At 41.7% G+C, this 72,089-nt stretch overlaps 1 long non-coding RNA gene across 1 annotated transcript; it reads right to left on the minus strand.

Moving 5' to 3' along the window:
* Nucleotides 1-3,592: 3,592 nt before the first annotated feature.
* Nucleotides 3,593-56,480, minus strand: LOC149468477 (uncharacterized). The gene is made up of 3 exons (XR_016311708.1): nt 56,370-56,480; nt 22,965-23,148; nt 3,593-3,756 (listed from the first exon to the last, which is right to left on the minus strand). It is a non-coding gene; the product is annotated as an uncharacterized LOC149468477 (long non-coding RNA).
* Between the last annotated feature and the right edge of the window lie 15,609 nt (nt 56,481-72,089).

Here is a 72,089-nt window from a genome sequence, read left to right on the forward strand (position 1 = left end):
TAGAAGTATAAGATAATTTATTGTGTGGAACAAAATAAGATTCTAAGGTAAGATAATCTTATCCACTGTTTAAATATGGGTCAAGGAGGTAGTTACCCACCAGGTCCCCCAGAAAAGGGAGAAAATTGTAAGGATTATGTTACTAGAGTTTGTGGAATGGATTATTATTTAATAAATCCCTGGGTGGATTGTATGGCAGGTTGGACAGAAGCCATGGGAAGTACAGACCCATTCCAGAAAAAGAGGAAGGGATTGCTCCTCTAGTGAAAACATTTTTAGAGACAGGTATTTTAGAAGAGACTGTTTCTCCTTACAATACACCTATCAATCCTGTTAAGAAGCCGGATGGCTCTTACAGGTTTGTACAAGATTTGAGGGCCATAAATAATTTGGTGGTTCCAATAGCCCCAATAGTGCCTGATGTGCCATTACTCCTCACCTCCATCCTATCCGATGCAGAATATTTTACAGTGATTGATTTAACAAATGCATTTTTTTTTGGTTCCTGTGGACCACCAGACGAGGGCGTTATTTGTATTTATTTTCCGAAATCGCCAGATGACCTGATGTAGAATGCCCCAGGGCTTTGTAGATTCGCCTGCAGTCTACTCACTTGCCCTCCAGACCACACTGAGGTCCTGGACCCCTCCCAATGGTTCGGTCCTCCTACAATATGTGGATGACCTATTGATTTGTAGTCCAAGTCAGGCGGCCAGTCAGGAGGATAGTTGGTCTCTGTTAGAATGGTTGTCAGGGAATGGTCACAAAGCATTTAAAAAGAAACTGCAATGGTGCCAAAAACAGGTTGAATACCTTGGTTTTACTCTAAGTCATGGTGAGCGGAATGTCAGTCACAAAAGAGCTGCGGCTCTCATGGGTCTACCCCACCCACAAACAAAATGGGACATGCTAACTTTTCTTGGTATGATTGGTTACTGCCGCCAATGGATACCTGATTGTTCATTCTATGATCACACTCTGAGGTCTGCCACACTTTCAAAGTCATCTGACATTCTCACATGGTCAAATGAAATGGTTGATGACTTTGTGTACCTGAAGAATGCTATGGTAACGGCCCCTGGTCTTGGACTACATGACTATAAGAAAATGTTTCATCTGTATGCTAGGGAAAATTGTACAACCATGGCGGGCGTCCTGGCTCAGGAACATGGAGGCAAGCTCCGCCCTGTAGCTTTTTTTTTCCAAAGTAGTGCCAACTCAGGTTCAGAGCATGCCTGCTTGTCTGAGAGCTGTTGCATCCTGTGCAATGGTGGTGGAAATGGCTATTTATTTCACATTGGGACATGAAACTACCCTACACACCACACATCAAGTTTCCTTACTACCAGGGGCAACTCATGGGGCCCCCAGGCAATAGGGGATCATGGGGCCCCTGTGTCCTTGCCCACACTCAGAAAAGCCTATAAAAAAGGTATCAGGGACATTTCATGGGGCCCCCTACTGACCCCGGGCCCTCGGGCAGTGCCCGAGCGCTCGAACGGTCAGTCTGCCCCTACTTACTACTGAAAAACATACACACTCAACACATGTCAGCATAAAGGTTGAGCGGATATGAAGTGATTTTTCTATCTGATCCCAACTTGATTATTAAATATTCTTCAGCAAATTCAGGCCCTGCTCCAATTTTGAATGCCCTACTGGGCTAAAGGGAGAACAGGATGAAGTGGCACCAAAACACAATTGTATAACCCATTTACAGCAAGACACTGTAGATGGCTCATGCTCTAGGCCAAATGATAATACTTACCATGCAGGATATGCCATTGTGCAACTTCCTGACAAAATACTCAAGGCAAAGCCAATTCCATATCAGTCAGCTCAAGCAGCCGAACTGATTGCCCTTACAAGAGCATGTCAGTTATTTGCAGGACAGGATTTCAGCATTTACACAGACTCCAAGTATGCTCATGGTGCTGTACACGATTTTGGGGTCATTTGGGAGAGAAGAGGATTCATTGCTGCTGATGGCAAAATCATATCTCACTCTTCCTTGATATCTGACCTACTCAAAGCCATACAGTTATCAAACATATTAGCCATTCTTCATTGCAGGGCACATACAAATCGCAGAGATCATATTGCCAAAGGAAATGCATTAGCAGACAGGATTACTTCTAATGCCACCATATCTTTCCCAATTCTGGGAGTCACTCAACTCCCCGATTGGTGTTTTAGACTGGGGAATAATTCCCACAAGGGAAAGGGAATGTACTCTTAGTCCAAATTAAATTTATCTCATTCTGGAAGGAGGGATGGAACTTCTTCTGTGAAACTCTGGCAAGTAGATGGTAGAGCCCTGTATGAAAGTTTAAAAGGGATACAAGACAATGTGGGGAAAACTATGTTTGGATAACTTTTTATTTCACACTTGTCATCCCTGAATTTCGCTCTGCAATACAAAAATTGCCAATCTCCTTTGGAAACAACACCTATATCTGTTGTGGTAAGATCTGTTACCCTTGGATACCGAGTAATGTCCAGGACTGGTGCTATGTAGCCCAATTAGTGCCAATCATAGCAGCTACAGACCAAAAGGAACACCAGGTAAAAGCCAGTACATACCCAAAACACCAACTAACTCTGAGACAAAGAAGGGAAACCAAACAAGAAAAGGTAGATCTATTCTCTACAGGTGATAAGGTTTGGTCATGGTTCCCTACCTACACGGGATGGGGAATAACACTCATGAACAAAATAAATAATTACACAAACATTATTGATGATATATTGGAGAGGAACTCTAAGGGCATAGGGTTGCTAAATACCGAGACCAGAGCTATTAGAAAACAGCTGGAGATGCAAGAATTAGCCATTGAAAGCATGAGTGCTGCTCTGACAGGTTTGTGTGAGATGACAGAGGATTATGAATGTTGTACTTGGATACATAATACCACAATGACTGTTCCAGATTATTATGAAATAATAAAGCAACACAGGGAACAGGTAGATGGTTTAATGGAAGAAGCTAGAGCTATAGGAAAAGGTGGATAGGTGTTAGGAGGGAGTGGGGTCATTTTAAGCTTAGCTAGTTAGAGCTTGGAATTCCACTTTAAGGACTTTTGATTGGCTAGGATCAGGATTTGGTTCCGTCTTTTCATGGATGAAAGGTAATGCGGTAAGTATAGTAATAATATTGTTTTTTGTTTTATTTTTATACCTATGTTTTAATGCTTATTATATTGCATTGCGAGAGCTACCAAGCCGCAAAATACAAATGAAGGTTATCTGGCTATGTACAAAAAGATGAATGAGGTAAAGAATTGAGATCATGTTCATGATCTTTGCAGATATATTAGAAGTTTAATGAAACTGTTTTAGCTTGCACCAGAGTGTATAAACAAAAGATAACATGACCCTGAAGTTTTCTTTGTCCGGCTAATTCTCAGAAAGCTAGCAAAAACAGTTTATACCAAGAAATGTATATGTCATGTTTCATGTAGTTAGCATATGATGGAAACTTACAAGTTACGGTTTGGAAACTTGCTCCCCCCCCCTTATTTTTCTGCATCCTATATAACCTTAGTAATGTCTAATAAACTTTGAACATCTCTGAAGAAAAACTGCCATTATTTCCGTGTTCAAGGGGTGTTCCCAGAATTCTAGTGATAAACCAAGAATCTCTCCACAGACCGGGGGTCTCTGAGGGGATAAAGAAAATCGATCCTTTCAGAGCTCTCTTACTCCCTCCCTCTTCTTCCTGCTTTGCTTCTAGGTAGAAGTAGTAAGCGTATTCTGCTGTTGAGAATGGGAAAATAAATCAACAATTGGAAAAAAAAGCAGTTGAATAGCTTTTTTTACTTAAAAAAAACCCCTGAAAAGTATATTGAAAAAAGTTGATCAGAGAAAGCAAAAGGGAAGTGACTGAAAACTAAAATAAATAAATACAAATAAATCCTGTTCTTGTCTTCCGTGCAAACAATTTTAATTAAGAAGCAATAGAATCATTGTAAGATCAAGTGCTCAGACCTACCGTACCATAATGAAGAAAGCTTCCTTTCTTTATTAGCATGCTGGGCTAATGTGGATACTAAGTTAAGAACATTTTTTGAAAGGTCATGGAAATGAAAGAAAATGTACACAAGCCCTACTATACTACAGTAAATTACATTATTGAAACAAGTAATACAGCATGTAATATAATAAACATATGTAGCACTTCCTCCTTAGGAGTAGCTGAAGTTTTGGGTCCCCCTACAGTCGTCCACAGCCAGGCAACACACATTTTCACATAGACTTGCATCCTGGAAACAGTAACCAGTCCTTAAGCTTGTTTTTTTTAATTGTATTAGGGGAATTAGAACTTTGATAGGGTAAAGGGCGTATGAGATGCCCAAGGGTAATGGCAGCAGAGGACAATATTCCTGAACTATGCACAGGTCTCTTTAACAGCAAAGAACAGATCCTTCTTGGAGAGCTAGCCAGAATCTCCTGTAGTACCATCCCAGATCCCAAATACACCTTATCCAGCTGTTCTGGGTGAATTCCTGGGCAGGGGATCCAGTGCCTGTCACTTTTAGAGAAGACAGTCCTGGGTAGTAGCTAATCCAGTTTCCCACTAGAGTGCTCCTTCCCCTTACTGTCCCAAGGGGTGCAGTTCTATTCACTCAATCCTTCTCCTATGAGCTGCTGGGTCAGTGGTTGCTCTCAGGCCTTCCGCTGAGCCTCTCCTTCCCTTGTGCATAGGTGGCCCTCGCTTTGGGGGTCGGTGAAGTTCTAGCTTTCCTCCTTCCAAGCTTGCCTACCTGTGGGTGAGCCCCTTCCCAGTTGGGCTGCCTTCCAGGCTCCTGCTCTCCAGCCTCACTTCTCCATCTTCCGCCCAAACTCTCCCCTGCCTCTATGCAGCCTCTAACACTCTTAAGGGCTGTCCTGGCCCCTTGCCAAGCCTCCTGTTGGGGACTGGCCAGGATCCCTTGAGAGTGAAGACCAGTCACCCCTTACTTCTACCCTCTGCTTCTACAACTTTCTCCAAGGTTCTAGTGCAGGGGGAAAATCTCAGAAAGCTGGTCTGCAGAGCCTCTTAGCCCTTGACCAAAATTTGACCCCCTGACTATTACACCTGGGATGCTGCTCAGCCCTTCTGAGAATTAGAGCTATAGCTGCCCCTAGCTTCCTAGGAGGGTGCTACACATACCATACAATTCAAAGTGTTTCTCTCTATTACTTGATGAGGTCAAGCAGGCTTCTCTTTGTGCTCAGTATGTTGACTTTGATTCCAGAACTGCTGTGAGATTAAATATCTACAGTAGATTCTGAGGTCTGGGAAAAGTGGGAGCCCTGCAAGCAAAAAATGTAAGCCTTCAAAGTGGAATTCCAGGAACTAACTAAGCCTAAAACTACTTCAACCCACCTTCTATACTAACCAACCTGTAGAAGGAAGTTACCTATTCTCAGGGTGCTCCAGTCTGGTCAAGTGATCTCCCCAGTGGCCAGCGGGGATTTCACCCATAGGCTTACTATGGGGCATCCATTGTCAGCTCTCCCTCCTCTCCCCTGCAGCCACTGCTGGGAGCGTTCTGAGAATAGGTAAGTATAAGCATCTTCATTTTACAGGGTAGCTAGTATAGGTGTTAGGAGGGAGTGGGGGACATTTTAAGCTTAGCTAGTTAGAGCTTGGAATTCCACTTTAAGGACTGGAAATAATAAAATGCTGGGGCATGTTCTTGGAAGAGTTTAAATCCTTTAAAGTGTTACTAAACCCATGACCCTGCATTCACTACAGTATATTTGGTCTTTACAGTACACACAGCAATTATTTTAGTAAATATAAACTGCTTCTATCAGTGTCCAGCTGAGCACCAGTTAAAGCTTGTAGGAGGATTTTTCATTCTGCTCTGAATGTCCTATGAGGCTGCATAACCCCTGACCCTCTATCTGGAAAGTGCTGATTGGCCCTGTGCCGATCACAGGCATCCTTCCAAAGAAAAAAAAAACTCTCTAGCCACACACACTAAACTGAGCATGTGAAAAGTGACTTCTAGAGCTCTGTACTATCAGTAGATGGATTGGGGACAGTAAAAGAAGGGGAGGGTCAGAGAAGACAGGATCAAACAGTATTTTTACACAATGTGAATTAACCCCTTAGATTTCACAGTGAGTATAACAAGCATGCTATACTGCATATACAGACTGATTTTACTGTTGTGGGTTTAGGAACACTTTAATATTAAGGGTGAGTACACAGAGTTCTGACATAGGACAATATGGTTATCTAAAGCACTGATGAGGTGGCACGGATAGGCAGCACTGATGGGCACTGATAGGCGGCACTGATGAGGTGGCACGGATAGGCGGCACTCATGAGGTGGCATGAATAGGCGGCACTGATGGGCACTGATAGGCAGCAGTGGTAGGTGGCACTGATGATGGGCACTGATAGGTGGCACTGATGGGTACTGACTGATGGCACTGACTGGCGGCACTGTTGGGCACTGACTGGTGGCACCGATGGTTGGCACTGCTGGGCAGCACTGATTGATGGCACTTCTAGGATGCACTGATGGGCACTGGTGGGTGGCACTGCTGGGCACAGATGGGTGGCACTGCTGGGCACTTGTGGGCGGCACTGATGGGCACTTGTGTGGTACTGGTGGGTGGCACTGCTGGGCACCGATCATCAGGACACTGATTATAAGTGCCCTGATGATCGGTGCTGATCCCTCTGACAACTGCCGGTTCTCGGCAGTACTTTCCTCACGCTTTGTCAGCGTGAGGAAAGTGCAGCCGATAACTGGCAATTGCATTTACCGGTGATCAGTGTGTCATTGGACACGGCTGATTACGTGGTAAAAGGACTCTGTGATTGGCCTTTTACCATATCACGTGATCACAGAGATCGCCGGGTGAGCGCCCCTGGGGGGACAACATATGACGTCCTCCCAGAACTGGCTGGCCACAGTAAAGCCGTCATTTGACTATCTACGGTTGGCAAGTGATTAAACTCACGGCAGTAAAATCAGTCTATATATGCAGTAAAGCATGCTTGTTATACTCACTGTGGAAACTAAGGGGTTAATCCTTCGCATTGTGTAAAAAGGCTGTTTGATCCTGTCTTCTCTGATCCTCCCCTGCTTCCACTGTCCCCGACCCATCTCCTGATTGAACAGAGCCTTGGGGGCAAGCTGCACATGCTCAGTTTCAGCTTTGTTTTCTTGGAAGGGTACATATGATCAGCACAGGTCCAATCAGCGCAGTCCAGACAGAGGGTCAAGGGTCCTACAGTTTCATAGGGCAGTGAGAGGAGCATGAAGACTTCTCCTACAAGCTTTAACCAGTGCTCTGCTGGACACTGATAGATGTCACAAGACTGTTCTAACTGCTGACGAGAAAAGGTATTGAGCAGTTTATATTTTCTAAAAATAATTGCATTTCCATGTTCTGTGTACTGTGGGGGGCCAGATATAGTGAATGCAGTGTCCTGGGTTTAGAAACACTTTAACAGCATCATGGGCCCCTTGGGAAAGTAATGCACATGGGCCCCTACCAGGGAGATGGTGACCTGTGATGAGCATTGAGTGCCCCAGCACACAATAGATGTGCCTAAATTATGCCACATATTGGGCGTGGGTTTTTAACCTGCTTAGGAAATTTAGTCTGTATTTTTACAATTTGATTGTTTTTTTTACATTTTTATTTCTTTTAAATTTTGGTATTTCATTTTAATTTAATAATTTTTTACATGAAATTGATGAAATATCAGGGGTCTAAACACCCCTGAAGTCTCATTTCTGAGACAGAGAAAGGGACTGAGGACACATCCACAGTCCCTTTCTCTGTAGCCTCAGCTACACTGCAGATGAATGAACAGGAGACAGAGGCTCCTGCCCATTCATAAACTGAAGCATAGTAAGTACAGATTTACCTGCAGCTGCTGCTGGCGGAGGAGGAAAGGAGGGTGACTTTGGAGGTATCAAGTTATTACCTCCATTGTGCCCACTTACATCCTCTAGAGTGTCCCCTTAGTAATACTGTACTATCGGGGCACTCTGGAGGATGTAGAGAGGAATTCTAGAAGCTCTAAGGGAGCATCTCGAGGTAAAAGTTAGTACCTCTAGAATGTCCTGTTACATCCTCCTCTAGAGTACCCCTTAGTGCCCTCTTATGTCCTGCTCCTCCAGAGTGCCCCATTTTAAATACTGTACCTTCTGGCCTGGCCACAACTCATGAGCGGCTGGTGGTTAAACACTTTGTGAAGCAGGTTGTGTGAATTTAAACCACATTCCACACTGCTCACAAGTCGCGGGTAGCCAGGCCAGGAAGTAACAAGGAGGCTTTTTCCAAGGGAGTCAGATGTGCTCATCACTCGCTTTCCCTCTTTCCCGGAAAAGCTGAAAAATCACAGGTTCAACATAGTGCAGGTAGTAGGGCCAGAAATTGTGATGACAGGCCAGGCTACTGCTGAGCAAGACAGGTGCTCTTACTGTGTCACCTCTCCTATTGTGGTGTTTGAGGGAGCTCAATAACCTTTAATATCAAGCCCAAGTAGAAGAGGGGGGAGAGCATGGGGAGTATCAGAGAGACAGTAGCTGGCTTGAAATTACCTCACCTCCATCACCAAGCACAGGGAGAGAAGAAGAGAGACCACGGGAAGGATCACAGAGGTATCTGTGCTACATCTGCAAGGCTAGAACAGACAGTGACAGGCTGGATCTATGCGAGAGCTGGGTGTACTCACAGCTTTTCTACCTGCCCCAATAATGGCCCACAATGTAAATCCATCACCAATCATATTTTTCAGTGATGAAGATCCTCATCAATCATGATAAACATCTGCTGAAACCCTGATAACCCTAATGCAACAAAGGCCACTCATCAAATGACTGAACTGTCACTGGAAATATATAGGTAGGGAATAGTGGGGACATCAAAGCCCAAACATTGTCATGGCCATGTTGATATTTAGGTAATGTCCCCCCTATCTCCACCCTTTTTGTTTACATAGCACAGTACTCTTCTTGGAAGCCTTCAGCCCTGAAACACAAAGTTGGGTAGCTCTTGGGAGGAGGTATGCAAGTAGCACAATGCATTGATGGGTGGATGTTAGCCTGCAGGAGTGAACACGCCAAGGCAGGCTGCATTTTTCATATGAAGACTACTCTTGGTGATGCCTGCATATGATTCCAATGTTCCATGATAGAAAGAACTGAAATCCAACAAATGAAATGGGGGTGCCGAGGAGGAAAATGCTGGAGAGGAAAATAAAGGAAGGTACTATATGTCCTCCAGCCTGGAAAGGAGTCAGTCTCTATCTGAATTCAGACTAATGTTAGGGGTCAGGGGCTAACTTTACTTTTCAGCTTGTTGCTATCCTGAAGTCCTAGCTGGAGTTGGCTGGTTAATGAGTTCTCACTGGTAAAGAAAAACAGTTATTCACATTTTTACTAATATTTGAAGGCCGTTATTCTAATATATATTAGATGGAGTTCTGGAGTCAACATTCTAGTTATTGTAGATATTTGTCTTTTAGTTTTAAAATAAATTTGAAGACAAATTAAAAAAAAAAACAAAGGTGCTATAATCTGCAATAAATTAGCGTATTGTAGAATAACCCTGTTTTGTATGGTGTTCCCACTTTATTAATTGTAACTTTAACAGCAAATTATACATTCTGGATTGTTTACATTAAAGGCTATACTGTATTAATATAATTTTTCCCAGTTATGCAAAAAAGCTTATTAACATTTGATATACCATTTATTAATACCAGTCAAACCAACCTAAGTGACCCTCTACAACCTTTCCTATGCCCACACCTTCTCAAATTCTTGTTTAATAACTATTTAAAAGGTTGGGAGATCAGAAGGGAACAAGACCATAACAATCAGAGGGGAACAAGGCCATAACCACCAGGCCTCCCACCAACAATGGCTCCCACTGCTCTCAGCAAATCCTGTTACAACAGGGAGAAGATTACAGAGCGTTTGTAGATGGGCACGGGCTGGACTGAGATCTGGCTCAGGTAAGGGAGGTGAGGGGGCGATACAAATACTGAAACATTTTTTACCTTAATGCAGGGAATGCATTAAAAGGGAGCTCCACCCAAATGGGAAAGTTTCATTTTAAGGACTTGTCCCCTTTTCCCCATTAAGGATTGGCAAGTTTGGGGAGCGGAGGTGGGGGGAGGAGGAGGTTCCTGAAATTGACAGGTACCCGCTTCCCACTTTACCTAGGTGATCGGAAGCGGAAGTTGTCCTCCCTTCCCATAGTCTTCTGGGACACGTGACAGGTCCCAGAAGACTATGGGACCATTCGCAAAGTGCAAGCTATCACAGCCAGGAGCGCACACTGAAGATGCCGGTGTCGGGAACACAGGGCGACCAGTGAAACGGGCTGCTAGAGGACACCGCGGGACCAAGGGACAGATAAGTGTCTGTTTTTAAAAGTCAGCAGCTACAGTTTTGTAACTGCGGACTTATTTTTTTAAATTTTCCCTGGAACTCCACTTTAAGATAAAAAAATGTAGCCTTCCCAACAAATTTGAAGCTTTCTCTTACAAATATAGAAAGTATGATACATCATTACCCATGGAGGTAAAAGGGAGCTATTTTAGAACACTTCTTCCAGTATCAGAAAGGACCATTAATCTGTTGGAGAAATGGGAATTAAACATTTTGAAAAATACATTAAGAAACAATGAACTGCACTAGTCTTCATGTCAAGGGCACTTTCATTGTTATCAATTATATCATTAATGTAAATTTATAAACTGAAATGTTTCTCCTAAAATCAAAAATGTGAACTCCATGGGTAGGTACCCATTGCAACTTGAATTTGTAGTTCCTGCCACGACAGCAAACCTTTGGGTGATCATGGCACAATTACATCAAGTGTTAGGACAGCAAATACCAATAAATACATTTAAAAGTAAAATCAGCAGGATGCAGAAAAGCTGCTAAGTTAAAGCTGAACTTCAGCCAGGAAGCACAACATATTGTCAGCAAGCCAATTGCTTACCCATTCCTCAGTCATTGTCAGGTTTAAAAACAGTGTCTTCACTGTAACTCTACCTAACACAACACTGTCCACCACATGTGCATGATGCCAGGGCCTTCGCATTCAATCATTTCCTCATAGGAAACATACACACAGCGCACAGCCTGCCTAGATTTTCCACCCTGGTGCCCGGGATCAGTACACTTTACAGAGGGAGAAAGAACTGGATTAAGCCTCCAGTCACATCGGGTGCAATTCGTCATGCGATTTGCATGCCAGGTGACTTGCAAATCGTATGCCAAGTCACACCCTATTGTCCGCCATTAGAGTGGTCATATCTATGTGGTTCCAACTTGGTCGGAGCCGCACCAATTTGTAAAGTTGTGTATGCACTACTTTTGTTGCAATTTGCATAGACATCTGTGTCAGATGTTTCGCAAATCACAATTAAATAGGCAGGTCACCCAATTTTGAAATCGTGCAACTGCGCTGTAAGGCTCCATGTACACTGCAGCTGATAAGCTCACTTTTAGGAGCTTTTCTGTGTTTTCTTCAGCAGCCCCTGAACTCTCCCTAATGTTTTTCTGTGTGTCCATGTACACATCGTCGTTTACAGTTGTTTATAGGCAGTTGAGTTTACAGTCGTTTTTTTTAATGCACCAAACTTGCGTTCAGAAGTAGATTTTATCAGCGTTTCAAATGCCAGATGTTTGTAAAAGCATCTAAACGTGGCTAACCATGTTTATAAGCATTTGCGTTTGGAACATTTTTTTAACTCTTCCATTTCCAGATGCTGTCCAGAGCCTTTTTTCATCATGAAAAATGCATGCAAAGCATTCTCCTGGCACTCAAATGGACCTCGTACGCCATACCAGACACTGCTGCAATATTTCTGCACAGAAATGAGCCGGAACACATCAAAACACCACAAAAAATAAAAAGACAGCTAATCTCTACAATTACTGCTCTCTCTGCTTCTGCTCTCTCTATTTCTCTCAAAATGTCTGAAATAGTTAATTTTTTACTGTTTTTCAGTGCATTCTGGGCATGTTGGAAGGTCTCCTGAGGTTATCTTTAAAAAACACTTCTAAATGCAAATGCTCATAAATGTGCATAAACACGATATGCAAACACGGCTAAACAGCCATTTTTTAACCTATGTTTTCCAGCAGTCAGTTTCCATCATTCTGAAGTGTCACGTACACATGGAGCCTAAGTTGCACGATTTCAAAGTCGGCTTTGATGTGAACGGGGTGTAAAGTAAAAACTAAGGCATTTATTTAAAAAATAAATAAATTTATGTGTATGGGGAAGGGGAGCTTCAGGTAAAAGTGGCCATGATCCAGTTAAGCTTTAAGGCTAACATCAGGCATGAGAAGTGTTATTCTCAAACTTTGAGAGAGAAATCAGTCCACTCAGAGTCACTAAAGAAACTCCAATTAGGGAGAGTCACTTAAAACTGTTAGGAACATGGTCACACAGCCAATATTTTATTGAATTCAAATCTCTTGCATTAACACTTTGTAGTTACATCAACACTTTGTCTGTCCATGAAGCTTGAGCAAAAGCTAGGAAATAAGGAAAAAGAAACAAAATAATAAAGTTATCTATGATGGGATGCCTACTTGAGACAGTTCCAGACAAAACATAAATAGACAGCTGGGCTTAAGTGATATGTCCAAAGGAATCACATAAAGAGCAGAAACAACATACTCAAAGAGATGACACTTTAGTCATTCAATGTAAAACATCTAGAAAGGATACAGTGTCCTTAACGACCACCTTAGGCTGTCATCATTAGATCTTTTAACCATAATCACATCTTCTCACTTTTTCTATTCTACATTAAAGTCTTATCTTCCTTCAGGTCAAATAATTCCTTAGTTTATGCCTCCTCATTCATGATTAATCACATTTTTAAGTTAATTACCAAACTTAAAGTGCTACTAAACCCAGGAACCTGCACTCAATATATCTGGTCTCCCACAGGACACAGAACATTGAAATGCAATTATTTTAGTACAGATAAAATGCTAAATACCTTTTCTCATCAGCAGTTAGAGCAGTCTTGTGACTTATATCAGTGTCCAGCAGAGCACATGTTAAAGCTTGTAGGAGGAGGTTTACTTTTGCTCTAGGAGGATGTAGAACTCCTGACCTCTGTCTGGAAAGTGCTGATTGGCCCTGTGCTGATCACATGCTCTCTCCTAAGAAAAAAAAAACCTCTCTAGCAATAAACACCAAACTGAGCATGTGCAAAGTGACTCCACGCGATATGTCTTATCAGGAGATAAGAGGGGGACACTGGAAGAAGGGGAAGATCAGAGAAGTCAGGATCAGTCTCTTTACACAATGCAGAGGATTAACCCCTTAGGTTCCACAGTGACTATAACGAGCATGCTTTCCTGCATATACAGACTGATTTTATTGGTGCTGGTTTAGTAACATTTAAAGATCTCTTTCCATTGTTCCAATTAAAAAAAAAACTTCTCCATCTGTAAATAACTAGACACAAAAAAAAAGACAAGAGCACCAGATATAACTCAAACACCAGTAACAGACCCAGTCCCAATGGGCTCTGTGGTTATATTTTTTTCAGGTTACTCTCGGCTGTTTCTTGCCATTCTTTACAACCACTCCACACCTTTACACAGGTGTGGATTTTGAGAATTTCACCAAAATCCCACAGATTGAATATATCTGCTACACACACATTCATGCCAAATGAAACAAAGAACAGTCTTTTCATTCTCCACCTTCCCCCTTGACACACAGATGAAACCATGAAACAAAGGGAAGAAGGTAAGAAAGAAGAGAACCAGTTACAATTCAATGTGCTACTTTCCCAATGCCATACACACGGGTGTCCCAGGCATCTATGAAATTCCACCCTCTTCCATCTCCAGATTTTTCAATTTGCAGGTGAAGCTGAAGATTGGAGCTCCCAGAGAAAATAAAACTCAGATATGGCACATTGTTGCACCCCACTGAGCTACCAGGAGGGGGGTTAGTTACAAAGCTATTACATTTAAATGCTAGGATCACCTGTTCAGGAAAAGAGCCTGTGCAGTCAAGGGGTAGGTAATATAATTATGCAGCTTTGAAAACATTTCAATAAAGCTATTGCCGTATCTCCAGGCCTTTTGGGTCAGAAGCCTGACTTGAAAACTCCCAGTTTGAAACCTCCACATCCTGCTTTGTTGCTAGGATGTGAAAACTATTGATGCATAATCCCAGCATTGCAGGAATCAAAACCAATGGTTTTTACATCCTAGCAACAGGCCAGGACATGGATATTTCTAAGTGGGAGTTTTCAGGCCAGGCATCTGAGGGAACTCAAATGACCTAGAGGTATGACATTAATGTTACTGAACATTTTACAAAGCTGCACAGTTTATTAAAAATCCACTTGACTATATAGGCTATTTGCTGGAAAAGGTGAACTTAGCCTTTAACAGCTTCCCAACCACCTGCCCACAATGTACTGTAACCGGGGGGGAAGTTACAGGCAAAGCAATGTACCCGTTTGTTGCTCTACTGCGAGGCAAACAAGGCATTTGCATAGGGCAGCAATTTTTAGGGGGACGGCACCGCCCCCCAGAAGAAGGGACCTTTTGAGGAGCAGTGAACTGCAAGAAGATCGATGTGATGGGGCGTGGGGGAGGGCAGCTGCAGAGCTACGGTTGTGTACCTCCAGCAGCTGATGAGCCAGGACCAGGGGACAGCCTGGAGCAGGGAGAGAAGAGGAAAGAGCCTGGAGGAGGTGAGCTGTGTTGTCTTCTGTGGGCTCCCCTTCCTGTCATCAATCCAGTACATTGCACTGACACTGATCACTGACAGATCATATGGGGCTGCCCTTGGAGAGGGGGTGTGTGTGTGGTCCCATACGATCTGAGAAAGGGGGGAGAGGGGGGGGGGAGAGACAGAGGGAAGACAGGGAAAAAGAGAGAGAGCGGGCAAGAGAGATAGAGAAGAGAGAGAGAGAAGGAAGAGAGAGAGTGAGGGAAAGAGAGATAGGGAAGAGAGATCGAGAAGGAAGAGAGAAAGGGAAGAGAGAGGGGGGGGGGAAAGGGAAGAGAGAGAGAGAGAGAAGGAAGAGAGAAAGGGAAGAGAGAGAGGGGGGGAGAAAGAAAGAGAGGGAGGGAGAGAGAGAGAGGGAGAAAGAGAGAGGAGAGAGAGAGGGGAGAGAGAGAGAATCATATATACATACACACACTTATTGAACTCTCTCGCTCTCTCATTGGGGAAGGGGGTGCAAAATGTTTGTGTTACCTAAGGCACCACAAAATCTAAATACACCACTGTGCCCAGCGGGCGCGCAACGCTCCCCCCACGCAACTGATGTGTCCGGCAAACACAGCAGAATGAAGATCCTGGTGAATGGGACCCAGAGATCATGTGATCGCTATGAGATCACATGATCACAATGTAAGCAAAGCTGTTATGAATCAATCTCATTTATAACAGCTCTGCTTCTCTTCCTAGTGAACTGTGATTGACCCACAGCTGTCATATGACACATGGGGCCAATCACAGCACCCTGTGCCATGTGACCAGCTGCAGCCAATCACAGATCACTATCTTGAGCTGTCAAAAACCAGTTAATGAGTTAAGTTCATGACAACAAGCTTTGCATTGCAGGAGAAATGATCTTTATTTCTCCTGCAAAGCAAAGTTACTATAGTAACATTGTACTGTTCTGATAAAAGTATTTAAAAAAAATACAGAAAATGTTGAAAAAAAATACCATATTGAGAATTTTTTTTTTAAGGGCTTTTTTTAACTACTTGCCAACCACTTACTCACATTTTGTGCCGTTTCCTATTTTGGGGTGTGAATGCACCTGTGCCCCCCCCCCCCCCCCACTGCCCCCCAGTAGGTCCAAGGAGAGAAGAAAGAACATGACACCAAGTAAAAGCACTACATTTTACATACACAGTAGATTAGCACATTTAACCCTTTAATCGCCCCTATTAACCCTTTGATCACCCCGTCACCCAGCCAGTGCCATTAGAACAGTGTCACCCAGCCAGTGCCATTAGAACAGTGTCACCCAGCCAGTGCCATTAGTACAGTATCAGTATATAAAATTGTTCACTGATTACTGCATTTCTGCCACTAGCAACATCAGATAGCGTCAGGTCAGTAAGCACCACTCCCAGCCAGGGTCAGCTAGTGTTAGATTGCCCACACACTATCACACTAACACTATAGGTCGCTGATCACCCCCATTACTAGTATAGTGTTTGTATGGATCTATATAATGATCACGAACAGAACTATACTAGTGCCTCCTTTGTATAGTGTCCCCAAAAATGCAGTGTTAGCAGGATCAGGCCTGTTCGCTGCCAGCACTAGCTTTTAGCCCTTCTGCCATTTTTCACAGAAGATTTGTACCAACTGATTGTGGGCCAAGGTAATTTATATGCACAACAGTACATCACCGCCCACCCAAATTCAGCTTTTGCAAGACAATTTGCATGGAAACTAATCACGGTTTCTGAATTTAAAACTTTTTTGGGACTTACATTCAACATGGGCATTACAAAAAAGAATGAATTGAGGTCATATTGGTCCACAGACCCGATTCATCATATTTCCATGTTCTCCGCTGTTAAATATATGCCCAACATGGACCAGAAATGTACTGGTATGTTGCTGGATATTGAGTGGTTATACCGGGATGATGCCTGCAGCTACAGGCATGATCCTGGCATCGTTTTTTCAGCTGGCGGTCAGCTTTCATGTAAAAGCAATCCTGTTGCCAAATTAGCTTCTGAATTGTTTTTACGAGCAGCAGGAAGGGACAACCCCCCTCCTCCTGTTGCCTTCTACAGTTTTCTTGCGCTCTCCTGTTCCACAAGAGAATCCGAGAATGCAGCCGGCAGATCTGCTGGCTGACTATAGAGCTGATCAGAGAACAGAATGGCTCCAATCATCTCTATATTCTAAGAATTTGGAAGCTACAAGTATTTCATCACTTCAGTTTCACAAGACATACACAGCGCCATTTATAAATTGGGAAAGCATCTGATCACACCAATCTTGGTGAGATCAGATGATGTAAGGACAGAGGAGATATCTAGAGTCTAATAGACCCCAGATTTCTCAAAAAAGATTACCTGAGATTACCTGTCAATGCCTATTGCAGTCAGATTGGATATTTACATTTTCTGTGATAGCAATAAAAGTGATAAAAAAGGGACAGTGTAAAAATAATGAAAAAAATCAAAATAACTAAAAAAGGAAAAAAAAAGCTTGCTCATGGAGGTGTACCTCCATGAGCAAGCTTTGACCCCTTGCCAGTATGTAAACAAAGGTTGCACCATGCATGTGAGGTAACACCACAAACGTCAGATAGAGGGCAGTATTTCTAGCACTAAACCTCCTGTGTAAATATGAATTGGTGACCTGTAAAGGCTGTTAAAGCGTTGCCTATCAAAAATAAAAATGTATGTACTTTGTTGCTATTGCACGGGCATGCACAATTTTAAAGCATGTCATGTTTGGTATCTATTTACTCGGTGTAACATCATCTTTTATATTGTATCAAACAATTTAACGATATATTGTGTTTTTGTGCATTAAAATTCTAAAGTGTATTTTCCCCAAAAGATTTGCGTTTGCAAAATCGCTGTGCAAATATTGTGTGACGTAAGAAATTTAAACACCCACCGTTTTATTTTCTAGGGTATCTGCTTTAAAAAAATATGTTTGGGGGTTCAAAGTAATTTTCTATAAAAAAAAAACCTCAGTTTTTTCATGTGAACAAAAAGTGTCAGAAAAGGCTTGATGTTCAAGAGTGGGTGATGTGTGGCAAAAGCTTCTAATGTTGGCCCTGAAATGCCAGGATAGTAGAAGCAACCCCTCCAAATGACCCCTTTTTGGAAAGTAGACACTCCAAGGTATTTGCTGAGAGGCATACTGAGTATTTTGCAGATCTCACTTCTTGCCACTTGTTTTTGGAAAACGAAGAAAAAAAACAATTTTTTTACTTTCATTTCCTCTTTTTTCAAAACCATGCGACAAAAATTATATCTGTAAAATGTTCACTATGCCTCTTATCAAATTCCTTGAAGTGTCTACTTTCCAAAAAGGAGTCATTTGGGGGGGGGGGGGGTGTTGTACTATCCTGGCATTTTAGAGCCTCCGAAACTGTGATAGGTAGTAGGGAATATGAGGAAACATGCCCTTTGAAAGCCAGCAGGTAGTCATTGGATTTTAAGGGCCTGTATGTAGCTAGGCTGCCAAATAGTGTCTCACATGTGGTATCCACACACTTGGGAGAAGTAGGAGAATGTGTTTTTGAGGTGTTATTCCACATATACCCATGGCATGCATGAGCAATATATCATTAAAGTAACAACTTTGTGTAAAAAAAAAGAAAATTGTCATTTTCCAAAAAATTGTGGCAAAAAAAAAAATTTCCATGGACTCAACATCCCGCTGTACAAAATCCTCAGGGGTGTCTATTTTCCAGAAAGGGGTCATTTGGGGGGGGGGGGGTTGTACTGCCCTGGCATTTTAGCAGCTCAAGAAATGTCATAGGCAGTCGGAAAATAAAAACTACATAATTTCCAGTATATATACCATAGTTTGTAGACACTATAACTTTCACACAAACCAATTAATATACATGTATTGAGATTTTTTGTTTACCAAAGACGTGTAGCAGAATGCATTTGGCCTAAATTTATGAATAATTTTGAGTTTGTTGGATATTTTTTATAACCAAAAGTGAAAATATTGTTTTTTTCAAAATGTTTGGTCTTTTTTTGTTTATAGCGCAAAAAGTAAAAACCGCAGAGGTGATAAAATACCACCAAAAGAAATCTCTATTTGTGTGAAAAAAGGACATACATTTTGTTTGGGTGCAGCACTGCACGACCATTTAATTACCAGTTGAAATAGCGCAGTGCAGAACAGCAAAAAATGGCCTTGTCATGAAGGGGTAAATCTTCTGGAGGGCAAGTGGTTAAACTCAACAAATAGAAGAGAAGATTTCCCAATCCCTCAATGCTAGGTATGATTGGCAATATTGTTCATAATGTATTACTTCTAAAATAACCACTTGACCTCTGGAAGGTTTCTTCCCCCTTCGTGACCAAACCATTTTTTTTCTATTCAGCACTGTGCTACTTTAGTTAGCAATGGCGCGGTCATGCAACAATGCACCCAAATTACATTTATATAAATTTTTCACACAAATAGCATTTTGTGGTGGTATTTGATCATCACTGGGTTTTTTATTATTTATTATATAAATGAAAAAAGACCAAAAATGTTGGAAAAAAACAATATTTTCTACTTACTGTTATAAAACATATCCAATAAAAATTTAAATCAAATTTCTTCATAAATTTAGGCCAAAATGTATTTTGCTACATGCCTTTGGTAAAAAAAATCCCAATAAGTTTACATTAATTAGTTTGTGCTACAGTTAGAGCTATGACATCCCCCTTCTCCCCTGTCCCCTGCCCCCTCTTTTCCCTCTCTTCTTAACTCCTTCCTTCTTTCTTCGCCCCCCTTTTGTTTCTCTTTCCTTTCCTTTCTTTCTTTCTTTCTTTCTCTGCCTCGCCTCATTCCATGAACCGTTTACATGCGACCCAAAGTGGGCAGGCCGCAATATGTGCCTTCCTCTTCCCCCCAATAGGCCTACAAGTATTCTATTTCTTGCATTTTATTTTTGTGGTGTTTGTTTACGTTGATGTTCAAGTTACCCAGTATTAATATCCTTTGCTGAGGTTTTTTAGCATGCAACGAACCCTTTTAGTTTATTGCTCCAGTTTCTGGTATTTCACGAGTTGTTCTGTTGATATATAGTTATTTCTACCTTCTTTGGTCTCTTTCTACTGGAAATGCCTTATCTCACTTCTTTCTTTCTCTTTTCTGTCATTTTCTGTGTTTTGTGGAGGGGTAGGGGACACCCCCTGTGGATTTCTTGTTTCATCTCTCTTTTTTTTCCCTAATGGCTAATACTTTTTGATCTTTTTCTTCTTTTAATTGTAGAGGGCTTAACATGCCTGAGAAGAGACGTCAAATTCTATATCACTTCCATAAACACAAAACCATGATTTTGTTTTTACAGGAAACTCATTTCCGTACGGGTTCAGTCCCCATTCTCAATAATAAATACTACCTGGTTTGGTACCATATCACTAATTTGATGCCAAATCCAGAGGCATTTCAGTTGCCTTCCACAAGTTCTTTTCCCTGAGATTGTTGATTCCATCATAGATGTCCTTGGTCATTTTCTCTTCCTCAAACTGAAAAGTGCAAATGCTATTTATTCCCTTGCCAATGTATATTTCCCTAACCAGGACCAAGTGTGTTTCTTCTCAACCATTATTGGGAAACTGGAATCCTTTGGTACCCATAATCTGGTTCTAGCAGTAGACTTCAAACTGGCCCTTGCCCCCATGCTTGACTCTTCTTCCGGTAAGTCTTCCATGTCTTGTTCTTCTTTACAGAGGATCTGGACTCTAGTTGATGTGCAGCGTGTTTTACACCCTTCCGAGATAGAGATTACAGTTACAACTCCCCATCCCACAATGCCTATAGTAGGATTGATTACTTTTTGTTTCTCAAGTTTGACTCCTCCACCAATGCAGGTATAGGTATAAGGATTTGGTCCGACCATGCCCCCATATCACTTTCTTTTGGGCGCCCTCCTACTGATCGAAGGAATGGGTCTTGGTGCCTCAATGGTAATCTTTTGTTAGATTCTGTCTGTGTAGCCGATATCGTCCAAACAATTCGTACTGTTCGGATCACTCACGCCCAGGACGTTACACACCCTTCAACTCAGTGGGAGGCCCTTGAATGCATCCTTTGTGGGGTGTTCATTCAACATGGGGCTAGACTAAAGAAACAGCGGCCACACACATTTCTTTATTATCCACTATTCTCGTCTGGAATCTCTTCACAAAACAGACCTTAGTGCAGCTACCCTACTTAAACTCTCTAACTCTTGCAATATTCCACACCCTCAACTCCTAGCACTGTGTCTACCTCTCTAGTTTCGTACATCCAGGAAACGGTGCTCCCCACTATTGATCCTCAACAGGCAGAAGACCTGGATATGCCTTTATCCATCCCAGAATTTCTGGGCATGATAAAATCATTAAAAATAGGTAAATGTCCCTGCCCTGATGAATTCACTCCCCATTTCTACAAGAAATTTGTGGAACATCTAGCTCCCATTATGGCTCATGCCTTCAATTCCATAGACGACTCATTCTTTATCCTCCCTTTAACTGTCTGCTAACTTGGAAAGGATCCCACACAGTGTGGTAATTATAGGCCTATTTCACTGTTGAACACAGATTTAAAAATTTACTCCAAGATATTGGCCTCTCGTTCATCACCTTTATTACCTGCCATAATTCATAAAGACCAAGTTGGTTTTGTCCCTGGTCGCAAAGCAAGAAACAATACGTCTAAGACCCTAAATTGAATTTCCTACATTCAGAAACATAATCTTCATTCCTGCATTTTGTCCTTTGACGCTGACAAGGTCTTTAACAGGGTCAGCAGAGCTTTTCTACTACTTTCCCTCCAACAAATTGGCCTAGGTCCCAGCGTTATTGCTAAAGGTATGGCACTCTACTCCTCTCCATTGGCGTCAGTTTTGGTAAATGGTACTCGCTCTGAGCCTTTTAAGATCACCAATGGAACCAGGCAGGGCTGCCCCCTATCTCCCCTTTTATTTGTGCTAGTCATTGAATACTTAGCTCAAGCCATCAGACATAATGACACTATAGAAGGTATTCCTACTTCATCTGTTCACTATAAACTTTCCTAATATATCGACAACTTGCGCCTATATATTCAGCATCCACACACCAGCCTACCCTCTCTATTCCACGAATTCAAAAGATTTGGTGACCTCTCTAACTTTAAACTTATTATCTCCAAAACCAAGGCCCTTAATATCTCTCTTCCACTTGCCACCCTCCCACGTCTTTTATGCTCTAATTTTTCCTTTTATTGGTCTGACCACTCCCTTTAGTATTTAGACACTGTCATTCCCCCCAGTAATTCAGATGTTTGTTCCCTCAACTACGGTCCTCTTCTTTCTCAAATACGTAGAGACCTGGTTGCGTAGGGTTCCAAACCCATTCCCTGGTTCGGTAGAATAAATGCCCTGAAAATGAACATACTTCCGAAACTTCTTTATCTTTTTCAGACTCCCCCCATTGTACTTCCGTCTTCCTTCTTCCGCACACTTCATTCACTTTCCTCTCAATTCATTTGGCATAAACAAGTATCTCAACTTAAATTCCGCACGTTATGTTTGCCTAAACATGCTGGTGCAGCTGGACTCTCGGACTTTGAATATTAATACATAGCCTCGATCGCACGCCTACCTGACTGGTTTGTGTACCCTTAGTCCAAGGCCTCTCCTATGATTGAGAATTAAATGTCCCCATACGATCTCTGAGCCTTGTTATGGGGGTATGGCCACTTCTATATGTCCTTTCCCGGTCTTTCCCCGCTCACCTCAGCAACTCTACACATTTGGTACAAGCATAGGACCTCCTATGCCCTTTCCACTGATCTTAGTCCCCTCTCTCCTATTTTTGACAACTCAGCCTTTCCAGGGAGCATTGGAGTACAATCAATAGGCTGCTTCCACTGTACCACGTGGCCCCAAGCAAGACATCTTCTCTCCTCTCCCATGATAGACTAGCCAATGTCAGGCCTTGATTGGCTGACTGCTCATTAATTTTTGGTTTTCTATAACTCCATGAGGTCTTCGAACCTCAACAGACAACCCCTCACAGATTTTGAAAGACTGTGCTCTCTCTCAGAACCGTTCAGACACATGCTGGCCACAATTTATAAAGTTCTTCATTCTAACACCAACCAATGCTTCATGAAAGTTTCATGAAGGCATGGATGACAGATTTGGGCCATGAAATTGAGTCGGCTGAGTGGGAAAGGCCCTTTCACTTTACCCATAAATCCAGCAATTTCTGTTATACTGAGGAAAAGAACTAAAAGCTTCTTACCAGATGGTACAAGGATCCGGTCTCTCTCCATACATTTTCCCACAGGTCTTCGAGACGTGCTGGAGATATAGTCAAGCTAAAGGCTCTTATCTACATGTTTGGTGGGACTGTTGTAAGATTCAGTCTTTTTTGGCAGTCGACTCCTTCCCCTGAAATAGCTCTCCTTTTCATCCTACCAGGTTCCCTGTGGAGTCAAAAGTCTTGTCTTAGGTTTTTTTTATCGGCAGGCAGGCAATTAATACCTACTTTATGGAAGACATCTTGTACACCTTCCCTCCTCAATTGGGTACACGTAATGAATGACATTATGGGAGTAGAGGAACTCCTCGCCCAGGAGCGGGAGACCTCTGAAACGTTTCTTGCTTTGTGGTGGGTTTGGGTCATTTATTCCTCCTCTGATTCCCTATAACAAAAACTGTGGGATATGCAGACTTAAGGAGTACACAGCTGGCCTTCACACCACTAGATTTGTTACATATGACGTGTGTCTCTGCTGGGCTGTCCCCAATCTCTCCATGCCTTTCTTTCTTCTCTCTTTCTTTCTCCTCTCTTTCTTCTTTAATACGTTTATATTACTCTTTAAAAATGCAGTTTGTACTGTAAGTATACCATGTTTGGACCACAGTTATTACGCATGACTCCTGGGTTGGGCATATTTGTTTCTGTATGGTTTCAGTTTAAGCCATATTACTTTGTCTATATGTAGTAAACCAAAACCTTGTAACTGCAATTTCAGACAGGCGCTACCCATGGATGTAATTTCTAATTTTGTTGACTTCTTTTTTTTTTCCCTTTTGTTTTCATGGTCTATATACACTGTGAATATATTATTGTATACGTTCCAATAAAAAGATATTGAACCTTAAAACACAAAGAAGAGGTTAAAGGAGAAAAATGTGTTCCTTTTCCTGGAGTAATTTACCAGCACAGCAGTAATTTGTAAGCATTTTCCTGGGCCAGAGCATTAATGGAACATTTGGCCACTGTTAACTAAATTTTATCCCACTCATTAATATCTATAGAGTCGCCTAGGTGAAGTTTCCAACCAAGAGCATAGGCAGTTTTCTTGTTGGATTGGGAAAAGACTTGCGAGTTGATTTCCATTTTTTTAAAGGTGTTAAGAGGGTTGGACACATTGTGGTATGAGAGAGAAGGGTACTTATATCATTTGTTATCTGAATTAATGAATTGTGATAATTCTGATGGTGAGAGATGCCAAAGTTTCAAAAGGTGAGAATGTGTTTTGATCCTGTCTAGGGACAGGAGGTCATGTTCTAACATTTTTATAATGCCACCAAATAAAACTTTCCGGGTCTTCTATGGTGGGTGGGAACATAGGATTGTTAAGAATCCCAAATAAGGGAAGATGAGGGGATATCAGATGACTGGAGTATTTTTAAATGATCCCAGCAAGAAAGGGAGGGTTGTAAAGTAGGAACATCTATAACAGACAACTAGAAGAGGTGAGCCAAATTAAATTATAGATTGGGACCGGTGAACATTGGATAATAGCAAGATAAGTCCAGATGGGAATTCTGAAACAGTATGGAGCAATGTAAGAGGTTCCGACTTGAGCAGCCAAATTATTATTATTATAATTTTTTTATTATACAGGATTTATATAGCGCCAACAGTTTATGCAGCACTTTACAATATATAGGGGGCAGAACAATTACAATACAGTTCAATACAGAAGGAATAGGAGGGCCCTATTCATGGAGCTTACAATCTAAAGGAAGCTCCAAATAATATTGTGAAATGTTAGGAATACCAAGGCCACCAGCCATTTTATTCCTGTAGATTACTTGGGCTGGATTTTGTGGAACCCCAAATAAATTTAAGCATTTTCATTTTTTCAATTTTGAGAATATGTTTTGGGATGGGAATGGGTCGCATTCTAAAAAAATAGAGCAGTTTCGGAAGGTATGTCATTTTTATAGCATGGACACGACCGAATCAAGACAAAGGGAATGCTTTCCATGTGGATAATAATTTGGATAAAGTGTGGCAGGAAATCTGGTGCTAGCTGAGGCTGGTTGGGAGGTACATTAACTGACTAACTGACACTGACATCAATAGTTACACTAATACAGTGATCAGTGTTAATACTGTACACTTTCACTGTACTAATGACACTGGCTGGAAAGGGGTTAATATTTAAGGGCAATCAAAGGGTTAACTTTGTATCTAACTGTGTAATGAGTGCTAGTTTTACTTTACTATATGGCTGTTTTTTTTCTCCCTGCTTTGCAGGGAGAAGAAACAGCCAGATTACTGTAGACAGAGTTCTTTGTTTTATAAACAGACTTCTGAGTGTGATTAAACACAGCTTGTCAGCTGACTTCAGCCAAAATCATTGTCTTACATCAGCTGCCAAACATGTGCTGTGTCCCTGAAGATGAGAGAATGTCACCAGCACACAGAGGATTACCAATACGAGTCCAAACGTTTTAATGAATGATCACATAGTTACAGCAAGGCAACGTTTCAGAGTCACATGCCTGATGAAGGGGTCCTGCGAGACTCCGAAACGTTGCCTTGCTGTAACTATGTGATCGTTCATCAAAACATTTGGACCCATATTGGTGATCCTCAGTATGTGTACATTTAGTGTACCAATTGTATTTTTCACCTTATATTTAAAATGATATATTATTTCTCTTAAAGTGTTATTAAACCCACAACAGTAACATCAGTCTGTATATGCAGTGCACAGCACAGCCATCCAAAGCAGTGTGCTTACAGTGAAGCACCAACACACCACCCCCCAATAAAACACTCCCAGCATACAGTTAACCCTTTGATCGCCCCTCATGTTAACCCCTTCCTGCCCAGTGTCAATAGTACAGTGTCAGTTCTTTTTTTTTAGCATTGATCACTGTATTGGTGTCACTGGGGATGTCAGTGACACCAAGTCAGTTCCCCCCAGTGTCAGAATGCCCACCGCAGTCCCGCTATAAGTTTTTTTTTAGCAAAGACATGTAGCAGAATACATTTTGGTGTAAATTTCGGAAGAAACTTGATTTTTTTAATTTTTTTACTGGACATGTTTAATAGCAAAAAGTCAAAAATATTGTTTTTTTTCTCAAAATTGTCAGTCTTCTTTTTTTATAGCGCAAAAAATAAAAAAAATCACAGGCGGTCAAATACCACCAAAAGAAAGCTCAATTCGTGGGAAAAAAGGACGTAAATTTAAATTGGGTGCAGTGTTGCATGACTGCGCAATTGTCAGTTAAAATAATGAAAAAATGTCCTAGTCAGGAAGGAGGATAAATCCTCAGGAGGGCAAGTGGTTAAATGGAGATCTTCAAATTTTTCTCTGTAAGAAACAAAAAGCTTACAGTAATTCTTTAGAAGACACGTCTAACACCATATCCTTGGTGCAGCACCCAGTGTACACTCATTATCCATAAGGGGAGTTGAGCAGTGTGTAAATGAAAGAAATGGACAGATAATCTGCACATATTTTACATATAACTCAACAGCATTTTATCTACTTCAATACCAATAACCAAGCTTCATTTATTTAAAACAAAAACATAAAGCATACACTTATCACAACCCTTGTCAGATTACAAGGAACTAGCTTACATCATAAATACACAACATTGCTTTTCCTTTCTCATCCTCTGTCTCACTTTTTGCTATATAAATTGTTCAAGATGAGCCCAAAGCAAAAAAAAAAAAAAAAAGGCGTGGGGCTACATGACAATGGGGATAGGGGATACAAGGCAGGACAGGGTTAAGGTATAGTTGGTTAGAAGGGCGGTCAATTATGGAGAGTAGGTGGAGCTGCTGTGGGGGTATACAAGAAGGTGACCCAAAGAGCAGCAAATCCTTGGGAGCAGCGGCATGGGAGCTCAAAATCACGTATAGGGTAGGGGGTGTGTGCCCGGTGATTGCCGAGGTTCTCCAATCGGGAGAAGAACTGTATGTAAGCAATACAGTTCTCCCTGTCAGCTCGTGCACAGCCCAGCCATCCAAAGCAGTGTGCTTACAGTGAAGCACATGGACACAGGACAGAGTGAACCAGCACACAGCACACATTTGACCCTTTGATCACCCCTCATGTTAACCCTTTCCTGCTCAGTGCCATTAGTACAGTGTCAGCACTTTTTTTTAGCACTGATCACTGTATTGGTGTCACTGGGGATGTCAGTGACACAAAGTCAGTTCCCTCCAGTGTCAGAATGCCTGCCGCAGTCCTGCTATAAGTCTCTAATCACCACTAATAGTAATAAAAATATATTTTTAAAAAAAAGCCCAGTATATATACTGCCATTTGTAAATGCTATAATTTTTTTTTTTACTGGACATGTTTAATAGCAAAAAGTCAAAAATATTGTTTTTTTCTCAAAATTGTCGGTCCATTTTTTTATAGCGCAAAAAATAAAAACCGCACAGGTGATCAAATACCACCAAAAGAAAGCTCTATTTGTGGGGAAAAAAAAGACGTAAACTTCATTTGGGTGCAGCATTGTATGACTCCGCAGCTGTCAGTTAAAGTAACTCAGTGCAGTAACGCAAAAAATGGCCTGGTCTGGCAGGGAGGTAAATCCTCAGGAGGGCAAGTGTTTAACAAAGGTATGTGCTGCCACCTGTCGATTCCGACATGAATGCTCCAATAGTTATCCAGATCGGGCTGCTGCCTGGTTGCTGGCATCTGGCTTTTCAGTTGGTTTTAATATTCCTTGTTATTCCTTGCTCTCTTGCTCAAATTCCCCCTATGGTGGACAATCTCCTTTTGACCCAGTTGCATCCGGATGTGTCTTCCGACAAACTTGCCAGGGAGGTTGCCTTGGGCTGCATGGCCGGCCCGTTCACTCACTCTCTGCTGGATATTTGGTGGTCTTTCCATTGGGCCTCGTTCCTAAGAAGGAGCCTTATAAATTTAGCTTGATCCACCACTTATCTTTCCCCAAGGGTAGTTCGGTAAATGATGCAATTGATCCTAAAGCTTGTGCGGTGTCTTATACCTCGTTTAATGCTGCCCTCTTTTGGGTGTGGTGTTATGGGCGGGGTTTCCTCATGGCTAAAACAAACATTGAGGTGGTATTCCAGTTGCTGACTGTGCATCCTCAGAGTTTTAACCTCCTGGGTTGCCAGTAGTTGGACTCCTTTTATGTCGACCGCTGCCTCCCCATGGGCTGTTATATCTCCTGTTCTTTCTTTGAGACGTTCAGTTTGTTTGTTGAATGGTTGGTCCGTGAGGTGTTGATGGTCAGTTCCATTCTCCATTACCTGGATGACTTTCTGTGTATTGGCCCCCCCTTGTCTAACTTGTGTGGCATTTTACTGGCAATGATTGAACATTTTGTGGACTTCTTTGGCACACCATTGGCTGTGGATAACATGGAAGGCCCGACGGCAGTGATTTGTTTTTTTGGGGACTTTGGTCGACTTGCTCGCCATGGAATGCCACCTGCCTGACGACAAGCTGCTTGCCCTCAAGGCGGAGGTTGGCATGGTGGTCTGTAAGCGCAAAATCCAACTGTGGCAGCTGCAGTCCCTCCTGGTCACTGCTGAAGTCTCTAGTCTGTGCCATTTCTTCACATTGAGCAGTGAACATAGAGAGGACTTACAGGTGTGGAATGTGTTTTTGGACACCATCAATGGCTGTTCCCTCTGGCTTCAAGTAACTTTGACTTGGAGCTCTTTATGGACACTGCGGGTTCCACAGGCTACAGGGTTTTCCTTGGTGGCCAAGGGAGTGCGGAGCGCTGGTCCAGGGAGTGGTGTGAAGCTGGTATTTTGTGGAACTTGGTTCTTTTGGAACTATTTCTGGTACTAGTGGTGGTGGAATTTTGGGGGGACTCTTTCTGTGACAAGAAAGTCCATCTACACTGTGATAATATGGGGGTGGTGCAGGTTATTAACTGGCTTTCTGCTTCTTCCGCTCCGGCTGTTACATCACTTAGTTTTATGTTGTTTGCAGTTGAATGTATTTTTATATGCTGTGCATATACCTGGGGCAACTAACGCATTGGCTGATTCTTTGTCTCAGTTTCAGCTGGACAGGTTTCAAGAGTTGGTGCCGGCTGCAGAGTCCCCTGTCCTTGGCAGATGTGGCAAATTGCGTTGGAGTTGCTGCAAGCTTGCTCCAGAATTCTTTGAGTGGGTCTACTTGGTCTGCATATTCTAAGGTGCGGCGTGAATGGAGGGACCTTTTGTTGTGTGTTGGGGCAGGTTTGGTGTGTATGGATCTATACATGTTGGATGGTAATGACCTGGGGATTTGATCCATGCGGCATCTTATCGGGTACATTAAGTATGATTTTCTCCGGCTGCGCACTGCCTTCCTGGACATGGTGGTAGTTTGGTCCGAGATTGTTGGCTGCACTTTGTGGCATTTTGTTCAGTCTGTTGAGCGGTTGAATAAAGCATGGATCAAGGTCAATAAGGAAGTGGGACGTTTTGTGGTGCGCAATGGGGGTTTTGTTGTTCGATATCAGGACCTTGAGGTGGATACCTGGCTGTATCTATGAAGTGGTGGTGTCCACTTGAATGCAATGGGAAGGATTTATGGTTTCTGGGCCTGCAGGATGGGGTACAGCAGGCAAAGTGTTGGTGGTGAGGCTCTCAGGTGTAAGGTGTTACACCTGCGAGCTGTGGCGGTTGGGGTCTTTGGAGGCATTAACAATTTTGGAACAGTCCATAGCAGTGACCCATCTAAGGTATGGTGTCCTCTGTTGGATCCCAGTTAATGGAGTATTATCTGGGAAGTGGTAACAAGTAGGTATCTGTGGAGAAGTGGGCTTGACCAGGAGCCAATGTTTTGCAGCTGGGGATCGTGAAGTAGTAACGCAAATACACCTATGTACCTGATGTTGGTTCTCAGGTGCCTCCCAAGACCAGAAACCTGTATGTTATGGCTACTGGTTTATGAGTTTGGTTTCTGTTTTAAGGAATGTTATTTTGGTTATTTGTTAATAAATGGCCAAGCTGGCCAATTTTCTCCAGATTGGGTCCTTAGTCGTTTCTTAATTAATATAAGTTGGAAAGGGAATCTATGGTAAAATTTAGAATGACTTGGAGACCTATGGGTTACCCTAGTCATGCTTTTATGCATATTTGGCCATAAGTAGGAAGGCACACAGAATAACACAACTGTATTTATCTGCTAGAGTACATAGGTCACAACACAGTGGCATATTCCAAACTCTTCCTTTCTTGCATTACAAGAAAGCCCTCTCAAGGGCTTTAACATTCAGATGAGATTTCTCCCTCAGACTTTTGGCATTGCCCATTCTTGCATTCTATACATTGTGGGTACCTAATCGGTGAAGGTCTACCCTATAGGAGGAATACTGCTACAGGGCAGACTCCCTGTGCAAAGGCACATATATATACGTGATTCACACTCCCGCTGGGATTGCGGGCCAGGGGCGCTCACCTGATCACCTAATCACATCTGATTCAGTGTCTGACCAATCAATCAACAGATTCAGGCCCGGATCTGCTGATTGATCCCTGCCCTATCAGAGATCTTTCTGTACCTGTGTTTACATTTACACAGGTACAGGAAATTATTAAATCTTCTCTCTCTGGGCACATTCCATCCCAGAGAGAAGAAAACAGATCCACGTGGGTAAGATCACTACACACAGTAAAAAAAACTGATAGGTCACATTTAACCCCCTGATCGCCCCCCAATTAACCCCTTCACTGCCCTGTCACCAGTGTCATTAGTTCAGTGTACAGATTTTTTCACTGATCACTGTATTAGTGCCCCCGGTGACTTCAGATAGTGTTAGTGTCCCTCTGAGATAGCGCCAGATTGCCCGTCATTACATCAGTCACCACATATAACCCCTAGATTGCCAGGAACACACTCACATACACAATAAACCTCCGTTGCTAGTATAGTGTCTGAACAGAGTGTCTGATCTTTGATCAGATAAGCACTATACCAGCATTCATACTAGTATAGTGTCTCCAAAAATGCAGCATTAGCAGGATCAGCCCCATAACCTGCCAGCACATGCATGTAGCCCCTACACTTAACCTCCCCACTTCCCCCCTTCTCCCCCAGCAAATGCAGTGTCAGTAGGTCACTGTCACTTGATACATTGTACACAAAACCACAGTGTTTGCAGAATCAGGCCTGATCTCTGCTAACACTTGCAGGTAAATTTTTATATAGCGGTTCAAGCAGACCCTGACAGCCAGATGCTCTTTTTCCTGTGAGTCACATTAGGTATCTATAAATTTAGTGGCCAAAATGTCCAACAAAAGGTACTCTAGTGAAGAGGCCTACAGGATTCTAAGCATGTCAGATGAGAGTGAAGGGGAAGCCTCACTGACAGAATTTGCCTCACAATATGAAGAGGTCCCTGCTAAGGTCATGTGTACCCAGGTTCCTGAGATATTACAATTGTTACAATTGCAGGATGGTTCTCATATGCAGCAGAGTGCCAGTACTAGTGCCACTCTACCTTTTGGTGAACTTGCAAGCACCATCGGCCTAGTACATCCTGGTCTTATACATACCAGCACTGCAGTATCACTTGGTGATGTGGCAAGTCCCATAAGTGCAGTACAAGGTGGTGCGGTGGCTAGCACAAGTAGTAGCCACAAAGAATTCACACACAAGCCTGTAGAGCCCCTAATGTCCTTCCGGATGTGCTTGAAAATCCTGATTGGTAGCCCACAAATTCTGCAGCACCTGTACTTCCTCTCTTCACTGCCCAATCCAGAATTCAGGTGGAAAGAGCAAATGTAACTATTCCCCTTGATCTTTTGGAGCTGTTTTTCACAGAAGATCCGTATGCATTGATTGTGGATCACAACAGTTTATCACTGCCAACCCCAATTCAAACCTTGCCAGACCATTTGCATGGAATCCTATTACAGTTTCTGAATTTCAAGTTTTTTTGGGCCTAACCCTTAACATGGGCATTACTAAGAAAAATGAATTGCGGTTGTATTGGTCCACAGACCCAATTCATCATATGCCCGTGTTCTCTGCTGCCATGGCCAGGCATAGATATGAGAATATAATGAGATTTATGCATTTCAAGGACAATACACTCTGCCATCCTCGGGGTGACCCTGAATTTGACCAGCTCCACTAAATTTGGCCCCTCATAAATCACCTTAACCAAAGATTTACAGATGTCTATACTCCCCAGCACATCTGTGTTGATAAGACCCTCATTCGTTTTTCTGGCCGCCTTGCATTCAAACAATTTCTCCTCAGCAAGCGTGTCAGATATGGGGTCAAGATGTATAAGACCTGTGAGATGACAACAGGCTGTACGCATACGTTTCAGGTTTATGAGGGAAAAGATAGTCACGTGGAGCTCCCCGGATGCCCAGACTAAATGGGCAGCAGTGGCAAGATAGTTTGGGACTTGGTGTCATCCTTTTACCATATGGGGTACCACTTATACGTGGACAATTTTTTATTCAAATGTGCCACTTGTACAATCTTGGGATTGGTGCATGTTGCACCGTGCAACCTGCTTGAGAAATGATAAATTGCTTGCAGTGAAGTGGGTGAACAAACAGAATGTTTTTGTCCTGTCTTTCATTCACCCAGACACGACCATCCAAATTGCCACAGAAGTTGGTGTTGCTGAGAAGCCCCTCTGTGTCCACGACTATAACCTTCACATGGGAGGGGTGGACTTCAAGGACCAGATGATGAAGCCATACTTAGTTTCCTGAAAAGCCATACGCCGGTACAAAAAGTGTCTGTTAATTTATTTCAGTTGGCTCTATAAAATGCTTTTGTGCTTTACAAAGCAACTGGACATAGTGGATCCTTCCTAAAATTCCATGAAGAATAATGGCCCTTTTCTATCCAGAAGGTACTATGGCCCAAACCCCCTACCCAGATGCAGTTAGCCGGCTGTATGAGAGGCATTTTCCCGATGCTATTCCTGGTACCCCAACCCAAAGGACACCCCCAAAAAGATGTGTCTGTAGCAGACATGGAGTTAGGTGTGACAACCGCTTTTTTTGTCCCTCCTATCCTGGCCAACCTTGTCTCTTCCTCAAGGACTGCTTTTGTCGCTACCATACACTAGCGGACTATTATTATAGGGTACAGCACAGCACAATTCAGGGCACATATTTGCACAGGGTCTCGAAAGATGTTAGGTAGTCAGGAAACTGGCTATCGCATTTTGAGCAACCCTAATATCTGCTAGTTACAGTTAAAAAAATTATTATTTATATATATTTATATAATTCTTATATTTGTTTACAGCGCAAAAAAAACCCAGAGGTGATCAAATACCACCAAAAGAAAGCTCTATTTGTGTTTGTCATGGATCCAAACTGCATGCACACGCCCACAGCGACTAGCTAACCGAGGTGTGCAAGTCCGGCCATGACTTTGGGTAAAGAGGGAATGAGGGGGACTTACTTTGAACATATACGACTGGCCATGATACACTTTCACAGCCTGCACTACCTCTGGCCACCACTAGAGGGAGACTCCACTCCAATCTTATATACAATCTGGTGCACTCTAAGGGTTGGGGAGCAGTCTAACAATTGGCACACCCTTCTAGGATTCCTCCAGCTATCCTACAAGCTAGAACCCCGGTGTTAATCACTCTTCCACTGTCCACACCCCCCCACACCAGACACACAACAAACGGTAGCTTGCCACCACCCAACAGTTTATCTGCAGACTAGTCTGCTGGGTCACCACACACACACTGATCTCCATCTGGCAGATCTGTTACTTTACAATCTGCATGCAATCTGCCAACACGCAGTGCAATTGCATACAGATTGGCAATGAACTTGACTGAGCATATATAGACTCTGCAATACAATACAATCTATCTGGAGATATGAGCCCGAGCTTAAGTACTCAGAAGTCACTTATTAATTTTATGATTTAATATCCCAAAAGTGGGCAGTGCAAAAAATATGTACAAATTATAAAGAGTTACAGAAAATACAAAAAGACACACAATTGACTATTCACTATAAAATAAAAGAGAATAAAAACAGAAATAAAACTTTTACCAAGAGTTATCCTGCGACTGAAGCAAGTCAGAATCACACCGTCCATATCTCAGGGTCCTCAATTTATTAAAATATGGACGTAGGCTGGACATTAGCCCTTGGCCAATTAGCCCTGGGGGGTGTTCCTGTACCAGCCCACAGGACGTTCTGGGTACTGAAGTGCCCAAAGTTGATTAGACCAGGAACGGTTTGAATCACCAAGTCAGGGATAGAATTTACGACACCAGCGCGTCAGTCTGATCGTGACAGTATCAGTCGCTGTTCAGCTGTCGCAATCAGGCACCATATAACAGTTTTCTGCGTTTCTCTGGGATTCCACAGGGGCCACAAATACAGTTTTACATGCAGATGTAGCCTACAGTGTGTCCAATCAGAAGGAAGTATTTTCATCTCTCTGCAACTAATATTTTAGCTTTCATGAGGGATAAAATATTTTCCTTTGATCCGTGTATGTAAATTATCGCTGGCAGACACATGGGAGCCACTCCTGGTCTCCTGCTGCTTCTCGAAGCCGAAATGCTGGAGCTCCTCTTTTAGACTTCAAGAAGGTGGCAAAGTCTGACTACATAGGTAACAACCTTTTATTGACATCTAGGTGTCACCTCCAGCCTAGAAGCTGCTTCTGTCCTTTCAGATGCTAATTGGTAAACCTCTGATTCTGACTGAATACTGAACACTTATCTTATTATATTGTAAAGCGCTGTGCAAACTGTTGGCGCTATATAAATCCTGTATAATAATAATAAAAATATCTGTAATAACATGAGACAAGATCTATAATAACATATTTCTACAGATCACATCACAGCTATCCAAATCCTACATTTATGTTACAGTGTGGAACAAGGAGATAAATTTAGTTTGGGTACAGCATTGCATGACCACACAGTTACCAGTTGAAATAGCACAGCGCCAACTAGCAAAAACAGTCCTGGTCAGGAAGGGGGGTAAATCCTCTGGGGGGCAAGTGGTTAATTTCTTTTTAACTGCAAGCATTCTGTTAGCAACACTACACTAACAGCATAACACAATGCACAGGTTTGCGTGACTACTGTAGATTCTTTCCTCAATGATCTCAGAAAACCACTACCATTTAAATTTTACTTTTTTGTATCAGCTCTTCAAATGCAAGCATTGATTTAAAAAAAAACAGTTCTCCCAGTGTATATTAATCTCTTCCAACAGTAAGCTGTCTAAGCACTTTGACAGGAAACAGACAATCTCAAATCTACTTCTTCTAATAGCAAATGACATGTGAAATTCATCCCAAATTAGTTTACATTAGTTCAGCTGGGTCTGGCATTTGCACACACAGGAATTAGCTCTAGCAAAAGGGCTGACCCACAACATTAGTATCAGATGAACAAGGCATTTCTGCAGAACTCAGTTCAGCTGTCCCATAATACTCCTGGGTCCTGAAGAACTTGGCAGGAGGTGAGAGACTAATCAGAGTACCTAAACATGGCCAACCACCTAAATCCTGTTCTGCTCTGGTCAATAAAAGTATGTTAGGTACCCACTGTTCTCCACTATTTTTTGCCGAAGAACCCAGGCCACCGTCTGGTGTGGTGAACATATTATCCGGGTTTATTAAATGTATATACATGCTGAGTTGTTTACATTTCACAGATATAATTATATCATTTTGACCATTTATGCAAAAAGCTGATTAACATTTGACATACCCCTCATTAATACTTTCCATACTCATTTATATGGGTAGTCATCCTGAGTAAGAGCAGATGATTGACAGGGAAATCCAGCACACTGAAGGGGGGAGGAGCCCGAACATGGCGGCCGAGGAGAGCGTGAGGCACTAGCACTCTGCTAGGCTCCGCTTCCCATCCTTCCCAGGGACCCTCGGAAACAAAAAAAATGAAGGGGCAGACTCACCGGAGTTAGGTGGGTCGAGCAGGAGAGGCCGGAGAGCAGGGGAGCTGAGTGGCCCGTGAAGAGAGGCAGGAGCCGGGTCAGCCGGGAGACGAGGAGACGCGGCGGGACCATGTGACAAGTCGCGGAGGATCTCTGGGAGGAGGTGAGACCGGCCGGCATCCCGAGCAGAGAGGGAAGTTCCGGCTCACTCCTGGCCTCGTTCCCCGGCGCGCAGACTGGCCCTGGACCCTGGAAAATTGGGAGAAGCAGCCTGTAGCCTTGTGATGACCTCCAGGTGACCGAGAGGCCAAAGGAGACCCGGAGGAATCCCCCTGGGACTGAGAAAGGCCCTCTACCCGATGAGCAAGTAAAGAGACGGGTGAGTGAGAGCGGCTGGGGCTTTTTACATACTGGAATATTGTGTGTGTACTATAATCTCCTGTGGCAGAGGGGAGGAAAAAGGTGAAAGAGAGGAGGGGGGATTCCCAAGGGTCAAGAAGAGGTGGAGAAGAGAAGAGGAAGAAGGGGACACAGAAAAGTAAAATAAAAGGAAAAATAGCAAGGCAAGGCTGGGTTAACAAGCCATAGACATATGACTTACACTTGTATAAGGGGTCATAGAAAAAAACAAGACCCATAGAGGATATGAAGAATAAATGAATTAAAGGAGCAGGGCTCAAAGGGTCTCAAATGGGAACAATCAAGAAATATACTACTCAAGGAAATAGTACCCCAGAAAGGCACCAAGATACTAGTGAAAAGGGTGAAATGGAAATCAGCTTGGGAAGTAACCCTAGATTATCACTGGACATGATTAGCAGCTGTAGTCAACAAACGGTGGAAAGGCTGGAGAAAAACGAACCTGAGGGTGAACTACATGTACCAAATAAAAAAGAGATGACAGAAATGTTTCAAAGTCTGGAGAAAATGATAAAACAAGAAATGACATCTATTCGGAATGATTTGGGGCACCTGTTGCTGAGAGTGGAGGAAACAGAGGAGAAAGTTAAAAATCAGGCCCAAACCATTGTTAACCTAGAAAGGAAGATAATAAATATGGACTTTATTCAGAAAAAACTTCTTTATAGGATGGAGGTTCAAGAGAATAAAGAAAGAAGGAGTAATCTTAGGGTACGAGGAATCCCAGAGTCTGTAAAAGGGGAATCACTGTATGAACTAGTTAGTAAAATTCTAAACTCCATAATGGATAGAGCGGAATCAGAAGTGATTAATCTGGATGGAGTGTTCAGAACAGGAAAGCTCAAACAGATCATGGGGAAGGAGAGACCGAGGGATACAGTTGTTCAATTTCAAAAATCTGGGGACAAAGATAAGATTTGGAGGAAGATTAAAGGAAGATCAATAATTAAATATAGAGATTTAAATATCCAAATCTATGCGGACTTAACATCAGAGACCCTATGGAGAAGAAGATCCTTGAGACCTTTATTGGAACAAATGAGAAAGTAGAAGGTGCAGTATAAATGGGGAACCCCAGAATGCCTAATTGGATGGAGAAACGGAGTCACAGCCTATCTGATATTTCCAGAGGAACTGAGAGTCTTTTGTGAGAGATTGGACTTGCAAAGAATGGAAATAGAAGGATGGGAAGAAGAAAAAGGAGAATTAGAAGATATAAGAAAAGAGGACTGGCTGCGTGTTAGGGGAAGAAGAGGGGGCGGTTTGGGGCGGGGGAGAGAGGGAGGGGAGAAATAGAGACTCAAATTTTTTTTTTATTTTTTTTTTTCTCTCCCTTCCACTCTCCGCATCTCCCACCCACCTGTCAAGGTCCTACCTTTTCCCAGAGGTTATGTTACTCCATGTGCTGGCATCCATCTTGGATTTCTGCTGTGCATGATGGGAATCTTTTATGCCTTCAGGTCTCTGAGGTCCATCCCCCAGAGGGGTGTGGCTGAGTACATATAAGCCTGGGATCTGCACATGCTCTTTGCACTTGTGTCTTGTGTCTTTGTCTTGCTACAGCTCTGTGTATACGCTCGTGACTCTTCTGGTATTCTGACTCGGCTTGTGACTAAGACCATTCTCTGTGTTTCCCTTTGATCTGACCTTCCGTTGCTGAACCCGGCCCGTGACCTGTGATTCTCTGTCTACTGTTCTGTACTGTTTTGTCCCGTTGTTGTTGACCCGGCTTGTCTGACTACGCTATTGTCATTCTCACCAGCTACACGCCATTGGCGGCGGCCATTACCACAGCCGGGGTGTCTCGGGGGCCGCGACCTGGTTCCTGGCTGCGTCAAGTCCATCCCCACCATCAGGGGCCCTGGTGAAGGGCAGCCTGGGACTTAGACTCCGCGCCCTGAGGGACTTCGGTCTGTTGGTGGTGGTTGTTGTCAGCCAGTGCATTACCCTGCCACTAGGCCTACCTGTCCGTTCCACAGCCCTGCCCTGACATTACACAAGTACCATGAATCCTGACGGTGCAGGTACGCCTTCACTTCCAATGTTGGTCGCCAGACTGGATCAGCAGGATCTCCTGTTGGATCAGTTCGCTCAGGCGTTGCAAACTCTGCTGGCACGCACCGCGCACCTTACTCCTGGTGTTATTAGGCAGGTCGTCACTCCGGTGGTCGCTCCCACTGCTGTTCCGCTTGTTGCGCCTACCGCCGCGGCTGCTGCGGCACCCGCGGCGCCCAGAGGTATGACTGGTTCAGCCCCTCTTCCACAGCGCTTTGGTAGTGAGCCGAGTCAGTGTCGTGGGTTCCTCATCCAGGTGGGGATTTTCTTTGAATTAATACCCCACGCTTTTCCGACTGAGAGGTCAAAGGTGGGTTTCCTAATATCGCTACTCTCAGACAAGGCCTTGGCCTGGGCGAATCCCTTATGGGAGAGGAATGACCCAGTGATTCACGAATTTTCCGGTTTTGTCGATGCCTTCCGTAGGGTATTCGACCTACCGGCTCGCTCCGCCTCGGCTGCCAAACTGCTCATGTCTATGCATCAGGGTTCACGGACCGTGGCCGAGTACGCCATAGAGTTTCGTACCCTGGCAGCAGAGGTGGGTTGGAACAATGAGGCTCTGGTGGCTGCGTTTTCTCAGGGTCTTTCTGATGCATTGAAGGACGAGATCGCAGCCAAGGAATTGCCTGTGGAGCTGGAAGCACTAATTTCCTCCCTGATCCTGATTGATACCAGGCTCAGGGAGAGGCCTTCACTCAAGGAACGCCTGCAGAGGCCTTCCAATCGACTGGCACCTGCGTTTTCTGTCCCACCCATTCCTCCCTCTCCTCCCACACCTCCTGGGGATAGATTGTCTGGTGGTGAGCCCATGCAGCTGGGGTTTGCTCGCCTTTCCGAGGGAGAGCGGGCCGCTCGGCGTCGGGAGGGTCGCTGCCTGTACTGTGGTCTTGGTGGGCACTTTCGGCAGTCCTGTCCGGTCCGTCCGGGAAACGCTCGCACCTGAGATCCTGTCGGGGACAGATCTTGGGTGGAGTCTCCTCGTCCCCGGCGTTCCGCAGAGATAAGCCACTGATCACCGTTGTCCTCTCTTGGGTGAAGGGCTCGGTGACGGCCCAGGCGTTGGTAGATTCTGGGGCCGGCGGGTTGTTTATGGACAGCTCGTTTGCTGCCCAGCACTCCATTCCCCTGCAGGCTCGAGTTACCCCATTGGTTCTCAAGGCGATAGATGGCAGTCCCCTGCAACCACCGCAGGTTACCCACGAGACTATGCCAGTTGAAGTAGCTATTGGGGCTGTTCACAGGGAGTTGGCCTGTTTCCAGGTGATTTCTTCCCCGCACTATTCGGTGGTTTTGGGGTATCCCTGGCTCCAGATGCACAATCCAACCTTCAATTGGCAAACTGCCGAGATTCTCTCGTGGTCTCCACAGTGTGGGGCCGGGTGCATCCGTGGGCCGGTTAAGGTGTTGTGTGCCTCCTCAGACTCTGCGTTGCCCACTGATTATGGGGAGTACCAGGACGTGTTTGATAAGGTACGCGCTGGTGCCTTACCTGCTCATCGTCCTTACGACTGCGCCATATCCTTGCAACCCGGTGCCACTCCTCCACGTGGCAGGGTGTATCCTCTCTCGGTTGCGGAGAATAAGGCCATGGAGGAGTATGTTGCGGATGCGCTTTCCCGGGGGCACATTCGTAAGTCTACTTCCCCAGCAGGAGCGGGCTTTTTCTTTGTAAAGAAGAAGGGTGGTGAATTGAGGCCTTGCATTGATTATAGGGGTCTCAATCGAATCACCACTAAGAATGCATACCCGATTCCCTTGATTACTGAGTTGTTCGACCGCCTTAAGGGGGCAACAGTCTTTACCAAACTTGACCTTAGGGCGGCGTACAACCTCGTACGGATCAAACAGGGGGATGAGTGGAAGACCGCGTTTAACACCAGAACCGGTCACTACGAATACCTGGTGATGCCCTTTGGGTTGTGTAACGCGCCCGCAGTTTTTCAGGAATTCATAAATGATGTCCTTCGTGACTTGTTGCAGCAGTGCGTGGTAGTTTACTTGGATGACATCCTGGTTTACTCTGCCTCCATGGAGTCCCATATCCAGGATGTCAAGCAGGTGCTGCAACGATTACGTGAGAACGAACTTTTTTGTAAGCTTGAGAAGTGCGAATTCCATCTATCCCAAGTTGCCTTTTTAGGCTACATCATTTCTGCGGAGGGATTCTCCATGGACCCTCAGAAGGTTTCGGCGGTTCTGCAGTGGTCTCGTCCCAATGGTCTTCGGCCCATTCAGCGCTTTTTGGGTTTTGCCAACTACTATCGGAAGTTCATCAGGAACTTCTCCACGCTGGCAAAACCTCTCTCAGACCTAACCAAGAAGGGCAGTAATCCTCACGAGTGGCCATCCAAGGCCATCGTAGCTTTTGAGGCTCTGAAATCCACCTTCGCTTCGGCTCCGATACTGTCTCATCCCAATCCTGGATTGCCCTTCGACCTTGAGGTTGATGCATCCGAGACGGGAGTAGGCGCTCTCCTGTCTCAACGTCGGTCGCCCGATGGACCCCTACTTCCCTGTGGGTTCTACTCCAGGAAGCTTTCCTCTGCAGAGTGCAACTACCAGATTGGAGATAGGGAGTTGTTGGCAATCATTCTGGCTCTCAAGGAATGGAGGCACCTGCTCGAGGGCTCCGTGGTTCCGGTCCTCATTCTTACCGATCATAAGAACCTGACTTATCTTTCGGAGGCCAAAAGATTGACACCCCGTCAGGCCAGATGGGCCTTGTTCTTGTCGCGGTTCAACTATGTGGTCTCCTATTTGCCTGGTTCCAAGAATGTCAGGGCTGATGCATTATCGCGGCAATACTCTGAGTTGTCCAGGGAGGACTCTGAGCCAACCTCGTTCATACCTCCAGATCAGATCCTGGCTGCCATTCGTACCAGTCTGACTTCTCCCCTTGGGGAGCAGATTTTGGCGGCACAAACTGACGCTCCTCCCGAGAGACCGGAGGGTAGATGTTTTGTACCCGAGGGGTTGCACACCCGTCTGCTGCGTACCTACCATAACTCCAAAACTGCCGGGCATCCCGGGAGGAACCAGTTGTCTTGGGTCGTCTCTCTGTTGTTCTGGTGGCCAACTCTCCGTGCCGACATCGCCTCTTATGTAGCGGCATGTTCGATCTGTGCCCAGAATAAATCTCCACGGCATCTTCCAATGGGTCTTCTGCAACCCATTCCCAATGGGGAGCGTCCTTGGTCACACCTGGGCATGGAATTTATTGTAGACCTCCCTGTGTCTCGGGGTCATACGGTCATCCTCATGGTCGTCGATCGTTTTTCCAAAATGTGCCATTGTATTCCACTCAGGAAATTACCAACAGCGCAAGAACTGGCCACGGTCTTTTCCAGGGAGATTTTTCGCCTGCATGGGTTGCCCAAGGTGATTGTCTCGGACCGCGGGAGTCAGTTCGTGTCCAGATTCTGGCGCGCCTTCTGCTCCCAGTTGGGTATTAGTCTCTCCTTTTCTTCAGCCTACCACCCGCAGTCCAATGGGGCTGCGGAGCGTTCCAATCAGGCCTTAGAACAATTCCTTCGGTGTTATATCTCGGACCATCAGGACGATTGGGCCGATCTCCTGCCTTGGGCAGAGTTTGCCAGGAACTCAGCGGTCAACTCCTCCTCCGGGATGTCCCCCTTCATGGCCAACTATGGGTACCAACCCGCGATATTACCTGAGAGGTTCTCACCACAGGACATTCCGGCTGTGGAGAACCATCTTGCTGCCCTGCGTTCTTCATGGGGGCAGATCCAGAGGGCTTTGAGGGACTCGGCTCAGCGTCAGAAGTTCCAGGCTGATCGCAGACGGTTGACCGCTCCTTCATACCAGGTCGGCGATCGGGTGTGGTTGTCTACTCGTAACCTCAATCTTCGGGTGCCCACACCCAAACTAGCTCCCCGTTTTGTCGGTCCTTTTCGCATTCTCCGCAAGGTGAATCCGGTGGCCTATGCCCTTGCCCTACCACCTGGGATGCGGATCTCCAATATCTTTCATGTATCACTGTTGAAACCTCTGATCTGCAATCGCTTCACTACCTCTCTGCCTCGGCCCCGTCCCATTCGGGTTGACGGTCATGAGGAGTATGAGGTGAGCCGGATCCTGGACTCTCGATTGGTGCACGGCCGATTACAGTTCCTGGTTCATTGGCGCGGTTATGGTCCCGAGGAGCGTTCCTGGGTTCCTTCCGCGGATGTCCATGCTCCTGCCCTCCTCCACGCGTTTCATACCCGCTTTCCTCAGAAACCTTTTGTTGAGCCACGGAGGGGGAGGGGCCCTTGAGGAGGAGGTACTGTCAAGGTCCTACCTTTTCCCAGAGGTTATGTTACTCCATGTGCTGGCATCCATCTTGGATTTCTGCTGAGCATGATGGGAATCTTTTATGCCTTCAGGTCTCTGAGGTCCATCCCCCAGAGGGGTGTGGCTGAGTACATATAAGCCTGGGATCTGCACATGCTCTTTGCACTTGTGTCTTGTGTCTTTGTCTTGCTACAGCTCTGTGTATACGCTCGTGACTCTTCTGGTATTCTGACTCGGCTTGTGACTAAGACCATGCTCTGTGTTTCCCTTTGATCTGACCTTCCGTTGCTGAACCCGGCCCGTGACCTGTGATTCTCTGTCTACTGTTCTGTACTGTTTTGTCCCGTTGTTGTTGACCCGGCTTGTCTGACTACGCTATTGTCATTCTCACCAGCTACACGCCATTGGCGGCAGCCATTACCACAGCCGGGGTGTCTCGGGGGCCGCGACCTGGTTCCTGGCTGCGTCAAGTCCATCCCCACCATCAGGGGCCCTGGTGAAGGGCAGCCTGGGACTTAGACTCCACGCCCTGAGGGACTTCGGTCTGTTGGTGGTGGTTGTTGTCAGCCAGTGCATTACCCTGCCACTAGGCCTACCTGTCCGTTCCACAGCCCTGCCCTGACACCACCCCCTTCTGAAAATAGGGTATTTCTTCTGGACTGATTTCATCTTTTTTTTTTTTTTCTGAGTCAAATTTTTAGAGAGAGGTAAACTGGGGAGGATGGAGGAGAGGTGAGCCGCCCATGGGCGGAGGTCAACCCCAAAGTCTTAAATCAAGGGTGGGAATGATCCCACAAATTATTAGTAGGCACTTTACAAGCCTAAAAAGGGGTGGGGGGAAAGGGGGGAGGGAGGGGACGAGAGTTGGGTGGGAGGGAGGGAAGGGAGGAGGTATTGGGTCAATACTCTGCATGACAGAAGGGATAAAGAGGAAGAGGCAATCTGGAAGAGAGATGGAGTTAATTGGGAATGATGGAAGAAATACAGTTTATAACCTATAATGTGAACGGGTTGAGTTGTCCAGGGAAGAGATTTAGGTTGTTTAATGAGTTACATCATAGGGCTACGTCAGTGGTATTTTTATAGGAGACGCATTTTGAGATAGAGGCAAACGTGAAATTGAAATCCAAACACTACCCAACATGGTACTATGCAGATTCTCCAATTAAAAGAGCAAAAGGGGTTGCAATAGGTTTTGCAAAGAATATGAGATTTGAGCTGGAGGATAGAAGAACCGACCCGGAGGGGGGGGGGTTTATTCTTAAAAGGTAGACTCCAGGGGACTGAGTGTACTTTAGCCAATATATACTGCCCTAATAAAAACCCGGAGATGTATATGAAAGGTCTGCTGAAAAAATTAATGGAATTTAAAAAAGGGCGCCTGATAGTAGCTGGAGACCTAAATTTCTGTATGGACCCACAAAAGGATAATACCTCTTCCGTGCAAAGAGAGGGGAGTAGGTCTCTGAGAGCTCTGAAAAAAGTGATGCATGAATATCAACTAGTGGACACTTGGAGAATAAAGCATATGAAAGACAGAGACTATACCTTCTTCTCTAATGCACACGAGATATACTCGAGATTAGATTACATCTTAATAGACCATCAACTTATATATAATCTGGTTAAAATTGACATAGAGACAAGGACGTTCTCGGACCATGCTCCGGTTGTAATGAAAATGGGATGGGGAAGAAGGTGGACGGGAGGATTAGGGTGGAGATTAAATGAGGGTCTTCTTCTGGATGAGGATGTAGTTCAGAAAATCGAGAAAGAGATTAAGGTATACTTTAAGGAGAACGAAACAGAGGAAGTATCGATAGCTACAGTCTGGGAAAGCCATAAGGTATTCATAAGAGGAATCTTGATTGCGGCAGGAGCAAGGAAGAAAAAGGAAAGAAGAGAGAGGGTCAGTGGGCTCTTAAAAGAAATATTGGACTTGGAGCAGATCCATAAGAAGAAAATAACAAAAGATACGAGACAGAGGTTATCGGATAAAAAAGATGAGCTAGAGAGGTTGATGGATGAGGAGAAGAGAAGAGTATACAACAGGGTTTTGAATGAGAGATATAGATGGGGAGACAGACCAGGAAGATATCTAATGAGAGCTTTGAATAAAAAGAAAAATAGGAATTATATAGAAAAGATAAAAAGTTCAAAGGGGGAGTTGGTCCACTCAAATAAAGAGATTATTAAAGTGTTTACGGAGTATTACAAAAAGTTATATAATATTAGCCCCCAAGGCCCCCTAAAAGAAGCCCAAGAGGGAATTAATGAAAAAAAGATGACATACTTAAAAAATGCGGGATTACCAAAACTAAGTGAAGCACAGTTGAACTCCCTAGATGCAGAAATCTCCCAGGAAGAAATTAAAACAGCATTAAGAAGCACAGGGGGGGGGAAAAAGTCCAGGCCCGGATGGATATACAGTTAAGTACTATAAGAAATTTAGTGAAGTACTGCTACCCAAGTTGGAGAAATATATGAATGCTATGGGAGGTGGGATGGAAGTGAGGAGAGAATCCCTACAGGCCCATGTAGTACTTATACACAAGGAGGGAAAAGATCCATCTCAGTGCTCCAGCTACAGACCTATCTCATTATTGAACACAGACACTAAACTGTATGCAAAGGTGTTAGCAAACAGGTTGAGGGATCTGATGCCTGAATGGATCCATGGAGACCAGGTGGGCTTTGTACCGGGGAGAGAAGGTAGAGATAACGGCTTGAGAAACCTGATGCTTATTCAGAAAAGTAGAAAAGGGAAAGCCCCGGTGGTACTCTTGTCAATTGATGCAGAAAAGGCATTTGATAGAGTGGATTGGGGCTTTATGATGGACAACTTAAAAGTGCTGGGGATAGGTGATAGAATGCGAGAGTGGATAAGTAAATTATATAGGGAGCCTACTGCAATCATCACGGTAAATGGGGAGAGATCAGAACCCATCGGAATGTCTAATGGTACAAGACAGGGCTGCCCACTGTCCCCTCTGCTATATGTATTGTCACTTGAACCTCTGTTGTCAATAATAAGAAATAGTGGATCGGTAAAGGGAATTCAGATAGAATCCATAGAACATAAAGTAGCGGGCTTTGCGGACGACTTATTGTTCTATGTGGTGAATCCCCGAATAACTCTCCCAAATATAATGAAGATACTGAAGGAGTATGGTGAACTATCAAATTTAAAAATTAATCCAACGAAAACAGAGATCCTGAATATTAATATACCAAAGAATGAAAAAGAAAAACTACAAAAAGAATTCCCCTTTATATGGAGAGAAAAAGAGATAAAATACCTAGGAATAAAACTCACTGCCTCATCTAAGCATTTGTATAGATTAAACTATATCTCTTTGATAAATGAGATCAGGGAAGATTTAAAAAGACTAGAAGGAGGAAATCCATCCTGGATAGGACGTATAAACCTAGTCAAAATGGTAATTATGCCTAAAATACTGTATAGATTTCAAATGGTACCAATTAAAATTCCAGAAGCCTTCTTTAAGATAATGAAAAAAATGTTAACAAGATATATTTGGAAGAATAAAAAACCCAGAATAGCATATGAAACATTGAGTAGGACTAAAGAGAAAGGGGGATTGGGCCTACCAGATGTCAAGAGATACTATAAAGCAGTGGTTTTAGCAAGAATATATGACTGGACATTTAACCATAAGGGGAAAAGTTGGGTAACAATTGAAAATAATCTTAGTGGCAATAGATTGAGTAAGATGATATGGGTCCCACCACAGTTCAGGGGATTTAAAGAAAGCACAAGTATATACACTTTAAATGTCTTTAGGGTATGGGACAATTTACACAAAAATATGAAATGGGAATTTAATTCTATCTTAATGCCTCTCACAAATTCTGAGTACTTCCCCCCGGGAAAGAATAAGGTATCAGGAAGATGGTTTAGAAAGGAGGATACCCAATTGAGAGATGTTTTGGTGGAGGGAGAATTGAGATCACTTAAAGAGTTAATAGAGAAGAAGGGAGATATTTTTATTAGAATAGATGAGTGGAAATATCATCAATTGAAAAGTTTTATTGGAAAACATACTCATTTATATGACCCTCTGGACATCCAAACTCTTCTGAATATCCAAAAAACAATCTAATTATTATCCATAACAAGCTTACTTAAAGGAAGATAATTCCAAAACTCCCGGATTGTCTTGCTTTTTACCACATATCAAACTATATTTTTCACACATGCACACATTGTTGTTTAATAACTCTTACGAGGTTGGAGGATCTGAGGAGGACAAACCCATAACCACAGACTTGTAGCTTGACTCGGGCCATGTTCAAAATTCTCCAACATCCAATAAAGGAAGCAAATATCTAATTATAGAGAGAAAAATACTCCCGGCTAAATGCAATACTGAAAATTCCCAAGCAAGGGCAGCTATCAGCAAGAATTGACTGTCTTATGGAACCTAATTTTACCATCAGTGGTTCTGTATTGATGGATTATTTATTTGTAATATGTTTATAATACGTACCATTATAGCTTTTTCATAAAAACGATGCCATTACTGCCAGAAGGACATATAACACTATTTTATCCTAGCTTAACCACTTCAAAACTGAGCCAATTATGATGTTTTTCACATAAGGTAAAACTTGCATTTTTTTTTACTAGAAAATTACTTAGAATCCCAAAACAGTATATATGTTTTGGAAGCAGAGACCCTAAAGAATAAAATGGTCTTTGTTGCAATTTGTTTATGTCACATAATATTTGTGCAGCCATTTTAGTGAACACAAACACAAAATATTACCCATATTTGGAAAAATATAAAAGATAATGTTATGCTGAGCAAATAGATACCTAACATGTCACACTTTAAAATTACACATGTCCATGGAATGGTGACAGACTACGATACCTAAAATTTTCCATAGTGCACACTTTAAAAGCTTTTACAAGTTACCAGTTTAGCATAAAACAGGAGGTTTTGTGTTATAATTATTACTCGCACTCTGACATTTAAGGTGACATCTCTGGTGGTGTGATCACTGTTTACATATGCATGCTGGACCTACATATGCATTTGCATTTGTATGTGAGTACAGGGGGACAGAGATGCTTTAAATTTTTTTTTTGTAGTTCTATCATTTACTTTATTTAAATGTATTGGATGTCACTGCCTATTTAATTTCTTTATGATCACTTTTATTGCTATGCAAGGGATGGACAACATCCCTAGCATGGGCAGTGATAGACGCTATACAATCCAGTAACCTTTTTTCTGTGTTCTCCAACCCACACATACAGCAGTGGTCTCAGGCTCCCAGATAGCCCAGGAATGATGGCAGGCAGGGGCAAGGAGGGGGACCCCCTTCCATGCCTTGTAGAAGTGATTGGGCTGATATAGAGCCGCTTATACCATTTCTACGTTAAAACCCAGCACTGGCTAAAAATGTTGGTACTTTGATCAGCCATTATCTCGCTACAGCCAATACAACCACTTCAACCTGAGGACTTACATGTATATCCTAAGGGTGTGAAGTGGTTAAGGATATAAAATGATGTTGACCAAAAATTACAATAAATAATGTGTGTTTTTTAACACAAGTGAAACTGATAATAATATGCATTTTAATATTCTAGACAATATTATTATTATTTTCTTTTAATGGTCTATTCTGCCTTTTATGGACTATGTTTATGTAGAGCAATTATGTGGTTTTAGTAAAGTTTCCCTTGGGTTCCCCTGGTTATCACCGGGCCAATGATATTGCCAGATTGACCATCAATATAACAAATCCTGTCAACTGCCCATCCATATTTTACCCAGGTGACTATAGTATGTTCTATTTGAACATATTGTACTAGGTATCCTCTTTTTTTTATGTCTGGCCCTCACCATTGACAGGTGTCAGTTAATGCCAGCTAATATTTTTTCTAGTATCTACTTGATAGACTATTTTTATTTTTGACAGAACATTTCTTTGTAATAAAACACTCAAGTTTATTCACTATATACAGTAGGGCCACAAAAATTGAAAACTGAAGAATGCACTTACCCAAGGATACATCCGTACATCCAAATGTATAGAAAATGTCATGTAAAGCAATATAACAAAACATAACCTATAGTTATTATGCTTATTATATAAAAATAATTACCTATTTACATAGGGTATTATCATAAATAAACTAACCTCTTCCCAGTCAGGATCTGTAACTCCCCCCCACAGCATGCAGCCTCATGATGGGGGTATGTTTATAAACCCTTTTTATAGCCACCAGCTGACACTAGTGGAACTAGTGGCTCTCAATCCAGGAAAAGTGACTGAGTTTGCTTCAAACATCCAATCATGTTCAAGGGACTTAATGGTTAGTTTTTCCTTGCATGATTGGAGGATGTCAGCTCACACAGACTATGCATCAATTAAATCAGGCTCAGGTTCACTTAAACATACTTACTTTTGTAAATCCAAGCCCTAATGTCAAACTGAAAAGTGTTATTTCAGCATTTATTTGTAGAGTTTCCCATAGAAGCTAAAGCTATATTCAGTACTATTCTTCTTGATCTATTAATTGATTTTTAGAATTATTGGCCCACTCTTTTCATGGCCATAGATATACAGTATATGGCTTCCATATTTCCTGAATCATGTGACTTGTGACATCAGCAAAGAAAGGAGATATAAGATATAATTTATCAAAATAAATGCATTATAGTTACAGAAGAAACACACTTACAACATGTTTACCAATTTTTTTATGTGTATGAGGAACGTACAGCCAACTTAATTCTGCTAGGTTCATTCCCAGTTAGGGGTGTAGTATATTGTTGTTATTATTTTGAATGTTTGCAGCACATTATTGCATATCTGTGTGGTACAGTTTAGTGCACCAAATCACCACATTGTTAAATACCCCAAAGCATGAAATTCTCATTCCTCCTATTGCCAAAGCTGCTAATAAAGTTAGGGCTATAACCAAAGCATCAGGCAGGTCTTAAGGGAAAGGCAGAACTTTTGCACACACAACTAATAGAGGAGGAGGAGCGGGGGTTGGGGGGGGGGGGTAGGTTCTGCATCTGCAAATGAAAAAATTAAACTATATGATTCACTCTTCTAAGTAAGAAATGAACACCATGGACAATAAGGTATCCAGGTGGGACCATTGGCTGAAACATGCATAGTACATCTGATTTGAATTTCACAATAAATCAGCCTCCTCTGTCCCTTTGAAAATGCAGTCTGCTTTAGCTGCTGACATAGATTGCATCGAGTCTGTACAATCCTGGCTTTGTATGTGAAACAATACTCTGTAATTCTGATTTCCTGATTAAAACCTGGATTACTTCTCACTCAGAATATGTGGCCTAGTAAGAATGCCTAAAATCTGTGCATGCAGTTACTGCAACATGTGGCCTTTTTGCTGTCTTTTTCAGTTAAATAAATATTCTCTAATGTTGATTTTTAAATTAAAGGTTGATTAGTGTCTCTCCTGTTCAACATGCTGCATAGTATGAGTGCTTAAATACTGTGCACATAGCCATGGTAATATTTTGCTGTTTTTGTTTTTCAGTGAATTCTGTTAATGTTTTAATTAAAAATTGCCCTTTGTGTCCTGTTCAATATGCAGCCTAGTGCCCACAGTTACTACAATATTTTGATTAAAATCTGGCTGGTTTGTGTGAGCCCTGTTTAATACACAGCCTATTACAACTGCTTAAATACGAGCACACTACAATAGTTTGGTGGCTTTTTGTGGTGAAATAAATACACATTAATGTGATTTTTTTAATATAAGAAAGCAGGTGTGTGTCTTGTTTAACATTTTAGTTTCTTCGTGTAGTTTTTTTTTCAATATTTTGATGGCTTTTTCAATGAATATACTGTAATATTATTTTTTTTAATCTTTTTTTTAATCTAATTTTGCTTTAAAAAAAAATAAATAAACAGCTGGCTGGTTTTTGTCCTGTTCATGGGACTGTACAAGTGATTTGATATAGTACATGCAGTCACTACAGAATGTTGGGGCCATTTTCAGTGAAATATATACACTTGTACACTATACATGTTTATTTGTTAATTGTATACTGGCTGGTGTTTGGCCTGATCAAAATAGTACTAGCACTTAAATACAATGTTTTGGGGGCTATTTTAGTGAAATAAAGATACTGTACACTTGATCACTACAGTATATTATTGTTTTTTGTCAGTGAGAAAATATACTGTAATGTTAATTTTTGTATCAAAAGCTGGCTGGTGTGAGGCCTATTCAAAATATAGCTTAGTACAAGTTCTTAAATACTGTGCACATAGTCACTACAATATTTTGGTGGATTGTTTGTACATCCTAAGGATGATTTTTAAACTAAAAGCTGATATATGTCCCTCTTTTATAAAAATCATCATAGTAAAAGTGCCTAAATACTGTGTATGCTGTCAGTATAATATTTTGCTTTCTATTACATTGTACGATTGATTATTTAATTTAAATCTGGCGTAGTGTGTCTCCTTTTCAAATATGGCCTAAATAAAGTGCTGAAATGCTGTGTATGGAGTCAGTATAATATTTGTTGAGTTTTTGATTACAAGCTGTATGTTGTTTTCTTGTGCAATTGCAGCCAGCTACTTGTGTAGCAATATTTATTGCTGTTTTCTGTGAAATAAAACACTCTAAGTTGATTTCTTGATTATAAACCTACATTTTGTCTCCCTGTGAAACTGACCCCTAGTAAAATATGCTTGCATGTTGTGCATGAGGTCTGTACAATAGTTATGAATGTATTCTCTAAAATAATACACTGTTTTAATGATAAACATATCTGGTCTCGCCTTCCTACATTGCAGCTTAATAAAACTGCTTATGGACTGCACAATATTTCCAGCTATTCTTTGTGAATTAATACACTGTAGATTTTAGTTCTTGATTACACCTGCCTTTTCTTTTCCTTTTAAAGTTTGGCCAACTAAATCTGTTTGTATAGTATTTGTTGAGTCTGTACAATATTTTTGGCTCCTTTCTCTAAAAAAATACACTCAAAGGTTTGTTTTTTGATAAAACCTTCCCCATCTCTACCTCTTAAATTGTGAATTATTATGTTTGTGCATTGACTGTACAATATTTCCAGCTATTATTTGTAAAACAATATAATTTAATTAGGGTTTTTTTTCATTGAAACATGCCACATCTTTCACTTTGAAATCGCAACCAAATAAAGCTCCATGTAATTATTTTTTTTTTTTGCAATTCTAAACTTAGAATGCACTTTTTTATTTGATGGCTTCAATAAGGAAAATCCCTTCTTTGATCTGGCTTAAAACTCAGTTGAATGTGGTAAATATTTCCTGTTTTCTAATCATTGGGTTCCAAAAGTGAGATTTCCAACTCCTTTGGATCATCAATGTCCACATTTCCTGTTATGCTATCAATACCCACCATATTGTCAGAAGATTCTAGGGATGAAGTTGAGGGCAGATCTGTAGTTTTTACACACCTGTGTAAGGCCAGTGTCTAAGATGTGGGCTATATCTCTATGACTCCCTAAAAAATGAACTATAAAATATAAAAGTTAACTCCACTAGGATAAAGATCTCATCACGTCGCACCATTCTTTTTTCCTCTTCAATGGTGATAGACTGCTGCAGCATGGTCAACATGGATTTCTGACATGTGGTTGTATCACATATCAGGCAGTTGGCAAGCAATTTGTTTTGCTGCTGCATTTCAGCCAAATGTTTGCAGAGCTCATGCCCACCTAAATTGTCTGCACACTCTTCTTGCTTGCTGCAGGATATCCTGGAAGCCAGGGTATCTCACCAGGAACAGCAGCACCACTACGTCCAGGACATGCCCCAGCAAAGGTACATGTGTATTAACTTTTTCTGCTAAAGGGTGGCCAACAGGTTGTTGCCATTGTTACATACAACAACCACCTCTACCTATCTTCCCCTGAAAAGAACTTCCAGAGTCTCTGGTTCCTGTCCCCCAGACAAACTAGATGCAAAATAGCATGTAAGCATTTTACTTGGGCTGTTGCACTAGGGATAGTTGAGGGGGCACTGGTGATTTTGAGGAGCTACCAAATGAGGCAATTTAGGACAAGGGGAAAAGCTGACTGCACTGTCACTGTCACCAAGGTGCAGGACATGGGGTGCCACAATGAAATTCAGCCCCATCTTGCATCCTTCTGAGTCAGCAGAAAAATTTCCTGTGTGTCACAAAGGGTAATGGCAGTGACATTATTATTTTTACATATAAAAATAATATTTTTAAACAGACTACCTGATATCCAAGTTTTTGGCAGTACAATAATGCCAGCAGCATTCATAGAGTCAGGCAGTGTATTTAATCATAGGGATTCATTAAGGACTTTCTAATAGTTCCCATAGCAGTATATGACCTTACTGTTTATAAACCTCAGATGGGAGACCATCCATGCACACAGCTCTGAGGTGGATGCAGACATAGCAAAAAGTAACCCAACACAGAGGATTGGTCTCAGTGCCCATCTGAACGAGCCCTAAAAGTATAACGCAAGTTTTTTTTTCAGGGTAACGCACTGCATTGTCCTAAAAGTTTAGCGAAATGTAGAAGGCACAAAAACACTTAGAAAATACAACTCCACATTCCCCTTACTCCCAGTTATTCTCAAAATATTCAAAATAAAGTCATTAATTATGTGTTTAGTAGAAATTGACTAGTGTCAGGACTAGTGTCAATACACAAGCACTTGAATAGGCACCAAATTGAAAGAGCTCTTCAGCATAAACCCTTTTTTTTACCTTAATTGATGCTGACAGCATCCTTGTGGTCTGCAAAAGGATTGTGCACATCCTACCTCATATCTGATATATCTGTGGCCTCAAGCAATACAGGGTCAAGTCTGACAAATTGCTTCATATGCTTACCTTATGGCATATTAGTCAAGTGAAGGGTCAGCATGGGACCACACTGAGGGGGGCCATGTATAGGCTTGAACCTCACCCTAAGTCTCCTATCCCCTACTTTTGACTCCAGCAGCATCCATGGCCAGGCAGGTGTCCGTTCCACATCTGCTGGAGCAGAAAATAAAACTGTCTCCAAATCATTCCCATGCCCAGTGTCTCAATGCCAGTTTGCCAAAACCAATGGGCTTTACAGATGCTCTCATTCTACTTGTTTATGGCTTGTATTGCATCACAGTGGCCATTATGCAGCCACAATATTTTTTTTCCAGAAGGCCATGCCTCTCTTCACCGGTATGTGCAAGGTAATATCTCTGTTTCAGTGGACCACACACTACACTGCCTGACTCTATGAATGGTCTTAGCATTATTGGACTGCCAAAAACTTGAATATCAGGTAGTCTGTTTACAAATATTATTTTTATTCATAAAAATAATAATGTCCCTACCATTTCTCTTTGCGTCTGGTTTGCACTACACCTGCTCCTGCTTTGAAGCATATGATCTGTTCTTGAGGTATGTAAATTGCATTTATGTTTCTCCGCTCTTGACACAGGTGAAGTGGAATTCTCATTTCGGTGCACTGTACTTGTTTACTGTATAATTTTTTTTTGCTGTATACTACCCGATTTATTGAAAAATGAAGAATGCATAAAAAAAATAAAATGCCATTAGCCAATCTCTCAGCTGGGTGTGCGTGGTTGGGAAAGGTGCTGCAGAATGTGTGGCCAGGGTTTTTAGCTCACAGATGACAATGAAGTCTAGGAAAAGACAGTGGTGGCAAGTAACCACAAGGAGGAACTATGACAGGTTCAGTAGCATATCTCACTTTTATACCAGCAAGGGGTTTTAGCCTCACTGGCTTTGCTTCCACTGACTAGGCTTCAGGTATTGTCAGTGTCATCAATATTGTCAAATGAGCAATTGTGATGCACATTGTCATGGTTTACTATTGATTGCCTACATGTTGTTTAGATTTACCATTTGCTGCCAAAATATTGTAATGATTGTAATGATTGCCCATTTGTTGCCTGAATATTGTTATGATTGTCCACATGTTGCCCACTTATTGTCATGATCGCACATTTGTTGCCCAAATAGTGTTACAATTGCCAGTTTGCTGCCCACATACTACAAGAAATGCTCATGTGTCTCTCATATATTACAGTGTTTCTTGTATATTGGCTGCGTATTGTTACAATTTACTATTGCCTGCATATTTATTGTGATTGTTCATTTGTAGCTGATGTATTGTTAGGCTTGACATTTTTTGCCTGTCTTGTAAAGTTGCCTCTGTTTAGGTAGGACAAATGTACTACCTTTTAATTTGCTTCACTATCAAACCACACCACTTTGATTCATATGTATCACACTCTATTAAAGCCTTTCATTTTATTTTTATTTATTTCTATAAACATTGTTTAGATACAGAACATGTTCACTCCCATTTCTTTTCCAGCTATTATGTGTACTATATTTGTTTATTTCATGACTTTGATATATGGGGATGGTGTGTTAAAAATAACTTACCCCAGATGTCAAACACGCTAGGTGTGCCATGGCATACCATAGTGGGTTATATAGTGATGGTGCTCTAAGTCTTGTTCATTACCTCCCTGAGATTAGAGTTCCATAACTGTATATACAGTATCACCTACCACCTACTAGGTAATACCAATTGTTCTAGTTCTTCTGCACTTAAATTTTCATTATACATAATTAGTTCTCTATATTATTGCTATCATTATTATTTTGAGTAATTTATATAGAACCAAAATATTTGCAGCACTTTATAGTCTTTAATATCATTACTATTTGATGTTGTACAATACATTATGTAATGCTTTTAGATAACAAAGTAGCTTTCTGGCATAGACATTTAGTTTTCCCTCAGCAGAATTATCATATTAATGATGATGAACACTATAATGATGTGGTTCATTAATCTGAATGTCTGTAGATTCACTTTGTTTACCCCAGAGCCATACATATCTCATTTACTGTTAACTAATACACAGAAAATATAAGCCATATATCATTTTAAAAACATTGTTAATAAATACACAAAGATAGAAGAAAAACATGTTCCTCCTTAAACAATGCCTAAATGCATTTTTTTTACCTAATTATGAACGTTTTTAACAACACATTAAATCTGATCAAATTATTATCCTATAAAAGATAATGGTATTTTATTGTAAAAAGATACACACAGTAGTATACATCATGTTTCCTCTGAGATCTCTAAAAGGCAAAAACCCGTATATAAGTGCCAATCAAAAGACAGCTGAACCCAAGATAATTAAGATCCCATCTACTGTATGTGTGCAGCCATTCCAGTATATGAATGAATCTGCACAGGGACCTAATGCACTATAAAAACTGGCTAATGACATTTTACCAGCACTTGTAAAATTTATTTGCTAAATGATATTGTAATGGACTTGGGTTGAATGATAACAAGAGTAGCAAGGCTATATAACTATTCAAGAAGATCTAAGAATATTGTGTAGCCATTAAAGGAAGACTACAGCGGTTTTGGGTCAATGTTACATTGTTGTTTAAAAGTTGATTAGTTTTTAAACTGATGTCAAATATATATATATATATATATATATATAGACACATAAATATATATATATATATATATATATAGACACATAAATTACATATATATATATATATATATATATATATATATATATACACACACACACACACATATATACAGTATACACACACACATATATACAGTATACACAACAGAGTAACAGATAAACATTTAATGCATACCAAATGATTATCTGATCACAACTGGTTATCCAAATGAACATCTAAACAAACTCTCCCTACCTTTGCTTTTGTGTAACCTCCAATGGACGAATGGAGCTATTCCATAGTGATTCCACTGATTTGTTTACTTGTATGTGTCATTTTTATCTTGAGTTTAGCTGGCCATACACTGATACTTTTTTTTCAATCAACCTGCAACCTGAACAAAAAAACAATCAGCAGGCTCTTCCATCCACACTGTGGCCTCTCAGGGCAGTCAAAATACCCAGACAGCGGCTGTATTTGTTTGGATACAGCGGCTGTTCGGCCGACAATTTTCTACCTGACTCCATCAATTTTTCTGCCAAGCAATATCAGATGACAGGGCCACCTACTAATTTAAATTTCAGGTGGTTTATCAGGAACCACCTGAAATTCAAACAGTGTAAGTCAGCTTTGTATACATATAAATCGTATTGCATATAAATATAGCACTGTGTATATAAATCAATCCAATAAACACTATATTGCCAAAAGTATTGGCATGCCTGCCTTTACATGCACATGAACTTTAATGGCATCCCAGTCTTAGTCTGTAGGTTTCAATATTGAATTAACCCACCCTTTACAGCTATAACAGCTTCAACTCTTCTGGGAAGGCTGTCCACAAGGTTTAGGAGTGTGTCTATGAGAATGCTTGACCATTCTTCTAGAAGCACATTTGTGAGGTCAGGCACTGATGTCAGACGAGAAGGCCTGGCTCGCAGCCTTCGCTCTAATTCATCCCAACAGTGTTCTATCGTGTTGAGGTCAGTACTCTGTGCAGGCCAATCAAGTTCCTCCATCCCAAACTTGCTCATCCATGTCTTTAGGACCTTGCTTTGTGCACTGATAAGCAGTCATGTTGGAACAGGAAGGGGCCATCCCCAAACTGTTCCCACAAAGTTGGAAGGATGAAATTGTCCAAAATGTCTTTGTATGCTGACACCTTAAGAGTTCCCTTCACTGGAACTAATGGGCCAAGCCCACCCCCTGAAAGATTACCCCACACCATAATCTCCCCTCCACCAAACTTTGCACATGTCACGCTCAATGGAAAGTTTGTGTCTCTTCCCCTTGTCAACTGATATTCAAGAACCATTGATAGGCAAAAGACACAAGTATCCCTAAATTTAAGATGATTGTGTAAGAAAGACCATTCACATTAAGATGGGTAAGTATAATTCCTGGATGGTTGGGAGTGTCTGCTTTCATGGGAGGAATTTAAAATATATTGCATATATAGGGGTAGATTTATTTAAGGCAGATAGTCTGTGCACTTTACAAAGTGCAGTTGCACTTTGCAAGTGCAACTGCTCAAAAGCTTAGTAAATGAGCAGAAGCTCTGCTGACTTCCATCATCCAATCATGTGCAAGTAAAAATGCTGTTTTTTTATTTCCTTGCACGTGCTTGGGTATGCTTTGCAAAGTGGAGCTTTACCTCATTTATTAAGCTCTGGAGCAACTGCAATTGCAGAGTGCAAATGCAAAGTGCACAGTCTATTTCTCTTTAGTAAATCAACTCCATAGTGTCTTTTTGTGACTTTGCAAAACTAAAGCATGTAATAAAGCAAGGATCATTACTGTTCTGGAGACTGCATTCATTATTCATAAATTAAATGGAAGACATAAGCATGGGTTCAAGTTAAATCTCCAAAATACCAAACTGCATAATGAAGACACATTGATTGATCACTCGCTTAATTCACTGAATTTATTTTACATTCATTTTATAAGGGAAATGGCAGCATTTGCATTGTGGCTGTGGTATATATTTTATTGTAGGAGTTTGCTGGATAAAGCTTTCCTTTGCTTAACACTAGATTTCTTGCTTAATGAGGTATATTTGGAAGTTTTTCTTTTAAAATGAAATTCAGCTAAAGTAAAGACAAAAGTGTAGACCTAGTGAGAGCTCAATTTTATGCCTGTTGGTATATGCTGTCTCTTCTGTAGTCCTATCTATGAAAGGTGGGTTTTGAATGTATGTGTTCCCCCCTACCTTTTTTTTCCTTCTGTGTGTTTACTTGCTCCAGTGTACATGAAAAGGATAGCCTTTTACATACTACTAGTAATTCTTGTTATCTCTTTTAGATGGAGTATTATTTTTCTACCTTGGCGGGGTAAGAAAGCTTTATTATCTCAATGAAGCGAACAAACTGCAAAACACGTAGATGTACAGAGCTGATTTGTATACATTAAATTGTGACTCTCAATACCCTGATTTTTTTTTTAACTGGTTTTAGATTTTGCAAGTAATAAAACTGCTTTTACCAAAACTCAAACCGACTGATGTACAGTATGTATACCACTGGTAAGGCATATATTTCTTTGGACTGGTATTTTCTGAAAACTGTAGAATTGCTATTTCTGATGCTGGTAGGCAGAATTTGTCCATGCAAAGGAATTTGACCATGTATGACAGTGATCGTGTCTAAAGTTGATACCTTCCTCCATCTCCCAAGCAGATACAGATGTCATCAAGTAAATATAAAATTTTGACATGCAATAATGGCAGTAACTGTGCCTCCTCACTCACGAGATCAGTAGAAGTAAGTCTTACAGTAAGTCTTACATTGATTATGGTAATGATCTAATATGGAGACACATTCATAATTGTGGAAGGCATTTAGGTCTTTAGGTAATTAGGGGTACCCCTGAAGAGAGAATGTGTGTCAAACAGCCATCTAAAAGGGACACATGGAGGTAGGGGTGTGATGTGAGATCAACTATGCTAATTGATAACAGTGCACTGTATGAAGAAAGTGCATGTAACCATAACAAAGAACCTCTCTGATTTGCTCCATTTGAGTCTTCTTAGTATCTCATTGGAAGTGTTTTTTTTTATATCTGTTTAATAAGTTAAAAAATACTAGTTGATCCTGCAAAAAACTGAGCTAGAATGTGCACTCTAAAGTGTTATCATAAACAATGGTATAAAGGCATGTGCAGAAGACTTCACACCTATGTTATGGAGTGAAGAGAAAGATGGCAGTGGTGGTGATGGGGAGTTCTGGTGTTCTGTCCTAGGGGGACAGTACTGTTTCTTTACAGATACAGTACAGTGAGTGAGCATCGCTACCCTGAAATAGGAATTATGTTACTGGCCAGATCATCAGATGAAATAAAGTCTGATAAAGGAAATAAAGTATGAAATAAAGAAAATGAATTTAACCACCACAACTACGGACCAGTAAGACATAATATACTAGCTTTTTTCTTGGGCTTAGACACACCTAAATATCATAAGTTCATGGGTAGTTCTGTGGAACTCGCATGTGTGATTTTTTAAAGAAGCACTACTTCCTAGAGCAGGGCACCTTTAAAATTATACATTTACAAGGTTAATGTGCCACTGTGTATGTTTGTTACCATCTTTCTGTTCAAATGCATAATTTTTTTTAATCGCAGTAGCCTCAACATATGATACTTTATCTCCTAGGGTAAATCTTACAATGCCAGTGAGATCACTATAGTTAGTCTGGCTGAAAAAAGACAAAAGTCCATCCAGTTCAACCATTAAAAAAAAAAAAGTTACAATCCTACACCCACAGTTAATCCAGAGGAAGGCAAAAAAATCCAGCAAAGCATAATCTAATTTGCTCCTGCAAGGGAAACATTCCTTCCTGATCCCCCGAGAGGCAATCGGATATTCCCTGGATCAACCTATAAATTACCTATAAATGTTAGTATCCAGTTATATTCTGTGTATCCAAGAAAGAATCCAGGCCTTTTTTTAAAGCAATCCCCTGAGCTGGCCAGAACCAACTCTTGAGGGAGTCTATTTCACATTTTCACAGCTCTTACTGTGAAGAAACCTTTCCATGTTTGAAGTTTAAATTTCTTTTCCTCCAGATGTAAAAAGTGCCCCCTTGTCCTCTGTGATAACCTAAGGAGGAATAACTCTACACTGAGTTCACTGATGTATATATACAGTGGTGTTCAAAATAATAGCAGTGTGTTGAAAAAAGTGAATAAAGCTCAAACTCCTTCTAATAGCTTTTATTTCCATACACACAAATGCATTGGGAACACTACACATTCTATTCCAAATCAAAACATGAAGAAAAATATATTAAATTTGTGTTGTTCCTCTAAAAAAATTGAAGAAAAGTGAATATTAGACTGTTCAAAAAAAATAGCAGTGTTTGTATTCTTCTTTACAAACTCAAACATTCACTATATAAACTGAAAAATGTTTGAAGATTTTGCTTTCCTTTGAATCACCTAATTAATATTTAGTTGTATAAGCACTGTTTCTGAGAACTGCTGTACATCTGTGTTGCATGGAGTCAACCAACTTCAGCCCAGGATGATTGGACTACATTCCACAGTTCTTCTCTATTTCTTGGTTTTGCCTCAGAAACTGCATTTTTGATGTCACCCCACAAGTTTTCTATTGGATTAAAATCTGCGGATTGGGCTGGCCACTCCATAACGTCAATCTTGTTGGTCTTGAACCAAGATGTTGCACGTTTACTGGTGTGTTTGGGGTCGTTGTCTTGTTGGAACACCCATTTCAAGGGTATTTCCTCTTCAGCATAAGGCAGCATGACCTCTTCAAGTATTCTGATGTATTCAAACTGATCCATGATCCCTGGTATGCGATAAATAGGCCCAACACCGTAGTATGAGAAGCATCCCCATATCATGATGCTTGGGCAACCATGCTTCACTGTCTTCACAGTGTACTGTGGCTTGAATTCGGTGTTTGGGGGTCGTCTGACAAACTGTCTCCGGCCACTAGACCCAAAAAGAACAATCTTACTTTCATCAGTCCACAAAATGTTGCGCCATTTCTCTTTAGGCCAGTCAATGTGCTCTTTGGAAAATTGTAACCTCTTCAGCACGTCTTTTTTTCAACAGTGGGACTTTGCGGGGGCTTCTTGCAGATAGCTTGGCTTCACATAGGCGTCTTCTAATTGTAACAGTACTCACAGGTAACTTTAGATCTTCTTTGATCTTCCTGGATCTGATTGTTGGCTGAGTCCTTGCCATTTTGGCTATTCTTCTATCCATTCGAATGGTAGTTTTTCACTTTCTTCCACGTCTTTCAGGTTTAGGTTGCCATTTTAAAGCATTTGCGATCATTTTAGCTGAGCAGCCTATCATTTTCTGCACTTCTTTAAATGTTTTCCCCTCACCAATCAACTTTTTAATCAAGGTACGCTGTTCTTCTGAACAATGTCTGGAACAGCCCATTTTCCTCAGTATTTCAGAGAGAAATGCACTGTAACCAGCATGTACAACATTTGCTGCCTTCCTTCCTTAAATATGGGCAATAATTGCCACCTGTTTTTCAAAGAATGGATGACCTCACTAATAGAACTCTACACTGCTATTATTTTGAACATGTCCTTTTCAATTAGTGATTCAATTACACAGAATCAGCAGCAGCAGCAGCAGCAGCATGCATGTCATGACTGTTGGGTCTGTTGGATTTCTATTACTCTACTACACCTGCTAGTAAATTATTTGCCATGTAGAAATATCATTTCTACCAGAAACAGTGATTGATCAGGTTAGTGATGTCTGACTGCTATTATTTTGAACACAACTATACATGTTGATCATATCACCCCTTAATCTCCTTTTTTCAAGAGAGAATAAATTCAGTTCCTCTAATCTTTCCTCTTAGCTGAGCTGCTCCATGCCTCTTATCAGTTTGGTTGCCCTTCTTTGTACTTTCTCCAGTTCCCCAGTGGTTTTTTTTGTGAATTGGTGCCCAAAACTCAACTGCATATTCCAGATGAGGTCTTACTAATGATTTGTACAGGGGTAAAGTGTATCTCTCTCTAAGGTCTATACTTCTTTTAATACAAGAGAGGATTTTACTCGCTTTAGAAACCGCAGCTTTGCAATACATTTGTTTGTCAAATTAAAGAGGCATCAAAGTGAATGTGGCCTGGTTTAAAGTGTATGCAATGTTCAGTTTTGCATAGGAAACGGTTAAAACCCATGTCCAATTTATTTTTTTAATTTACTTTTTTTGCTGTCTGTGTTGCAAAGGAGAGGTTTCACTTAATTTCCTGTCTCAGAGGCACAGCCAGGGGCGGACTGACCATTTGGAAACTCGGGCACTGCCTGAGGGCCAGGAGTCAGTAGGGGGCCCCATGACATGCCCCTGGAACCTTTTTCATAGACTTTTTTGAGTTTGGGCAAGGACACTGGGGCCCCATGATCCCCTGTTGCCCGGGGGCCCCATGAATTGTCAGTCCGCCCCTGGGCACAGCAGAAAGTAAAGGGAGATCTTTCCAAAATGCAAGACTGTGTCCTCTTAGATAGTGGTCAAAAACAGATTTGACACTTTAAATAGTGTTGATGGGGAAATCCCTCCCGCCGCACTATTGTTTTCGGGGATCCTTCCCTGCTTGCAGAACATAATGATTGCATTAAAATATCCGACAGGCTGGTTGTATAATCAGTGGATTAATGGATCGACTTCAGTACAACCAGCCTACAGATGGACTAAATATTGTCTGGTACCTGCTGAGATTATATGCATCAATGCCTTTCTTTTATCTTTAAAATAAACCTTGTGTCCTCATGGTGCCCCTTGCATTCTAGGCCCAGGTTGTGTCCAGTGTCTTGTCTTTGTTTCAAGTTACATAGTTTGTCTGGCTGAAAAAAGACAAAAGTTCATCCAGTTCAACCAAAAAAAAGAGGAAACAAAGCCATATCCCCTACCAGAACAGAAGTCCCATTACCATCAATCAACTATAAATAGCAAAGCAACAGTGGGCAATAAGGTTTCCACCTTTTTGGGGGAAAATACAGGCTTTATATTCTTTTTCCAAATAATGACCTTGGCAAACTAATTTTTACCAAGAATGACACTTGTCCATGCTCAGCCACAAAATTCTGCCACTGGGACACAGTTCTTTTGCAATCTTTACAATCTTTTGCAAACATCTGGCTTACTATATAACCCTTAAAGCATAAGTCCACTTGAAAAAAAAAAATAGTAAATGCATTTTTTTTTTACCTCCAAAAAAGGACATTTTTTTTTATTGAGCCTGGAAAGCATTGCACCAGCGATGAGCAGATCACTGGTGCCATGCAGGACGCCTGCATACTGTCAGTGAATCTTTGCCTGTGCATCCCATATGGGCAAGCAGATACAGCCTGACAGGAAGACTCAATGAACTACCACAGCACTCAACAGCGCCAAGGTGCTGAGAACTACCAGCCGACAGTCGCAAAGGCTGTGGGGACTTGTAGTACATTTATTCACAGAACTCTGTGAATAAATGATGTGGCTTTGTGGGCAGAGCCCTACAAGGCCACTCTGTTTTCAGAAAGTGACAGCTAGTATGGGAAACTTCTCCTTGTGCTGCGGAGGGGGGATCGGGCAGCGGCTGCAGCACCATACAAAGGGTGGAACATGTAGCATGTTTCTAAAGGTGAACCTATCCTTTAAGACAACAAAGAGCAGAGAAGGAGAAGGCTTCAGAGAAGTATTGCAGTTCACAGAGAGAATCAAATCACACTGAAAGTGGTAGTAAGTAACATAAGATCAAATTTTTTAAAGCCAGTCAAATTATAAAGTCAATTTAGATCTTGATCAGAGCAGGCCCCATTTAATCCCTGCTCACTCATAGCACTATACTGCTAATTACAGTAAAATACAATAACACTGTTCATTCCTTCTATCATAAAACATTTAAGGATAATTTCACCTTTGGGAACATGTTACATGTCCCACCTCTTTTTAGGGTGGAACATGTAACATGTTCCCACACCTGTAGCCTCTTGCTGCTCCTCCTCTCATTGTGACAGCAAACCGGGGATCCTCTCCCGGCACCTGCTGTCACAATTTGAAAAGAACTTGGATGTGCGGGTCTCCACCCACACAGCCGTGTCTTTCATTCACAGAGATCTGTAAATGAATGAACTACAACTACCGACAGCCTTTGCGGCTGTCGGCTTGTAGTTCCCAATGAACTACCAGGGTGCTGTTGAGCACTCTAGATAGTTCATTAAGTTTTCCTGTCATTGTGTAACTGCCTGCTCGTTCGAGGTACAAGCAGACAGCATTGCACCCGTGATCTGCTGACAGTGGTTGCAATGCTTTCTATTTAAAAAAAAAATTGTAAATGCACCTTTTTTTACCTAAAAAAAAAGTGCATTTTAATTTTTTTTTTGAAAGGTGAACTTATACAGTACTTTTACTCCATGCACACTGGGCATTTTGATAAAGCTGGTAACGTTAGCTGTGTAAAGTTGGGTCAAAAAAGTGTGAGTTTTTTATGTTTTTTTTAGTGTTTTTGCATTATCGTTTAACAGCGTTTTCCTACGTTTTTCTGTATTTGAGTTTTTTAGCTTTTTTTACCCAAAACATTTTTTTGGTCAAAAACGTCCAAAAACACCGGTTTGCTGCATTTTACCACGTTTTGCCGCATTTTTCTGCGTTAAAGTGTTTCACAGCTAAAAAACTCAGAAACCCAGTAGTCCAGGGTTTTTTTTCCAGCCAAAATAACATTGATTACAGTCTATGTGTGCATGGACACATAGGATAACATGCTGGGTGGTTTACTGGCTGTAGAAAAAATGTCAAAAGCCAAAGACAGCAGCTGTAAAAACGTCAAGTGTGCATGAGGACTAAAATATATTTTAATGCATTCCAGGTGATTTTAATGTGAATGGTCCTGTGTAGTTTCTACAGTCAGGTCCATAAATATTGGGACATCGACACAATTCTAATATTTTTGGCTCTATACACCACCACAATGGATTTGAAATGAAACGAACAAGATGTGCTTTAACTGCAGACTGTCAGCTTTAATTTGAGGGTATTTACATCCAAATCAGGTGAACGGTGTAGGAATGACAACAGTTTGCATATGTGCCTCCCACTTGTTAAGGGACCAAAAGTAATGGGACAATTGGCTTCTCAGCTGTTCCATGGCCAGGTGTGTGTTATTCCCTCATTATCCCAATTACAATGAGCAGATAAAAGGTCCAGAGTTCATTTCAAGTGTGCTATTTGCATTTGGAATCTGTTGCTGTCAACTCTCAAGATGAGATCCAAAGAGCTGACACTATCAGTGAAGCAAGCCATCATTAGGCTGAAAAAACAAAACAAACCCATCAGAGAGATAGCAAAAACATTAGGCGTGGCCAAAACAACTGTTTTGAACATTCTTAAAAAGAAGGAACGCACCGGTGAGCTCAGCAACACCAAAAGACCCGGAAGACCACGGAAAACAACTGTGGTGGATGACTGAAGAATTCTTTCCCTGGTGAAGAAAACACCCTTCACAACAGTTGGCCAGATCAAGAACACTCTCCAGGAGGTAGGTGTATGTGTGTCAAAGTCACCAATCAAGAGAAGACTTCACCAGAGTGAATACAGAGGGTTCACCAAAAGGTGGAAACCATTGGTGAGCCTCAAAAACAGGAAGGCCAGATTAGAGTTTGCCAAACTACATCTAAAAAAGCCTTCACAGTTCTGGAACAACATCCTATGGACAGATGAGACCAAGATCAACTTGTACCAGAGTGATGGGAAGAGAAGAGTATGGAGAAGGAAAGGAACTGCTCATGATCCTAAGCATACCACCTCATCAGTGAAGCATGGTGGTGGTAGTGTCATGGCGTGGGCATGTATGGCTGCCAATGGAACTGGTTCTCTTGTATTTATTGATGATGTGACTGCTGACAGAAGCAGCCGGATGAATTGTGAAGTGTTTCGGGAATATTATCTGCTCATATTCAGCCAAATGCTTCAGAACTCGATGGACGCCGCTTCACAGTGCAGATGGACAATGACCCAAAGCAGACTGCAAAAGCAACCAAAGAGTTTTTTAAGGGAAAGAAGTGGAATGTTCTGCAATGGCCAAGTCAATCACCTGACCTGAATCCGATTGAGCATGCATTTCACTTGCTGAAGACAAAACCGAGGGGAAAATGCCCCAAGAACAAGCAGGAACTGAAGACAGTTGCAGTAGAGGCCTGGCAGAGCATCACCAGGGATGAAACCCAACGTCTGGTGATGTCTATGCGTTCCAGACTTCAGGCTGTAATTGACTGCAAAGGATTTGCAACCAAGTATTAAAAAGGGAAAGTTTGATTTATGATTATTATTCTGTCCCATTACTTTTGGTCCCTTAACAAGTGGGAGGCACATATGAAAACTGTTGTAATTCCTACACCGTTCACCTGATTTGGATGTAAATACCCTCAAATTAAAGCTGACAGTCTGCAGTTAAAGCACATCTTATTTGTTTCATTTCAAATCCATTGTGGTGGTTTATAGAGCCAAAAATGTTAGAATTGTGTAGATGTCCCAATATTTATGGACCTGACTGTATATTTATGCCAAAACAACAGATTGGTTCTTCAATCATCATTTTTACCAAATGACTCATCTGAGATACCAACTGACATTTGCTAGCACTCCACTGAGACATTTATTAATGTCACTTAAATAAACCTTCGAGAAATTAATAACAAATTTACAGTCAGCCAACTTTATTGTTTTTTATGCTCAGATCTCAACCAGCTATTTCAGTGAAAACTGTACTACAGCTTTCAGTACAACAAAAAAATCTAACTAAATTTTCTGACGTACTGTGCAACATATGCATCCTGCTCTTTGTTATTAGAAATTATGATATCAGAAGATTGATAAATCTTACCATTTGTGCGCACTTCTTTTCTAGCCCTGCTGATTATGCCTCTGTATTGTACTGTAACGCAAGCTGTGCGCTGCAATGCTGAGTTTAATTAAAGAAACTCACACAATGCAAACTCAGTGTGCATGCGCCTTTTGAAAGCCATCCATTACGCTGAAAATCTTGACAAAACTAAAATGTGTGTTCTCAAGTAACTTAAGATTCTTTGCTTGATCCCAATTACAAATATTGCATATCCAGCCGTATCATACTGAAACAGAAAGAGGTGTCTTTCATATGTTAAGTGGAAAGTTTTAGAGGCTGTGTGTGTATATAACCTTCTTAGTCAGCACATGAATCTTATCTGGAATTTCACAATCCCTATCAAAAGCTCTCCAGCTGTCTGAAGAAGCCCATTTACTTCAGAAAAAAACAAAGATTGCATTACAAACACGCATTCTTCCCGCACATAAAAAAATGTTGATTGCTTAACACAAAAGTGCTGAAGCCATTAGTATATCCTTTTAGTATTGAAAAGTACACGTGTATTATATGGCTTTCGTTCCCAGTGGAGATCACCACTAGTGTCACATTGCACAGTGGATCCATTAGTAGTATAATGTCATTAACCACAGGACAGACTAATGGTCTAAATTAGAGGTATTTTCCTCACATTATTCGGTCAAAATACCCAGTCAGCTTAAACCTCTGTTGTTTGATAAGTAGTCATTAAATTGAATCTTATCCCTATCAAGCATGGAGCCACTGGATGAATTTGGGGATGAAATGTTCACCATCACATTCACAATAGACTAAAGATGTGATATTTAGATGACACTTTGCCTTTATTTTAATTTCAAAATTTAAAAAAATTAGGACAGACATAGGTAAAGGCATATACAATAACACAGATAAGACTATTCACACATAATAACATGTAAAATAAAAAAAAATATTTCATATATTAAACAATAATATTATAGCTATTAAGCACATATTGTACAGGTATCACACTACAATATTTCTTGAATTACTATTTAAAATATCTTGCATTTTAAATGAAAAACTCAACAGACACTAGAACAATGGCAATCAGGTTTATATAATGTTTTCTAAGAATCTAGTGTTTCTAAAATGGGCAGGTTATTATCTTTTACTCATTCAAATCCTGGCTCAGCAATGTGTGGCAGCTTTGATTTTTTTTTCTGCCTGGAAGTGCCTTTATTTTATTACAATATTATTAATTTTCATCATGAAAATGCAACATGGTTCAAAAAATCAGGACATGTGATTCACAGACATAGGTAAAGGCATATAAAATAACACAGATACTACTATTCACACATAATAACATGTAAAATGAAAAAAAAAATACTTTCATATATTAAACAATATTATTATAGCTATTAACTACATATTGTACAGGTATCACAATACAATATTTCTTGAATTACTATTTAAAATATCTTGCATTTTAAATGAAAAACTCAGCACACACTAGAACAATGGCAATCAGGTTTATATAATGATTTCTAAGAATCTAGTGTTTCTAAAATGGGCAGGTCATTATCTTTCCCTCATTCAAATCCTGGCTCAGCAATGTGTGGCAGCTTTGATTTTTTTTCTGCCTGGAAGTGGTACTGTATTCCAGCCATTTGGATCAATCAGAGCACATTGGAATTTACAGTACATTAAAAAAACAGTCTTTCATGACATTAAACTAAATGGTACTGCTAGGGCAACATATTGTGCATGCCTGCCATAGAATATTATAAAAGTGTTACTTTAATATTGTAGTTTGTTACAATTCCACATGCTTTACTAACAAACAACCTCATCACATTATTCAATGATTGTTAACAGATCAAGTAAGGAAAGAGCTTTTAAGGGAAACGCTCATTTCTTGAGAACAATTGTATCGATTTTTTTAAGTTTAAGTTTTTAATTTAATTATTCAATTTTACAAATGAATATTAATAGAATCCTAGTTAACAATATGTACTCAATGTAGCTTAGTAGGATAGTCCACACTTAAAAGGGTATCAGGGTGATACAAAACTAGAAATCATTTGTATACTTATCAACTCATTATTCCAGTCATGGTCCCTGGGACAGCCTGCCCACAGTATGCTTCAGATCTGCCCAGTGTACTGGCGGTCCTGCCTAGACCCTGTCTACTTACCAGAGTCGCCCACTCAAACCTGCCTCTAATTATGGGGATGGCCTACAACTGCCATAATGAATGCCTTATTGAATTACTTCTCATTTACAATAACTCAAATAAGGGTAACTCTGTAAACCCAGGACATCACCCAGGAGAATGCATCATTGGGACTGAGGGTCAAGATATGGAACTGTCCCAACAAATCCAAGGACAGTTGGAATCCGTGCTTTTGAGGAGCACATCTTTAAACATTCATAAGTGTTGGAAAAAAATTGCTGAACCATTTCAGGAAAGACTTCTCCACCATGACAGATTTGAGTTCTTATTTTTCCAACAAACTAACCATATACAGTCATGGCCGAAATTGTTGGCACCCTTGATATTTCTCCAGGAAATCATGTATTTCTCACGAAACGTATTGCATTAACACATGTTTTGCTATACACATGTTTATTCCCTTTGTGTGTATTGGGACAAAACAAAAAAAGGGAGGAAAGAAAGCAAATTCGACATAATGTCACACAAACCTCCAAAAATGGGCTGGACAAAAGTATTGGCACCCTTTCACAACTGCGGATAAATAAGAATGTTACAAGCATGTGATGCTCCTGTAAACTCACCTGGGGCAAGTAACAGGTGTGGGCAATATACAGTTGTGACCAAAATTATTCAACCCCCACTGAAATTGAGTGTTTTGGCCAGTTTGACATTGCTTTTGATCATTCAGTCATCTTGCTTACATTTACATTAAAGAGGCACTTGTAGGTCAGACAAATATAACATAACAGTTATAATGAAATAACCACAAATGTCTTTTCTGTGCTCACAGCATTATCAGTTTTATTCAACCCCCAAGTGACATTCAATCTTAGTACTTAGTACAGCATCCTTTTACAGTTATAACAGCTTTTAAACGTGAAGCATAGCTTGACACAAGTGTCTTGCAGCGATCTACGGGTATCTTCGCCCATTCTTCATGGGCAAAGGCCTCCAGTTCAGTCACATTCTTAGGCTTGCGCACTGCAACTGCTTTCTTTAAGTCCCACCAGAGGTTCTCAATCGGATTTAAGTCTGGTGACTGCGATGGCCACTCCAAAATGTTCCAGCCTTTCCTCTGCAACCATGCTCTAGTGGACTTGGAGGTATGCTTGGGATCATTGTCCTGTTGAAAGGTCCAACGTCTCCCAAGCCTCAGGTGTGTGACGGACTGCATCACGTTTCCATCCAATATCTCCTGGTACTGAAGAGAATTCATGGTACCTTGCACACGCTGAAGCTTCCCTGTACCTGCAGAAGCAAAACAGCCCCAAAGCATGATTGACCCTCCACCATGCTTCACAGTAGGCAAGGTGTTCTTTTCATCATAGGCCTTGTTCTTCCTCCTCCAAACATAGCGTTGATCCATGGGCCCAAACAGTTCTAATTTTGTTTCATCAGTCCACAGAACACTATCCCACAACTTTTGTGGTTTGTCCACATGGCTTTTGGCATACTGCAGTCGACTCTTCTTATTCTTTGGAGACAGCAAGGGGGTACGCCTGGGAGTTCTGGCACGGAGGCCTTCATTACGCAGTGTGCGTCTTATTGTCTGGGCTGAAACTTCTGTACCCACATCTGACAAATCTTTTCTCAGTTCCTCAGCAGTCACACGGGGACTTCTCTCCACTCTACGCTTCAGGTAGCGCACAGCAGTCGAAGTCAGCATCTTCTTTCTGCCACGACCAGGTAGCGTTTCAACAGTGCCCTTTGCCTTGAATTTGCGAATGATGCTTCCTAAGGTGTCTCTTGGTATGTTTAACATCTTTGCAATCTTCTTATAGCCATTGCCCTTCCTGTGAAGAGAAATCACCTCTTCTCTTGTCTTCCTGGACCATTCTCTTGCCTTCACCATGTTTGTAACCACACCAGTAAATGTCTAGAAGGAGCTGAGTATCACAGTCATTTTAAAGCTGCCTAATTGGTGCTTATTATGCTTGATTGCTGCTCGGTGACATCCACAGGTGTTTTCAATACCTGATGGAAAGCACCTGTATGAACCTCTGTTCTTCAGAGTGGTAGTCTTTAAGGGGTTGAATAATTGTGGCAATGAAGAAACCACATAAGAACCATTTACTACTGTATTACATAAACAATTGATGTCATTTTAGTTGCATTTGGGTAGTTACAACGTCCTTGTAGGATTTGATTCTGAATACAATTCCAAATGTACACTATAGTCCCTAAACCCCTTTACAGCATTGGGGGTTGAATAATTTTGGTCACAACTGTAGAAATCACACCTGAAAGCAGATAAAAAGGAGAGACGTTCACTTAACCTTTGCATTGTGTGTCTGTCTGTGCCACACTAAGCATGGACAACAGAAAGAGGAGACGAGAACTGTCTGAGGACCTGAGAACCAAAATTGTGGCAAAATATCAACAATCTCAAGGTTACAAGTCCATCTCCAGAGAACTAGATTTGCCTTTGTCCACAGTGCGCAACATTATCAAGAAGTTTGCAACCCATGGCACTGTAGCTAATCTCCCTGGTCGTGGACGGATGAGGAAAATTGATGAAAGATTGCAACGCAGAATAGTCCGGATGGTGGATAAGCAGCCCCAAACATGTTCCAAAGACATTCAAGCTGTCCTGCAGGCTCAGGGAGCATCAGTGTCAGCGCGAACTATCCGTCGACATTTAAATGAAATGAAACGCTATGGCAGGAGACCCAGGAGGACCCCACTGCTGACACAGAGACATAAAAAAGCAAGACTACAGTTTGCCAAAATGTACTTGAGTAAGCCAAAAGCCTTCTGGGAAAACGTCTTGTGGACAGATGAGACCAAGATAGAGCTTTTCGGTAAAGCACATCATTCTACTGTTTACCGAAAACGGAATGAGGCCTACAAAGAACAAAACACAGTACCTACGGTAAAATATGGTGGAGGTTCAATGATGTTTTGGGGTTGTTTTGCTGCCTCTGGCACTGGGTGCCTTGACTGTGT

The sequence above is a fragment of the Staurois parvus genome, unplaced genomic scaffold (assembly GCF_062004578.1).
Source record: "Staurois parvus isolate SC_StPar_1 unplaced genomic scaffold, SC_StPar_1.0 ptg000086l, whole genome shotgun sequence".
In the NCBI taxonomy this organism is placed as follows: domain Eukaryota; kingdom Metazoa; phylum Chordata; class Amphibia; order Anura; family Ranidae; genus Staurois; species Staurois parvus.